The sequence below is a fragment of the Amblyomma americanum genome, chromosome 10 (genome assembly GCF_052857255.1).
Source record: "Amblyomma americanum isolate KBUSLIRL-KWMA chromosome 10, ASM5285725v1, whole genome shotgun sequence".
Taxonomy (NCBI): Eukaryota; Metazoa; Arthropoda; class Arachnida; order Ixodida; family Ixodidae; genus Amblyomma; species Amblyomma americanum.
In genome coordinates this window covers 20,744,520-20,815,848 of record NC_135506.1, presented here as the reverse complement: position 1 = coordinate 20,815,848, position 71,329 = coordinate 20,744,520, and the positions used below count along the sequence as shown (strand labels likewise).

The 71,329-nt window shown below is 45.0% G+C and overlaps 3 protein-coding genes across 4 annotated transcripts; 2 read left to right on the top strand and 1 right to left on the bottom strand.

The window, feature by feature from the left end:
• Positions 1–5,607: 5,607 nt before the first annotated feature.
• LOC144106855 (uncharacterized) lies at positions 5,608–17,766 on the bottom strand. 2 transcript variants are annotated; one of them, XM_077639802.1, is made up of 5 exons: positions 17,608–17,740; positions 14,857–15,388; positions 13,746–13,957; positions 10,537–11,005; positions 5,608–6,280 (listed from the first exon to the last, which is right to left on the bottom strand). In XM_077639802.1, the coding sequence occupies exons 2-5, from the start codon at positions 15,279–15,281 to the stop codon at positions 6,031–6,033; spliced, it is 1,356 nt and encodes a 451-aa protein (XP_077495928.1). In that variant the 5' UTR covers positions 15,282–15,388; positions 17,608–17,740; the 3' UTR covers positions 5,608–6,030. The 2 variants fall into 2 exon arrangements, with proteins under 2 accessions (XP_077495928.1, XP_077495929.1); XM_077639803.1 differs by lacking the exon at positions 14,857–15,388 and having other exon boundaries at positions 17,608–17,766.
• Positions 17,767–21,442: 3,676 nt separating this feature from the next.
• LOC144108068 (uncharacterized) lies at positions 21,443–43,677 on the top strand. Its single transcript, XM_077641348.1, has 5 exons — positions 21,443–21,796; positions 28,991–29,446; positions 41,940–42,050; positions 43,186–43,392; positions 43,637–43,677. The coding sequence occupies exons 1-5, from the start codon at positions 21,679–21,681 to the stop codon at positions 43,675–43,677; spliced, it is 933 nt and encodes a 310-aa protein (XP_077497474.1). The 5' UTR covers positions 21,443–21,678.
• A 222-nt stretch (positions 43,678–43,899) lies between these two features.
• LOC144107469 (uncharacterized) lies at positions 43,900–49,317 on the top strand. Its single transcript, XM_077640483.1, has 5 exons — positions 43,900–44,385; positions 44,816–45,109; positions 45,454–45,780; positions 47,379–47,699; positions 48,500–49,317. The coding sequence occupies exons 1-5, from the start codon at positions 43,959–43,961 to the stop codon at positions 48,745–48,747; spliced, it is 1,617 nt and encodes a 538-aa protein (XP_077496609.1). The 5' UTR covers positions 43,900–43,958; the 3' UTR covers positions 48,748–49,317.
• Positions 49,318–71,329: the final 22,012 nt, after the last annotated feature.

Below are 71,329 nucleotides of genomic sequence, written 5' to 3'. Positions count from 1 at the left end.
CGTTCATCTGGCTCCGGCATGAAGTTTGACCGCGGACAATTCTGTCGCACGTACGGCTTGAATTTCGCCGTTGTCGACGCATTTTGTCTCGTTCATTAGAACGCTGCATTTTGGTTGCTGACTGCAGTTGTTTCGATGATCTCGCATTTGCCATATCAAAGGAACTGCATGCACCGGCGTGGCCCCAGGCATGAGCCGCGAAGAAGACAAATACAAAGCGGCAATTAGCACGGGAGGTTCGCTCGGCCTAGTCAAAAATGATTAAGAGCCCCGCCCCGGTTGACCTCCGTCCAGAGCCGAAAAAAAGAGCCCAAGAGAATGAGGTGTGCTGGTCACATGTTTGAACTGGTTATGTGTTTAGAGATCAACAAGGCCCGACAAGGCTGAGCTGTCCATAACAGCTCTTCGCTGAAAAATTAGTCGAGTTATCCTAGGTACCAGAAAAGCTAAAATTCAGACTTATCTGCGCTCAACTTCTGCACCATGAAATTTTTTTTTTATGCCTGGAAATGGGACAAGGCAACCGGAAAATGTTCTTCCGTCGACACACAAATGAAACAGATCGAACAAGCCGAGCGTTTTCCAGAAATGAGTAATTTTAATTTGTAAGCGCCGCTGGTGAACTCTCCAACCAAAGTTGCATTTCTTCTTTGGCTGGATTTTTAAACTGTCTCCCGTAATATAAGTCTATAATTCAACCAGCTGTGTCGTGTCAGTCGAGATCACAACTTAGAAAAACAAACAAACAAGAAGTACGACAGAAATTGCAGGCGATGTCTGTCGCGTGCACATCACGACAGGTCTATGCGCAATTCGGCCTGTAACATCTGCAGTCCAGTGTCGCAGGCACATCATACCGCATTAATCGCTTCACTTTACATGTCCTTGTCACGACACGTAGCAAGGGACAGTATTCACTATGGTCGGTAAGAATAATGACGAGTATTCAATTACGGAACCTGTGAATGTCTGTTGAAAGGACTAACATAACGCAACGTAAGCAGAGGTGACAATTTGGCGAACCAACCAGAAAATCTATGCAACCACCATAACCTATACAGAAAAATTCAGTTGTCTTATTGCGGAATGTACTAAGTAAAGATTGATTAACCCAGATGCCAGCACTTACGCTGCCATAACGGTTCGCAGATTTTATGACAAGGCATGGTTGCTCGAACCTAAAGTCATATTTGCTCACATTGGCGCTATCTACTGCGCATTTGCATGCAGGATAATGAGTGTTATTTGTGTATGCTAATGTGCTGCTTATATTAGTCCTCACTTGTAACCCGCAAAAAGAACGCCAGAATTGAGACGTCAGCCTCACGATTTCCATCTCGTAACGAGATGGGTGTGTATGCCAGCTACGCGTCATTCGTGAGCGCCTGCGACGCATTTGCATGAACACCAACACGTGCTAGAATAGAGAGAACTGAAACACAAAGATAAAAAAGAGAAGAGCCGACGGTATCCCCTCGAACAGTTTTGTCTCGCGGCATCAGAAATTGTTTCTTATGGACAGCTTCATCTTCAGTTCTAAAGTTATGCACTAATCGCATGAGTGCATTCTGCTTTCCATGCAATCTTAATGTTTGTTTTTAGCAGTGCATTCACATGCATATTTTTTAACACCAGCCAAATGAATGCGCATATCTGCGTCTGCATTTTGCCCTTATATATAACTACAGGCTTTTACTTCGCTGCTGCAGAATACAGGCAATAACAGTTGATGTCAGAAACTTCATTTTGCTGGCTAGGGGCTAAGAATACATCCAAATTTTGTTAGGTGCATGGTGCTTTCAGCAGGACCGTAAGAGCATTACCTCTAACCACAACCACAAAGTTTTGCGGGATTTTCAGCGAAAGCAGCAATTAATAAAGGCAAGAGCGAATGTTAGGAGGAAACGCCGGCGTTGCTTTAACATTCTTTATTACCAATCTAACGATGATAAAACACTAAAGAATCAAAAAAGAAATGTGTGAAATTAGGAGGATGTGACAGGTAACTGGAACAGAGGGCGCCGCTATAAGTGTGCTATAATGCTGGGAAGGAAACAGCGCCAAAATTTGTAAAGGGCAGTTGCATTCTGACCAGCTGAGTAACTTATAAACAGCCCTGGGGAACAAAGCAAAAATAAAAGAAACATTTCGTGAAATATAGCGTGGAGACAAAAATGAACAGTTACAAGCTCAATGTAATCACAAGAAGCAAAAAATACATGCACAGCATGAACCGGCCTCTATTACCTCCTCTATCTGTTACAAATTTTGTGTGAAATCCAGGACATACAGAAAAAAAAGAAAAATTACAGCTCCTTTGGCGACATGGAATTGATGAGAAAATATTCTACGTCTGCTGGCAGCCCTGTTTGAAATGTGGAAAAAGCAAAATAGAGAGGGGTTGGCTGTTAGAGAACTGCCTGTTTCATGTTTCCTCCCTGCTTTGAAAAATGACGCTTTCGGGTAGACCGCGAACGCACTGGCCTTCAGCTCAAAACAAGCCAAGCCGCCCGTAAGGCTGGATACATTTTACCTGCCGCCAATGTCTATAACATTTCTTATCACACCGAACTACGGTGCGACGAAGCGGAAGTCATATGTTATGTGCCCAAAAAGAAACCAATAAAACCTAAAATCGCGCACAGTGCTGCACTCGACTCCTGACTCGTATCTCCGTTGAGTTGCGCCAGCGAGAGAAATGTATCAGAGCTATAAACTGTGCGCCTGGCTTGTTTGCGGCTTTCCTGTTTTTCCCGTACCCCTCTGTGCTGCTCTGCCGACTCAAAGAAATTGTGAAACGTTACGATTTTCAGTATAGCGAAGGGACAGCGTAGCTGAGGGGGATATTGCTCATTGAAAGAAGCGATAAGCGCCTTTGGTCCCCGATTGCAAGTGCGACGTGCAAAGGCTGAACTGACTGAAGTGAACCACACGCGAACTCCAGTTGCCGGGTGCCATCTCAACAGTTCGAGCCACTTTTCCTCACGCTTCATCTTTTTGTTGCCCCTTTTCACATCCGTCTGCGTCTTCTTCCTCACCCTCTACGAAGCCTCAACGCTGGTCGAAACAAAACCAGAGACGGCGCCGCAAGCAGCGGCTGAAAAGTTCAAAACGGCCGTCGTAATTATGTAGTTAACGCAGCAAGCCTTTTCGCATTCCTGTCAACGCGTTTTTGCAGTGTTGGTCATTTGTTTTAAACGCCGCTCGTTTTATCGATTGAATGATTAGCGTTTGACAGATCGAAAGTAATTTTTTCAAAACCAAATGAAATACGCATAGTGTATCTGCACCCGACACAAATATGAACAGTGATGTACAAAAACTGATTACAGCACGGATAAAACGCTTGCGGACCCAAATCGAATATGAAAAGAATGCTTTTACTAATATCCGCTGCTGGCTTGATTATTAGTACAAAACAAATAACCGTGTCAAACCGTCGCGGAGGAGCTGGGATGCACCGGTACCGCTCTCTGATTTGTGAAGTGACAGCATATCGGTTAAAAGACTCACCACTGATCTCAACTAAGCGTTGTACATATCGGAAAATTACCTTTTGCTTCTGATAAAGACAGTAATCTACCGACACATCTCAATGGTTGAGGAGAGCCAGAGCTATGCATGAGCCATGGTGTCAGATATTAGATCTCTAAGCAGGTTTGCTAAATTCACTTGAGCCCTGCCGCGTCGTAGAGTAATGGAGGTCATGCATGAGCATTACGAACGCTGAAACTCGATTGAAGCGCGTCACTGCGATAAACTCTGTGCCACAATAGTCATCGATTAAAATTACTGCCTGTCTTTATTTTAGCGTCACGCCAATTATTCGAGAATAATATTCGAAAACGTTGTAAAATATTCTGTTCGTTTTGAATCGTTTTGAACATTTACTATTTGTTCGTTCCACGAAATCAATAAGAGGTATTCGATTCGCTATTAAAAATTTTCAATGTTCCCACAACCCTACTAAGTAAATCCTTGCTATCAGTGAACAATATGTGAACTGCACCAGGGAATAGTAGGAGGAGAATAAGAGGATTGGAAATTAGCTGGTACATGCAACCAGTTTGCTAGCCTACATTCGAGGAACTAGTGAGATATAAAGGGGAGAAAAAATGGGAACCTGAGAGGGAATTTATAAAGCAAATACCGTGCGACCAACTCATGTCTTATCTTGACGCCCGACGCCCTCAGAACCGGCTGGGTTCGTTTATGGGGCTTACCCACCTGGGGTTCTTTGACGTGCACTTACATCGCACAGTACACGGGCCTCTCGCATTGTGCCTCCATTGAAATGTGAGCGCCACGCTCGAAATCAAACCCGCATCTTTCATTTAAGCAGCCGGCCACCATAGCTAATCAGCCACAGAAGCGGAAAAGGGACCAGCCAGTGGTTAGCACGCCTTCAACGCCGACAATCGCCACGGCCACTTTCGGATAAACTCCATATGCGTCAAATGGGCTTAGATCAAGACGCTCCAGCACACATCTTAGGAACTGCCGCTCTGCACTGTGTGCATGGCATGTACAAAGAAAACGTGCAGGGATCTCGCCGATATTTTGCTGAGCACCATAGCAAGGAGGGTAATAATAAGAGCTGAAGGTCATGATCGAGAGACTGTAGACGTCGGCTCGAAAACTGGCCGGAATTGCACGGCTTCGCGAAAGCGTTATCTTTCGTACGAGTTTTCGAACCAGTCGTTGCATCCAGTCTTCAAATACGATCAACACGCAATTTTAGGACGCTGTGGTAAGTTCACGCCGCCTCTTCGCTGTGTTGACTGCGATGAAGCAGTGTCCTATTAGCCATTGGTAGACAATATGCTGTACTTAATTGACAGCAGATGAATTAACCTCTAGAATTTTAGGGACTAGTTGTTCATGAAACCTGCGCTGAATACAAGCTTGTGATTGATGGACTGCTCCTTTTCAGTCGGTGAAAATAGACCACTGCTGGGCACTTTTTGGCGGCTGAAAGGACAGTTAAGTTCGACACCCATTGATGTAGTCCAGCGTTTGGTTTTGCTCCTCATCGAGATTTATAATCACGCCCATTTATTTCGTAGTGGGAGAGTGCTGAAGAAAAGAACCGCTGGAGCGCTCGTCTGGGCTTTTAACAATTGGCAGAAAAAAAATAGTAACAACACGGGCCGCATGCGACATTTTGCTGCTTGCAGGCAATGTAGTAGCCATGAACGTAATAAGTAAGTCAGTAAAGTCAACCTGCCTACAGTGGCGAATTGATTATTGCGAATTTTTTCTTTTCAACCATGCATAAACAGTCTTTGATTCTGATACTTATCTCTGTTCATTGTAATATATTTCAGTGTGTCATTTAGCAGTAGACAGTCGCGCACAAACTCGCCTTTTACCAACAGCTGTTACAATAGTAGTACTAACTACCTAAACGCAGGAAAACGCACGTCATACAAAGGGCTGTGCAGATGCGGAGTTCCCTTTAAAAAAGGATTCAGTTATTTCGAATTGCATAACAAAATTGGATAATTACAACGAAAGTTTAAGAAAGTGAAAAGGGTTGAACAGAACGTTCAGAAATCTGTCGACGTGGAACCGTCCTGTAACACTTAGCAGCTTTTTATCGACAGGGTGTTCAACAATGGCAGGCTTCTGGATCGGGCTTTCATCAAGCACTCACGAAACTGAAGCCGCCAATGCAGCATATTACTTATGCGAAACCCCCCTAGGGACTTTTTAATGCTCAATAATAGAACATGATTCTCGATACAGATTACAGGAAAAGTTGTTGACGAAATTATACTGTCCCAGACGAAAATGAACATGGCGGCGGTTTCCGTGGTTTTCAGGAAACAAAGCAGCACGCCAGGCGCTGATTGCCAATAACGCTACATAAACTGCCTAAGGGTATGTTTATCATTACCAACTAATCCTCTGGAGGCTCAGAGCTCGAACAGGAGAGCATGGGTAACGTCTCTCTCCAACTGCGTCGAAAGATAGGAAAAAATGCTAACATTCCACGAATGGAGCGTCATACGGACAATTACTTTCGAGCTACAAGGCTCCAATAGTATCGGTGAGTTCCGTAGCCTCCTGCTCGTTGTCGAACTCCTGCACGACGAAGGACGCGATTGCCGAGAGGTTATCTTCCGGCACGGTGAAGGCAGTGGTGGGCCTTTCGGTGACGATGCCAGTGCCGAAGCGTTCCTTGTCCTTCTGGCGCCACACGTGAAGCAGGTAGGCCACGCACAGGGTCATAATCACGATGACGACGCACTTGCTGATGTCCCGGATCATGTCTCGCCTGCGAATGCGGTAGAACGTTAGAAACTGCAAGGCGACCTGCTCACATGAGCTGGAAGGAAACGACCCCTTTGGAGCTTAGCACCCGAGATTACACTGTGGATCTGGAATGTTTATCCCATTCCATTGTCTGCGAAATTGATAACTAGTCGGTTGCGAGCACATAAATGGTTTTACAAGTATGATTTTGACCCTAGCAATAGAACTGCGGTTGGCCGTGCTGTGAGCCATATGGCTTACTAAAACTCGACGGTTCCAGCTGCACCGCGTGCCTATTATGAGCATGAGGACTGGCATTGCCCTTAGGCCGGACAGTTGTCGGCAAATGACTTTTAGTAAACATATACAATCAACGCATCGCTCACTTCGCCAATGATAGCCCGTTGATTGACCATGTGTGACACGAGAAAGTTTCAGGCAGTATCTAATTGCTGAAACATTTTATTGGCAATGCCTTTATATTGAAACGAGTGCTTCGTTATAATTTTTATGGTATGAGAAACCCACATAATGTGAATAGTTTGAATACATTCATAGCTTGCACCATTATATAAAAAAACTAGCAAAATTTACACCGTTGTGTTAGGATGTAAAGACGGGGCACAAAAACACTTCGAAGAACTTCTTGTGCCCCACGCTATAAACAATGACCACAGCGCAATAAGAAACGAAAAAAAAAAAACCCAACTAAACAGGCACCGTGGGATGCAAGATTAGGGCTGCGTCGGAAATACTTAAACAGAGCAGTTTACACCTCCTATCACACGTATTCAGCGCACAAATTTATAGAAGCTTAGCTGTTATATATCAAGACATAGTGCTCAAAAATTTCAATAGAAGGGTTTGTGGGGAGGCATCACTTGAACCGTTTAATCAAATTGTTTATGAATACCAACAATGTACGCTGAGGTGAAGTTGACAAGAATCGAAACTATTAGCAATACTGAGCTCGTAAGCATATTTTAATTAAGCCTTATTGGCTCTTTAAAGCGGGCCTAACATCCTGCCTACCGTCGACGCCACCGTAAAGGGATTCCTCCGGATCTCATTAAGAGGATAGGACAGAGAAGGCACCACCCACTATCCCCCTGTTCGCCCTGCATCCCACTGCACTGAAAATAGCCCCACCGAGTTACGTGGGGGTCGCTATTGAAGCCGATATTCGGTGCTAGCTGGAAATCAGTTTTTTCAGCGCAAAATTTGGCCTGAAACGCTCGTGACGCCACTGTCATAAATGAAAAACAATAAAGCAAAAAAAATCGCCGTACCTTTCTTTAAAACCAGCAGTCATGAAATGAATGGGAGTTGAAAGGAGACAGCTTGACATTGAGAGAGGATTGTCTAAAATAGAAACTTAGAAAAAATTGAAGTCGACCTGCCTCAATATAGCACTGTACAGATATAAAAAAGGTACAGATATCGCCATCACGGGTTATTGTCACAAGAACACTGCAATAGCATTACGAAATTTTATTCACGCGTATCTTCAAAGACTAGGCTTCACCAAAAATCACTCCCTACACTGCTCATGGAGTACTTTTTGGTCTGGCGTCACAAGTCTGAACAAGTGGTAGGGAAAAAAATGCTTCGTTGTCAATTCCAATTCCTCAGCATTAAATTATTCAATCGTTGCAAAACTAACATTAGCATACCATTAAGATCTATAGAATCAAATTTTAGCAAGAAGGAAAATCGTATGACGTTGTTCTCAGTGACGCTTGAACGTTGAATAGAAGGTGATGAAGCAATAAAGAGACGTACGAAAAAATGACACCAACATAAGAAACAGAATTCGCTCGTGTGAACAGCAATATTATTAACCTGAACAACTAAATGCCCGCAAAATACTGTGTTTATTTGCCCATTTTTGACCAAAAAAAAACGAAGGCTGTCTCCTTGTGTTTTTGAATCCAATAGAAAGGTTCATAAACCCGACTAGACAAATATTTCTGGATTCAACCCTTCCGGCTTCTCTGAACAGCAGATTGAGGATGAAGGAACCAAAAGGTGTAAAGCAAGCAGCGCCGCAGTTGAAAGTGTGGCCATGAATTCAATAAACGGTGTAGTAGGACATGTTTACCTTAGTCATTTGCATTAGGCATAGCTACATTGATCAGTTGTTTAGAGAACAGGCGAGTGGCAGGACGAACAGCCAGGAAAATATTGACCAGCACCCAATCAAGCTTCGATCTCAAAAATCTCAATAGCCCACAAACTCAAGCGATAGAAGCGCTTACAAGCTCAAAAACTTCACATGGTCTCAATTGCATTGTTCTCTTAAGCACGCCTGCCTGCGGTCCGCAACTTTTTTGATTAAAAGCCTAAGAGCACGAGAAGCAGGGCCTAGGTTAGAAGCATTTTTTCTAAAGCAATTTTGGTGCCATTAGCCAGAATTTGAACTCGCTAGCTAATCCCTGCAGAGAGCTAGGCGACACAATCTACAGAAAGAAAACACTTTCAGAACAGGGATGAGATGGAAATGCGTTATATTAACAGGACTCGCCTCGGCTACGGGAGGTACTGGGTTCGACTCCCACGGCCGCCGGTTACCCACCGGTCATCCCAAAATGGGTACAAGCCATTCCCCTGCCTGGTGCTCAGCTTCTCGGGGTGAATGGCTTGGAAAAGGAGCCCGCGCCTTCAAATACCAACAATGTGTGAGCAGGGAACAGGCACTTCGGCGGCTCTTACAAATATTTAGGTATTTTATTTGAATCAGACATGCACTGAAAAACACACATCAAGCACCTTTGTTCGAATCTCGCATGCTTTCTACGTTCTACTTAAAGCTCGTGAGTGTTTCGCATATCCCATTATACGCAATCTTTACTTTTCCTTCTTTCATAGTCATCTAACTTACTGCATTGAGTCTTGGGGTGCACTTTCATAACTTATCTCGAACCTGTAATCCGTCTGCGAAAACGTGCTATACGAATTATTACATTTTCAAGTCGCGGTCAATACAGTAGATCCTTGTATAATTCTGTCCATGTGCTGGCGTTAAATGCATTCTAAGAATTAAAAATTGGACACACTATGCATAGAATCTTAAGAGAGTAATGATCCCCTTCCCATAGCTTTGTTTCAACTCTCATTACGAAGTACAAGAGCTGCAACTAATCATAACTTTAACCTGCCTCCATCTCCTATTGTGCACGATAAGAGGCTCATAGAATAGAGCGGAACGTTGATCTGAAATTCTTTGCCAGTACGCATCAAGCAAGCCTATAACTTTAGGACTGCTCTAAGGAAATACCTTTTTGAAAACTATTGTGATGTTTAAATCAAACTGTGACTCAGTATTATTGCATTGCCTATGATGTGTGAGTCAAGATTCATTTTTGTATTTGTTAATTACTTTCCTCCTCTGCTGTGTTTGAATTTGCATCATATTCCATCACTGAACCCCTTACTAGTCAATGGCTATGGGTCCAGCAACTGTTTTGTATTTTTTAAAGAAACATAAAAAAACAAAAATTGAAAAGAAAAACCATGAAATCATACCTGATGGTCTGAGTAAAGTCTTGGCATTGCTAAGGGCTTCCTCTCCTCAGTTATCGACCGGTAACTTATATCGGTAACTCATACTTGTATAAGGCTCCGTGATCGTCAACTTTAAGTGAAAGCCGCTGTGCTTTAACCATAAAGTACTATGTAATAAAACCTATAAATGGAGCGCTAAGCATAAACACCTATGGTTTACACACTAAGACATTACTTCGCTAAGAAATCACAGCAGCGAACGCAATCGGAATTTTGAAGTTTCGCTCATTCACAAAACTCAGAGGTGACAGAATTTTATTGCTTTTAATTTACTCTCCTGGGCAGCTTTTTTAAGGCAAGAAGGAAAGCTTTTTGGTAAGCAGTATTTCCTTCTTCAGAAATATCTATGTTTGTCGGTCATGAATATGCACGGCAACTCGCAACATCTCAAATAGTATATTGTTAGTAAAAACGGCTCATGGCAGCCATGCATGCATTTTACTCATTTTGTGTTTATATGGTTCGAATTCTTTGAATATAAAACGCTTTCTGTGTGATTAGAAAACAGTAATTAATTGGCATTGACGCTTCTATTAGCGCCCAGGCGTTATTCATATACGGCAGAATGCAAGCAGTAATGAAGGCTGCGATCTGGGCGAGTTGGTATTCATTCATGTGAAAGAGCGCGCTTGTGTTTCTTCTGTCTTTTTGTTTCTCGTGTGTTCTTCCCGCAATGCTTTAACCATTAATGTATGCAGAGTGCCAAGCGCTCACCGTGCTAGGTAGGCTTCAAATTCTGTGGTGCTCATGTAGATGCCCTCCTCCTCCTCCTCTTCGTCTTCCTCTTCCTCCTTCCCCTCACCTCCTTCTTCCTTCGCTTCCTCTGCCTCCTTCTTGCCCTTCTTCGGCTTCTCCTCCTCCTCGCTGCCTTCGTCCTCCGCACTGTCCTTCTTCTTGGTGGTGTCTGTCTCGGTTCCGGACACGGGGGAGCCCGATTCGGAGGACGACGCCGAAGGTGGCTTCGGGGCCGTCTTGGAGGCCGGCGTCGAAGACGCCTTCGAATCCGTCTTGGCCCCCGCCGCCGGAGTAGCCTTCTTTGCCGGCGCATTCTGCGGCGCCTTTGAGGCCGGTTTCGGGGCCGATTTCGATGCCGGTTTCGGTGGAACTTTCGAGACCGCCTTGGACAAGGTTTTTCCTTTCAATCCATCTTCAGGACCAGGTTTCTTCACGCCACTCTTTCCACCTGGAAGACCGAAATGATAGCACACAATAAGTGTATGTAACTTCGTCTTGTCTAAGGCTTTAAAAACACTAAATTTTTAATCTAGTGTTTTCCTTCATTAACCAGGTGTCCAGTTGGCCACTATTTCTATGAGACACCTAGATGCGTTTTTCTTTCTTCACCATGTCAAATCAGCTCCAGCTTACGTTGTGTTTTGTGAAATAATAATGTTGTCAGGATTTGCACGCTCTTTTTGATCAACTGGCATTGCGCAAAACGGCCTCTTTTCAACCATTGTTTTCAATGGAAATTATTATCGGGTGGCTTGAAGATGGCTCTCTCTGTCTATGAATTCAAAACGTGTATGAACGTGTCCTTCCCGTTTATCCTTGAACACTTCTGTCAGGAACTTGTAACAACAAACCAATTCAGATTATGAATATGTCTCGAACGCCGAAGCCCACAATACTAGACATACCACTGAGATCGTGTATGCCCTCAACATAGCGTGTTGCGTTATCACGCTTTGCTAGAATTCGTTCACAAATACATTGTGCAACGAATGGCGAAGCGCTTTACAACCAGCTAATGAATCTACACTGCGCAGGTTCGTTACCGTAATTACTCAGCTTTGCAGTTTCCTCTTTTCTTCAAGGGAACATTCATTACCATTTCCTGCCTTTGACTGTCCGTTCCGAAGCCAAACACCCTCGGCGAATTCCACCGGACCTTTAGGTCCGCGCAACATAGCCAAGTAGGAGATAGATCTGATGGAGCAGACGTGTTGCCGAGGAAGGTGACGGGGGCAAAGCGAACTTATTAATGCGAAACCATTATATGCCTCATGCGAAGGAAAACCCGTCATTGGAAGTTGTCTGGAGGAGTTGTCCGCAAAGTGTGTCCGCAGGAAGGGGTACCTTTAACGTAACCTCCTTTCAAAAACGAAAGTCTTCGGTATTCAGATTCGAATCCAGGCCATCTGCGTGCCAGGTGGCGCGCAGTGCATATGCAACGAAGGGTCGTTGGTTCAAGCATGTTAGAGGAGCATGAAGTGAACGCGTTGCAATGTCTATGATAGTAAAGTGTGTTGGAATGTATACCAAAGTTAGATAACGATGATTTGCAAACAATGTTGCTGACGTCATCCAAGCGTCACGTGAGAACGACGACTTGCAAAAAAAAGTTTCACGTTTCGCATTTTTCCAATGTAGCAGACTGCAGCGCTCTCAGAGTTTTTTTCTTCCCTCTTACTTTTGGCGTTGATTGCGCAGGCAATTCCAGAGGAATTCAGCCGTATGCTGCGTTGTGCGTTGAAAGCTATGCCATCGCCTCCAACCCGATGATGCAAGGCCGAACCACAGAAAGCGAAAACTGCGACGCACAGCTTTGAAGAATCTGACTTCTCTCGAGCATTTCGACTGGAGTTTTTTCGAAGCCCGTATCGAATGGCCAACACAAGGTCCAAGCACTCCAAACATGGAAGAAACATCTCGGGGGAGGTGTTAATGTTTCGCAAGCAAGATATTCTGGGCATAGCAGTGGAAGGCCGCAAATGCTAAAGCTCGAGAAGATGCTATGATTACTATGATGCTATGACTCCTGGAGACGATTACCAGAGAAGATGATGTGAGTACTGGAGACAAGTCGGATTCTACAACGCTTGGCTTCGAAATTTTGTTTTCAACGGTTTGGTTTTGTGTAACTGGGATGGAGGCGACGGCGTGGCTTTCAATGCACAGCGCAGCAGGCGGCTGGATTCCTCTGGAATTGCCTGCGCAATACACTCTAAGAGAAAGGCAGATGGTGGCGTTGTCCTGGCCGCCTTCCCTGGCAAGTTGTCAGCCCCATAGTGAATTTTACCTCTCTTTGTTGTCGCGTACCTGTTTTGTGTCTTAAGTGCGTTTTCTCTGTTTTACTGTGTTGCCAACTGGCCTACGACTATACACCCTTAAAATAGGCGGGGACGTGCTGAAATCATTGTGAACACTGAAGCGCTGGCAGACGACGGACGAAAGAAGGACGAGACACACCGTCCTCCTTTCGTCCGTCGTCTGCCAGCGCTTCAGTGTTCACAATGTTGAACCAACTCGCTCAGCAACACACCCTGTTGAAATCATTGGCAGTAGAAACCTCTCTCACTAAACGGTTTCTACATTTGGTCCGTCGATATGGCTTTCCGCCGCTAAGCACGATGTAACGCTATCGAATCTTAGTAGTGGCGGTTGCTTCATCATGAACTAATCATGCGCAACCTGGGCATATTTGTTATGGTGTAAATAGTTTTTGTGTATATTACCTCTTCCCCTATCCTCTATTCCTGCCCCCCCCCCCCCCCTACCTCTTTCACTTCATTTCTCCATTCTGCCTGCACTATCCTTTATTTCCGCGGCCCCAGCTCAGGTGCTTCAGTATGAATGGCATATGGCGGGGCTAGCAAAAATCTTTTCCTTCCTTTTTATTATTATTTTAATAAACCACGTACTACTACTAATACCACTACTACTACTACTAGTGGCGGCCTCATTTTTAAGCAAGCAAAATGCGTGAATCCACCCGCGAGCTGCGGGACAGCTGTGCCCGTCAAAGTCCCAGCCGTTCGATATTTAATGCGAAACCATCCACTTCTCAACCCCCTTTCACTGGCTGCTCTACCTCTTCTCCCAGGGCGCCGTTATGACGTCCATTTTAGGACTGTTATTTATTAGAACAAGTTATAATAAATTTTTATCATTATACCTACTTCGCAAGACGCGATACCTACCGGCCGGCTTCGAAGACGCAGTCGACTTGGTCGAGGCCGACTTGTTGGTGGCGGTTGATTTGGCGGATTTCTTGGCACCTGATTTGCCGAAGCCTTCCTTACTGCCGGCTCTAGAGGCCGCCTTGGAAAGAGCCCTGGACGCAGAAGCCTTGGTGGCCGTGGCTGTTGCCTTGGGCCAGAGCATGCGGCCCGCTTCCCCTTTCTGTGTGGTCCTGCACGTATTGGCCGAATGCGCGCACAAGCGATTATGAGATTTTCCGTCGTACCGGTTGCAAAACCGCCCATTGGTCTATTGATCAAAATCGCTGCTAAACGCCGCAGTGCTTGAGTGGTTATGGCGCTGGGCTGCTGACCCGTAAGACGCGGGTGCGATACAGTATGATCCCAGGCCATGGCGGTAGCATTTTAATGAAGACAAAGTGCCAGAGGCTCGTGTACTGCATCACGTCAGTGGACGTTTAAGATCCCCAGGTGGTTTTTTGATTTATTGACAGTTTTAATTTCCACCAGAAAAGACGTTTTTCCCTGCCCCGGCACGCAGGCCTGGGAGACGGGGAGTTGCGCGTCTGCGGTCAGAGGCTGGCTGCCAGTCCTTGACTGGTAGCGGCCTCTTCCGCCAGATGGATGGTGTTGCACGGGAGCTCAGGGGCCGAAATCGGTGGAGCCCATGAAAGGCACGTACGCTCCCTCAGACGCGCCATTTGATTCCCGCAGGTGGCTGAAATTACTCCGCAGCCCTCCACTGCGGCACCTCATTTTCTTTCTTCTTTCACTCCCACTTCTCCCTTTCCTTACGGCGCCGTTTGGGTTTCCATCGAGATGTGTGACAATTACTGCGCCATTTCCTTTCCTCAAAGACCAATTTCAGTTTTTTTTTAACGAAACCTATATGTACAGTCTGCACTTCAGATCCCACATGAAATATTCTAGAGGACAATAGGTGACCATTCATGAAGTCGTTTGTTAGGAATGAGGTCAATTGTAAAGCCAGTTGGGTGCAGACATTACTCAGCGCGTGCAATAATTTATCCCGCAAAATGTATTCGATAGTGCCCTTTCCGCTCTTATGCACAAAAAATGCAATTATGATAGGAAGGTAGTTTTGTCATACCGCTGTGTCATTTTGCTGGGTGCCCTGCTTGGCATTTTGCTGGGGGCCTTGCTGGGAGCCTTGCTAGCAACCTTGCTGGCAGCCTTGCTCGAACTCCTCACCGGAGCACTGCTTGAAGCCTTGGTTGGAGCCTTGCTCAAAGCCTTGCTAGGAGCCTTGCTCGGGGCCTTGCTCGCGATCTTGCTTGGGGATTTGCTCGGAGCTTTGCTCGGGGCCTTACTCTGAGCTTTGCTCGTACTCTTGATCGGAGCATTGCTCGAAGCCTTGCCAATGGCCTTGCTCGAAGCTTTGCTCGCGGTCTTACTTGGAGCCTTGGGGGAAGCCTTGCTCGCAGTCTTACTTGGAGTCTTGGGGGAAGCCTTGCTCGAAGCCTTGCCGGAGTCTTGGCTGCCACCCTTGCCCGCATTTTTCTTATCCTTTGCCATTTCAGATTGGACCGTTCTAACTGCTCAGGCGCCTCCGCAATCCTCTTCTTCTTCTGTCTCGTGAGCATCGGGGACTAGATCCCGTGCAAAGCTGATGGCTTCGTCTTCTACAGCGGAACACGAAACAAAATACACATGCACGGCCAGCAAAATTTCTGTTTTATTGCGGCGGCAAGCATGCCTTTAAAACTCCCCCTCCACCCTCCAACTCACCGTTCAACGAGCAGTTTGCAAGGAATGTTTGTACCGATTTCGTATTAGCTGTCGTAGCTTTTCTCTAAAAGCAACCCAGTGAAGCCGTGAAAATACGATGCCTAGTGCCGATGGTACAGCATGCTGAAGCAGATGTTAGAGTCAGCTAAAGAAGGAAGTCAGTCTCTATTGGCTTACACTATAAAACCAGATAAACAATTAATAAAAAAAAGACGTGAGAGGACACTTATGTCTGCATTTATTCGTTGACTTCACTTGTTTAAATTTAAATTCACCCTCAGTTTCATTTTTTGTTTAAGATTTAAAGTTCTCACCTGAGGAAGTTGAATAAATATCGAAGAAATAAATGAAAGAGATGAATAAAATGCCTTTTTTCTGGTTTGCGAATGAACGGTCGCACAGCAGTAACGATAGACTACACACTACGCATGCTGCACCGGGAAGAGGTAGGAAATTCCCTCATTGTAGGACAAAGCCCCTTTAAAGCAGATCATCACCAAAACATATTTAATTAATTGAGCAGTTACAAGATCCTTGTTATGAAATCATTTGAATTGATGTTTAAGTTTTCCTGTATTTAGGGTAGTTTAGGCTACAATAACGAACGTTTGTCGCTTTATTTGTCGGATTGAGCTTCAAGGGAGGTTCATGTGAGTTAGCATTAAAAAACCGCCATTGCGAGAGTCCATGTACCTGTCTAAGCCTCATCTCTAGTCCCTACTCTCTTTGTAAACTGACAAAGAAAAATTTGTTCCCCCTCCATTAAGATTTTTTGGCTTCTTTTTTAGAAGAAGGGATAAGGACACTTGTACTGCCCCACACAGCTCGAAACCCTGAGTTAGCCCTTCTTCGGGTCCAAGGTCCAAATAGAGACACGACTACAGACGGAATGCACTAGAAATCATCTACACTTTACCCACATAGCCCCCATGGCTGCGAGTCGCTTTGGTAAAACTGTCTTCGATCACGGGATCAAGCTTCCTAGTCGCCGTCAGTCGTTTGCATCAACATGCACCAAGCACCCTGACCATGCCCTTTTCATGCAACTATGGATGCCGTGAGCATTCCGAAGGCGTCCGGAGGGTAACGCTGTACACCAGCTGTACCGGACAGCTGTACTGTCGGGATTTCGAGTAAACTGCATCCTTGACCCCTTCAGCGGCACCTAGCGTTGATACAGCCTTGGGGGGTACCGCTTTCATCTGCAGTCATGCCAGCCTTCTCGTTTCGATAATTCGTGGTCCTGCTTATTGAAAACGCAGAAAACTGGACTCTGGAATGGAGTGCATTCAAAGCTGTCGACAATACAGCGTTTATGGAGAGAGGCAGAAGGTGCACGAAGGGAACCTGCTCAATCCGCAACTGCCATATCGGGCCAAATATCTCTGTGGGCCTAGTGCACCAGTACAGAATGCTGGAATGATCACAACTGCAATGTAGAAAAGAAAGTGACAGACACGCAAGCATATCGCAGTTGCACATACTCACCCTGGGAACAAAGTATGCGCGATGAAGCCTATGCCGCGGGGCTGAAAAAAAGTAGGAACAGCGAACTACCGACCTTGGCTGCAGCGGAAACAAGATGAGCCGCAGACCGTATGCAGCGTCTGCTGTTCGGGGTTGCCGGACGAGGCTGGCTCTCGAGAACTCCGAGCGCCATTACAACTGAAATCACATGTCGCTGAAGAGCATATCCGCCCCTGAGCGTTCGGCGGGACATGGCGGCTTGGTCGCAGCGTCGTTCGGTATCGGTTTTTGTTCCGCGACACAGAGGGCAGCGGGCTCGCATACCTAAACCCCCTTGAGGCAGCGAGCAAAGCCGGGCATATATGCTGTTTCGTCGCTGGCTCAATAGCTACAGCTAACCTGCCCATTGCGAGCTAAGCCTGAAGCTCTATGCCTCGCGAATCCTGTCTCACCGCGCTTCCATCGCGGAGCAGAAACCCGATGGCGATGGCGCGTGAAACCTCTCCTCTACACGCTGCGTGTTGCTTGCTAATAATTACTGAACGCACGTCGAAGCAGCGCGAGTGAACCTGAAATACGCTCGAACATCCCAGAGCGGCATTCATGGACACGTCACCCTCCCCGCGAGGCTCAGCCTCGCACTCACCTTCGATGCCGACGGCCTGGCTCGGAGATGTATTCCTCAACAGTCGTCGGTCGGTCGCGAGTGCAACGACTCCTACGAGTCTCCCCTGGACGGTGAAGACGACAGCAACCAAGTGACAACGGGCACAAAGTCATGTCTTGAAGCACTGCGAAAATAAGTTCCGCGGTTAGCGGCAACGAAGGAAGAACGGCGCACTGACGGTCGCATTTACGGTCGCATTTTTGCACCCGCCAGTCAGCTGCTTGCGCATGCGCGTTACTGTTGGCTACAGGACTTCTTAGTGACGGTCTGCGCTGCCAGACTTATCAGAGATAGAAAATACCCCTGGGTGCAGAAGCCGGGAACAGTGACATTGCACTTCGTCGCGCGGCTGCTTTCATGGGCCGACGGCGCGCCGTAGCCTTTCCTGCGGCCAGACTTTTTTTCCTTTTGTTGCCATTGTCTGCCTCTGGTCCGTCTAGATGAAGTGATCTCAAAACTGTTTTAGACGTGCTAGATTTACATTGCATGCGCATGCCACAGCTAGGGCGAAATTTTCCATATTCCTCTTATCTCTTGTACTTTAAACAAGAGGACTTAAAGGACAGGAATAATTTTCGTATTCCATCGTTTTAATTCGAAAACCTAATGAGTTCTGACTTCCGCACAGACAACTAAGCACTTTCAGTGACAATAGGAGGCAGTTGCATAACGCAACCACACGGCAAGGCAATGACGGTGGGTCATCCTAAATAACGACCTACCGGAACACTGCTTTGTGTAGAATATGTTATATGTACATTGGAGCGCTTTCTATATGTGAGGATCATCTTCAGAAAATGAATATTTCGGGTTCTTTGGACGAATACAGTTCATTAAAGTGTGAAATACTCATATACGTCTGGGCCAGGCACCTCTTCTTTGGTTATGGATACGAAATGGCTCGGGAACACCGACCTTCCTCCGGCACTGACAAGGTCGCAGAAATCCCTCAGGTAAAAAGCGCCCTAATTAGGCAGCATACGGAGGCCACAGTGCGAGCTAATAAGACGCAACGAGCCGCCGTTTGTACGTTTCCCATAAAGGGATTGGAACACTAGCTAGCTTTGAGTGGAGAGTTGGGCTTGCTTGCCCAAGGATGAATACCGGACTGCAATCTTCAGGGAGCTGGGGTTGCCTCCGGTCGCTTTGCACTGCCTCTATTTAGCGGCGTTGCTTAGAGCGCGTAATCAAGCAGCTTAAGCATGAATTCGACTTTCAGTACGTCTCAAAACATTTATCTCTAACATCCATAGTCGTGCGACGGACGTCTGGTTTCAGCGTGGAACGTCGAAGCATGGTGCAAGGTAGGCAGGGGCGCCTATTTCGGAGCACCGCAATGCCTTTGGCGCAAACCAGTCACACAACATTGACAAGACACACTCAGCGATACCTTGTAACTCCGTCTCCACCCCCCCCCCCCTCACTCGCCCACAATCCTTTGTAGATGGTTTCCTTCTTTCACCACCCTCTTCGCACAAACAATTTGGTCCGTGAGATGCCTTCCTACATGTCTACAAAACGAAAGGCAGAAGCGAGCGTTTGTGTGGAGTTAAGTACCAAACGTAATACTGTCGCGCTGAATTTCGCGCAATATTTGCTCAATTTCAGGGCATTAAAATCTGAAAAGCCAATGCGAGAGAATAGGCTCTAAAGAGAACTGCACGATGTTTGGTTTCTACAATTATGAAAGGAGCCGTTCACTACATCAGAATTTCTTAGTTTCTGCAAGCAGTCATTTCGTTGTCCTCTTTAAGGACATAAAAGAAGTAACTAACAAGCCTGTTGAAAATGACATATTTTCTTGCCTGCGCCATAAGAAATTTCGGTTGACAGAAGACGATAGGCAGACCACTCGGCCGGCATACTGACAGCTGCCAAAAAATCTTCACGCATCTCAAAAAGGAGCAGAAAATGAACTTGGAAGAGCCCTTATTTATGTTGTATTTTGTGTATTACAAATTTTAAGCTTGCTTAATCGCTCGGTAAAGGTTTGACTTACACGACAAATTTTCTTCTTTAATAAACTGAAGCCAAATCACGTACGGGGAATTTATGACTCGAGTCTATTAAAACAACCGCCACAACAGTCAGCACAGCTTTTAGAATATTTGATTTAAGGGTGTTCATTTCTTGTAATAAGGAAGTGTTACTGATCGGCATCATCCCAAGCGCAGCCATACGGCTACAAAGGAAAGCTATACAGCTTTCTTAGAAACTTTGTAGTTACAGAAAAATTCGTGCTGGTCCGAGGTTCGAACCCGGGACCACCGCTTCATCGGAGCAGTCGCTCTGCCAACTGAGCTAACCGGGACGGCAAGTATTATGGCAGGGCGAGAGCGAATTGATCAATAACTCGAAATGGGAACAGTGTTGGTCAAATGTTTTAGGAGAATCCCGAAACGGGGAGTAGATTTGTAATAAGAGAGTATTACTCATTTCTATCCACCCAAGCGCAGCCATGAGCGAACATTATCATCACTAAGTCCATTTGTTTATAAAAAATGGTGCGTGACATTAGAAGCGCAATTTTCTAATCGAACAATCCAGATAAATGGCTACATAATATTGCAACGTTCCTAGCTTTCAGAATGCGCATCTCCAGAAATCCTGTTCGAGCCGATTAATTTTCATTTTTTCTTTCAAGTCATATCGCCGACAGCCCTCTTCTTCTGTTACATCGCTGTCACGCTCCTTCAGGCTCGCTACATAAAGAGCGCCTTTCCCTGCAACAAACTGATGTGCCCATAAGCAGCAATACAAAGTCTAAAGCAAAACAGAGAAGTAAGCTGGTATGTGGTTGGACTTTAAGAATCTCATCTTCCCATTCTGCTATTCATCATTGTCCTCTCCTTCTTTTTCATCGCGTGAATGTTAAAGAGCATCATGTAAATGTAAAAATAACATCAGCGCGTTGATAAACGACTTCCTTGCGTGTGTTCGCGCTTGTTCTCGAATGAAAAATTGTTTTCGAGCTAACTAAAGGGCGCTGTAAAAGCCTCACTTCCCGATGGGCACCTCAACCGTACAGCTAGGGAAGCAATGAAGGATCGAGTGAAAGAAAAGAGAGAAGAGGTGCAATAGCGGAGGGTGCCGGAATAATTGCAGTCACCGTGCTCTGAGACTGCAAGGGAGCCTTTTCAGTTTTGTCAGTATAGAAATGCGAGACGGATCACACCCGGGTCCTCCGGCTCATTAGTTAAGCACCCTCAGCTGTGAGCCGCCGAAGAAGTGTGAATTCTTGAACATTGATGAAATCCGGCCGACTACTTTCCTTAGCATCAGTGCTGAGAGTTCTCTGTCAGGTGGCCGACGTTTTCGGCTTTAACATTTTTCGTTACGCACCTTTCTAGGTCTTGCGGGTATTGGAGCTGCTTGAAAAGCCAGAACCACGACCTATACTACTTTTCGATAGACGTAATTGCAAACCCATAAGTGCGCTGGGATGCATGCAGTACCACTGGAACAAGTTGAGTGCAGCAGGCAATCTTCTTTGTTTATGTGACGCCACTAATCTCACAAATATGGAATGGGAGTTAAGCAACGTTCTTATGCATCATCCGTTTTCTCTAACTCCCAGTGGTTTCTGCCCGACTTAACCTCTCCAGCATCCGCGCCTCCGAGACGACTGACTATCGACTGGCCACAGTTTTGTGCATTGGTATCGCGGTGCGGCGGGGCGCGAAAGGTTAGCCGTCTCTGGGCGGTGTTCTGCGCATTCGCGAGAGAGGGCGCTGACGTGGCGTATACGCTTCTCCCCGTCACCCGTTCGGTCGCTCCCCATTTCCCTTCGCTTTCCGCAGTGGATCCCTACAGCGTTCTCGGTTCCTCATTCGCGTTTCGGACGCACGTGCTGCACGGGTACTTCACGGCGGTGCGCGCGCGAATGAACTCGGCGCGAGCTTCTGCTCTTTGATTTTCTTTTGGAGCACGTGAAAACGCTTGCGAGTTTGTTTTTATGCAAGTGGATGCTAATGATTTGGCTGTGGGGACACTTCTGTGCGTGACTTTTCAGTTTGCCAGAGCGCCGAATTCCATCAGGATTACAAAGTGATGAAGTCGAAAGCTCGTCTGCTGGAGCTACCTTTAATGCGATATTTGGTGGTTGTGATGGTGTTTCTGCTGGGCAGGACAAGCGGGAGTACTGACGACAAGGTGGACCAACATGAAGGTACTGTACTGGAGTGAAATTGTTATTTGTTCGTTGGATGTTTAATGAGCACCAGTTTAATTCTTTTTTAAAGGCCAGCATTTACAAATATTTCTGGAAAGCGGTGATAGTAACAGCTGTCACGTTTTGGTCTTGTTCGTTGTCAGGAATAAGAGGTACAAAAGATTATGCGAGAGATGGAAGACAAAAGTGCACACAAGCAAACAGCATTAATTTCACAAAACATAGTTCCTTTAGTGTTTACGGTTAGAATTAGGTGATTGTGCTTGATACCCATGACTTCATTTGTAAAATTTTACGAGATAGACGCATGAGTAATGGACAGGTGTGTGCGAGAAAAAAACCTGTTCAGAAAAACAAATGTTTACTTCTGAAGATCTCTTGGACAAGTTTACGTCAGCATAATTTGCTGCTGTGGAGAGAAGGATGTCGCAAACAAGGGCAGCTTAATAATTTTTTCTGATCAGAAATGCGTCTCCGGTAAAGTCCCTCTCTACTAGCGTTGTATATATTCTCCTGAAAAAAAAAATATATATCACTGCTGTAGTCATTTGAGAAAAGTTCTTTCTAAGCTATAGAAATAATATAGCGGCTGTTTCAGTAGCGGATTCTCGTCTGACCTGCTTAACGTAGTCGATTTTTTCAATCAAGAAAGTAGCCCCACTTCCAATAAATGAATTCTCTAATTGAACGACCCCTTAGAGTGATGATGGCTTCGCGCTAAGCTCTGAGTTCCTTCAGTGGGTGAAACAGACATAATGCACTGGCGCTTTGATGTTAGCTAAATTGGTAAAGCTGCGTATTATTTTCAAACTCTCACTGGTATTTCTGGTTCAGCGGTGTTCTTCAAAAAACATTTTTAATCACAGTAGAAAAGATCACTTGAAGTAGGTGAAGTAGTGTCTCCTGCTACCGCAGATAGCGGCTGCATTTTTATGAAGGAAAAACGCTAAGGCGCCCGTGTGCTGTGCGATGTCAGTGCACGTTAAAGACCCCAGGTGGTCGAAATTAATCCGGAGCCCTCCATTACGGCACCTATTTCTTCCTTTCTTCTTTCACTCCCTCCCTTATCCCTTCCCATACGGCGCAGTTCAGGTGTCCAACGATATATGAGACAGATACTGCGCCATTTCCTTCCCCCCCCCCCAAAAAAAACAATTATTATTATTATTATTATTATTATTATTATTATTATTATTATTATTATTATTATTATTATTATTATTATTATTATTATTCTCTTCTTGATTATTCTGTTTAGGACATCTACAACACAGAGACATATTATGCTGATTGAATCTTTATAATCCCAGTTCCCCTTCAAATACTCAGGTGACTGTTATTTAGAAATTGATTTCCCATCGCAAACTCCCTCAAGTTCTGCGCTGGCTTCATCCCTGCGTTGGCAACAACGCCACCGCATAGTACGAGTAGCAAATGTTACGGCAGCCACCGCGGTGGCTGGGTGGTCATGGCGCTCGGCTGCTAGGCCGAAAGACGCAGGTTCGATCCTGGCCACAGCAGTACAATTTCGATGGAGGCGAAATTCTAGAGGCCCGTGTGCTGTGCGATGTCATGCACGTTAAAGAACTCCAGGTGGTAGAAATTTCCGGACTCCTTCACTACGCCGTCTCTCACAGTCTGAGTTGCTTTGGGGCGTTGAGCGCCATAGCCCAAACTAAATCAAACAAAATGTTACTGCACGTCAAACTGCTTACCGTCACTAAAATCTCTTGGATTGTGAATCCAGGTTAAGTAGCGAGGCGGCGAAGTGCTGCAAAAGTATAGCAGTAGCCATGGTAAAACAGCGCGAAAAAAACACAAGGACGGAACAAACACGACGACACGAGCGCTGACTTTCATCTGGTGATTTATTACGCACGTGTGTACATATACTATTCCCGCCAAACACTACACAGAACAAAAAGTATTCAAGAAACACTGCGTCATCACTGAGCACATTAAAGCTACCTTGCTGCAAATGCATGATCCAAACAGGTGATTTCGTGGTTAGCCAATGATAATGAGGGCTTGCTAATGCATGCTGCACCCCCTTGTCAATATGATATGCCTCTACTAGTTCCCTTACTATCTGATCTTTATGTTTGAAGATGACGGTTGTCTGATGAAGCAATGGGCCGCACGTGTGCTTAGGTTGCCTGCAGTGCAGCGCCAAATTCAAACTGGCTGCCCTGTCTAAAGAATTGTAGTGCTCCCTCAGCCGTTCATTAAGACATCGCCCAGTCTGGCCAACATACCACCCACCGCATGAAAGAGGGATCTTGTATACTACACCTTCGACGCACTCAACCCTCCTCTCTGCGTGTGCTGTGGTACAACCACCACCAATCGTCCTTCCTATTAGGGACTCTCGCTTCCGCTGCTCATCTCGGCAAATGTTGCTTAATCTTCTTCGAGACGAAAATACAACATCAACTAGAAATTTTCGCCCCACTTTCTTCAGACGGTGTGATAATGCACGGACATAAGGGATGACTGCAATCTTCCGGCGATTCGTGACCTCATCTTCTTGAGGAGCACGCTTATGCTCCGATTTGATTTTGGCCATCAGCCTTTCGCATAACCTTCCGATAGTTGCCTCAGGAAAACCAGCGTCCTTAAGCCTAGAAATCTGGCCTTGCACACCTTTCTCAATGATATGGAAACACGACTTATTGAGGGCGGCGCGAACACAAGACAGGGCGATGCCATCCTTTACCAGCTTAGAGTGCCCAGACTGAAAGCTGAGTAAGGGCTTGACGGAACGAGGCGAATACAGCCAGCAAACATGTCCGGTCTCAAGTCTCAGTTCCACATCCAAGAATTGTATCCTACCTTGGTTAACGGTCTCCGTAGAGAAAGCAAGCCCTTGACCATTTCTGACAAATGTGTTCACGACATCTTGCGTGCACCCTTCGTTTCAAACAAAAACGAGGTAATCGTCCACGTATCTGTGTACTTTCAGTACACCGCCCGGTAACTCTCCTGCAATTGCTTTGTCAATTCTGCTAAGGAACAAGTCACTTAGCAGCAGAGCCACGCGAGACCCAATGCATATCCCGGAACGCTGTATAAACACACTGTCATCCCATGCAACAATGGTGGACCGGAAGTACATACGCAGCACTTCAAGGAAAGCATCAACAGATACACCGCAAACATTTCGGAAGCGCACTTCGTCATTGTCCTCACTTATACATTCCCTTACAAACCGCAGCAAACACTAATGAGGAATTGAATAGTATAAATCCTCGACGTCCACGCTAAACACATGACCCTCACCAGGATTATTGTTCTGAAGGTACTCCAAGACGACGTTGGAGTTTCGCGTTCGGAAAGGGTCTTCAAAAGCAAGGGAAGCAAGCGCCTTCTGTAAGTAGCTGGAAACAACAAGCTGCCAAGTTCTCTTCTCCGAAATTATGAACCGAAACGGATAGCCTATTTTGTGGGTTTTAGCCGTAAAAATTATTTCAAGCGTGCTGCGTTCCCATTTCTTTACGGACTCGCGCAAACGGTTGAGATTGGCCTTTTTAAGAAGGGCGACGGCACGTCTCTTAACTTTTGCGGCATTCTCTTGCACTTGTCGAAAATTATTGGAAATGGCAGCAAGCGCTTTGTCCGAGAACACACTCTCCTTCATAACAACAAAGCACCCCTCCTTGTCTGCTATCAGCAGTCTCAGGTCGTTCGCGGCCAGGTGGTTCACTAATGCGCCAAACCCTTTTTGAGCCTTACGCTTGCCAAGGGAACCTTGAACAGCTGAGAAGCACTCGGAGATGCACTGCTGGCGCTGCAGTTCAGGTACCTGCCTAGCGATTGTCCTTGACAGGCCCAACTCTTCAGCTGGTAATAGCCGTGGCTCAAAACAGTATTTTGGTCCCAGCTCCAGTGTCTTGCGATGGCGTTCTTCCACAACAGCGTCATCCAAAACCACTACCCTGCCGCGAGCACCGGCAGACATGCGTTCCTTGCTCGCAGGCAATGAGCGGCGGACCCGGTTCCACAAGAAATTAGTGTGCTGGTCAGCTGTCTTGCACCAGTCAGCAAAGAGTCGGCGATCACTTCGTTCACGTTCATTGCCACAACAAACATTCAACCTTTCTTTGCGGTGGGTGGTATGTTGGCCAGACTGGGCGATGTCTTAATGAACGGCTGACGGAGCATTACAATTCTTTGGACAGGGCAGCCAGTTCGAATTTGGCGCTGCACTGCAGGCAACCTAAGCAGACGTGCGCCCCATTGTTTCATCAGACATCCGTCGTCTTCAAACATAAAGATCAGATAGTAAGGGAACTAGTAGAGGCATATCATATTGACAATGTGGGTGCAGCATGCATTAGCAAGCCCTCATTATCATTGGCTAACGACGAAATCACCTGTTTGGAGCATGCATTTGCAGCAAGGTAGCTTTAATGTGTTCAGTGATGACGCAGTGTTTCTTGAATACTTTTTGTTCTGTGTAGTGTTTGGCGGGAATAGTATATGTACACACGTGCGTAATAAATCACAAGCTGAAAGTCAGCGCTCGTGTCGTCGTGTTTGTTCCGTCCTTGTGTTTTTTCCGCGCTGTTTTACCATGGATAACAGTAACCAACTTGCTCAGCTTTCCGTACTTCTAAATAGCAGTAGCGATCAATGAACAGGAGTATAAAAGATGTCTCTCAAAGGTGCTAGGAACTCAGCGCTTGAATTTGCTCTCTTTTAAAAGTGCTTTGGGGTAATAGGTTCTCCCTTACGATCCGGTAAAGCGATAACGCCGGTGTTTTGCGGCAGTTTACAACACGTACACAACATCCCAAGCCTGAATATCTTTACTGTGTGCGCAGGCAGGGTCTGGCACGTGTATGCACTTCTGAGCAGGGATGTTTTCACCTTGTTGATACTGCGAAAAATAATGTAGCAAAAAAGATATTGGAGTGAATACAATACTTCCATCATTAGAGATAAGCCGCATTTACATGAATGCGACAGCAGAGAATCGCATTCATGTAAACAATGATAATGCACTAGCAAAGCGCGTCGCATCAATGCGCCAGACGGGGGTACATCGAGAATGGCAAATCGACTTCAGCGGTTAATGGAAACAAGTTTGTAGGTGTCCGTCCTCCTCCCTGTCGTGGCTATACAACCCCCCGCCCCTTATCTCATTCGGACAACAAAGCGACTGACTGGATGACTGGACCGCTCTGCCGTGTGCACTGGTCGGAGGGTCAGTGTCCGGCCAGACTAGATGCGGCACGTGTATACAGTAGCGCGCTAGGGAATGCGATGCTCTACTGCCACATTCATGTAAACGTGGCTATAGGCATGCCACTATAATACTGTAGTTCCGTGCCAAAGAGTACTGAAAAGATACTGTAAAGAAAGAAATTAAAGCGAAAGAAAACATCACATTCTATTGTTAAGCGGCATTTAAACTAAAACCGACGCAGACAATTCAACTTGGTCTTCCGATGCCAGCCTGATATGGTATCGCAGAATAAACTACATCGGTCTTGGGAACTCGAGAAATTTATCTATTTTATGAGCGTCCGAAATACGATGTTTTAATGAAAAATGCAGCACTCAACAACAACGCTTTGTGAACGCTATGCTTCGTTTAAGTCCTGAAAGTTGTAATTACTTCCTCCGCAGGCAATTACATAAGCTCTGCACCATGTTTAATAAATGAGAACTGCTTGCCTCGGAGTGTCTCACTGAATGGGGTTTCGCCCAGGACCAGAAACGCAGGGCTGCCTATTTTCGCTTGAACGGGGCAGCCTAAGTGTACGACGGTGCAATTTGCAATGAATGCTGTGCGGATAAATACGCGCAATTGGCACGGTGTAGCGCATCCTCTTCCTTTTAAACAATCCGAGAATCTATTATTGCGATTTCTTGATACAGAATGGCTAAACGCTGCGCCACTAGAATGCCGCCGAGTTGCCGCTACGGTGAACTAGGTGTTTCAGCATCCGCCTCATATATCGCAGGAGGTGGGCTCGATCTGCGTTGTCTCTGGGCATCTGCCGAGTTCACAGCGAAAACAAGATTCCCACTGTCCTGGTTCCCGCCTTCTCGGGATACAAATGCGTGGGGAAAAGGGCCCCTAAGCTATCCTTGTGTAGACAAAACAAATTCGTCAAGGCAATCTCAGGCCAGACCGTTCTTGAGCCGTTCAATATAAAAGAAGCTCTACCTTCTTCACCAATTATTCTCAGTACAAGCTCCAGTTTAAGTCTAAAGACTTTAACAACTTCGTCAAAGAAAAAAGCCGTCGAAACGTTATGCTATGGGGCAGACCGACACAGTGAAGGTGACGTCTCACTGCGTACCCCACTAGAGCAATCGCATTGTGACACTTGGGTCACACAGCCTGTATAAAAATCTGCAGAGTTCAAGACTAACATCTGAACCAAGCTCCCGTCATTCTACCCATGAACTTAACAGTAAGGATCAACTGTGCCCACAGGTCTACAGGTAATCGTTACTGTCCAGCGGGTGGGCAGGAATGTTTTTTCCTGTGACATATTAACCGGTTTATTTTAATTATCATGTTTTAGATGCTAATATAAATAACTATAACTAGTTCATATCATTATGTGTTTGGTGCATTATGACGCGAGTTTCTCCTACATTGCTAAGCCAAACATACGATCCCACGAATTTAAGGACTATGTTAGCCTTCCTTAAGAACGTACCCAGCAATTCTGGAGAAAAGCATTTTTGAGCAGGAAACTATTTATGAACGTACTTTTTTCATATAATGTAAGATTTTACTTTAACAATTGATATATCCACAGGTCACCAAACAACAGTCTTCTTTTCATTAACGTTTTTGCTATCGTCAAAAGCGTTCCCCATTGGTTTTTTATGGCAGTCTTAACTATTCGACGCGATCAATGGAGACACTGTGAAAGAACGATTTTTATGCGTATCAGAGTAATGGGCCGTTATCTTCAATATTTCTTTAACAGTGTGTTACAATTTTTCAATTTTGAAAATTTTTGCCCGTGAAAGCTGGACATGACCCGGAATATCACAACAGCGTCCGGTTGCGACATTGCAGCTCTGCAGCCAGCGTCATGACACCTCTGCTGAGGAGGCGGAAATATTTTTACCTTCGTTTAATTGCCGTGAAATAGGCGTTATTATCCCTCTTTCCCTACACATGATGTGTAGTGAGATTTAATTGTCTGGTGTTTCATTTCGCAGGCATGTCTCCCTCTGCGCGGCTGCGACTCGACGTCCTGGAGGGCGAGCAGACGTCTCTGCCCTGCCGCGTGGACGCTGCCTCACGACGAGCTGTCTCAGCTATTTGGTATAAGTTTGCAGCCACGGATGAGAACAACCGCAGCGATTACTCGTCTCTCAACTCAAATATCCACCGGCAAGCGAAGCAAGTCTACTCACTCGTGGCCCCAGCTATGCCCTCTACCCCAGTGCTGGCCGGAAGTGCAGGACTAGTGGACGGCACCCACTGGAAGCAGCCGTCATGGTCGAAAAGGGCGTTCTTTTCGCTGCTCAGCGACCCACCAGCGCTGCTCCTGAACCAGCTGGAGCGCAGTGACACCGGAAGTTACGTCTGCAACGTCACCTACCGCGATGACGACAACAATGCAACTTCTGGAGTAACCCTCACCAAAGGTCGCGTGGAGCTTTTCGTCACAGGTGAGTGGCCTTTGCTCAATCATAGGAACCAACGCAGCCAGCTATAAGTAGATCTACTAAAAGTGGTTTTATGATTTTAAGGACATACTTTACGTTCTAGTTGACTTCTGCTTGTTTTAACGGGGGAGCCTGGTCTTGAAAAGAAAATTTTTATTAATGGAGTCGCTGTTTAGAAACCTTCAGGGGACATGTATTTTTCTGTGCGAATTCTAAATATCTCATTTAATTTCATGTAAAACAATTCCTTGAGCACTTATGTAATATTTATGCATGTATCTTGTGAAGAGCTTTGAAAAAACTTTGCTGCGGGAAACTTGCTGATATGTATGCCGTTGGGTTCTCTTGATACCAAGGAATGCAATAAGGGTAAAATTATCATCCCGGCCATCACAGAACTTGAGTTATAGGGTATTGAAGTTGTCGCTTCAGAAATGCGACGAAAAGTATGTATTCTCGTTTCTGAAGTGGCAGCTTCAATACCCTGTAACTCAAGTTCTATGATAGCCAGGATAATAATTTTACTCTTATTGCATTCCTTAGTATCAAGACAACCCAATGGCATACATTTCAGCGATTTTCCTACAGCAGATTTGCTTCCAAGCTCTTTGCAATATAATTGCATAAAAATTATATAAGTGCCCAAGAAATTTTTTACATGAAATTAAATTACACATTTAGAATCAGCGCGCAAAAATACATGTTCTCTGAAGATTTCATAATTATTACTGCATTAATAAAATTTTGTTTTCAAGACCAGGCTCCCCCCTTAATAGCGCCGGCCTAACCGGTCAATACAAAACTTAATATGATGACATCCGTATTCCTGTTTAGCCCGAAGAAGGGTTGCGATATTCTAGAGGTCGTGTACAAAAAAATATGCAGGTGACCACAAATTAAAATAAAACCTGGGTACAGATATCTGCCTTGAATATCATGGTACTGGCGCTATATAGCTTAGGCTTTGTCTTTATAAGCTAATAGGCTCTGCGGCTTAGAAGATATGGTGTTCTCCTGCAGAGCCTATGTCCGCAGGATTTAATCCTGAGCCTGGTGACTCTTCATTTTGATGGAGATGAAGTAGAACTTGTAGTGGTTTATTAAAATAATAATAAAAAGGAAGGAAACGATCTTTGATATCCCCGACATTTGCGATCGATGCTGAAGCACCTGAGCTGGGGCAGCGGAAATAAAGGATAGCAGGCAGGATGGAGAAATGAAATGAAAGAGGTGAGGGGACAGGAAGAGATGATAAGGGGAAGAGGTAATGTACACAAAAATTATTTACTCAATAAGAAATATGTACAGGTTGCGCGTGTTATTAGTTCATGATGAAGCAGGAGATGAAGTGCAAAAATCCCCGTTTGCTGTGCGCTGTCAGTGATGAATGAAGTACCCAGGCGGTCTAAATTAATGCAAATACCTCCACTACGGCGTCTCTCATATCTGATATATTGTTATTCAGCTTTCGGATGTTTTTAATCCCTAGATACGTAACATGCCGAGTTTTCATCAGAAATCTAAACACGCATGTCGTGTGTGGCAGTAAGTTACGTGGTTGCCATAGGGCTGGTAGCGCCATGTGACAATGGTAAACTCGCAGCTTCTGGGCTACGATTCCGTTGCTCAAAAGAGGTCCCTGCCATTTTAAGCAGCTCGAACAAATCACAACCGTCTGGATCGGGCTAATCTACCCACCCGTGCATCATCTAGAAATCAAGTGACAGAGTTGCCTTCTGGCAGTTCTGTGACTTTGCAGTCCCAACAATAACAGATACAACGGCACCCTTAATTCCTCTTTCCCGTCTAGAAGTTTTGTGAAAAAAAGTTGTTTTCATTACATAAGGACAATATAATCGATTAGCAGATAGCCTTGAAACCTCCACTAGACTTCACTTTGAATTTCTTGTTTGGTGCGGAAGAAACATAAAACTCTCTTTACTTCTACAAAAAGCGCGTACTTTTTCTTAAGAAAATGTGTCTACACTGGCGCACCAGCTCAGAAGAATACAAAAGCTCTTCTTCAAAAGGAGGTTTCACAAATAGACGATATCTTCTTATCAAAAGAGTCTCCATTCTTTTCTGAAACCTTCTTTTCGATGTTAGTTCCTGAAAGCTCGCATAGCTAAAAGAAAAAAAAGAACCATGTTCCTAAAAAGAATATTGTCGTCGCCTCTCATTGGAGCAATGAAGGTGGACGTAGCGTGTTGGGAACCTATCAGCGAGATCAGTTCTTTGCGGCTAAGTACATCATCGCTTTTCTTAATTCATGGTGTCTTTTTTTTTCTTGGACTTTCTTCTGGGGGCGACTTGTATGAGTTGCTATGCTATGCTCGATTTTTATTATAACTATGCTGCACTAGCCCACGCGGGACTCAATTCGAAGCCTTAATGAGCAAAACTTCTCTTAGTTGCTCGCGAATAAAGTGCTTTCTCGCTTAGCGAGTACCTGGGCTTGGCTTAAATTTTGAACTGCGCTAAAATTAGTAATTCTCTGACTTACAATCATTCTGTCACCCGCTGCTTCACTTTAGCACAGAAGTCTATTTTTACATCAGAAAGAAATGGACGGCAAGAACAAAAACCTATTATGTCAATTTTATGTCCATAAATATGACAAATTTTTTTAATCAGCACAGCGTTTTGATTAGAGCATTTCTATAGATTCAAGAATTTTTAAATACGCAAGTATTTCACTTTCTTTTTAACCTGTTCGTATTGTGACAGAGTCGCATTGCTGTTTAGCTTGATGATATATCGGCCAATATAAATTTTCTCGGCGTTATATTCTCTTCAAATCTATGCTCTTTGGGAAGTGGTAAAATTTTCTTAGTGGCTTTAGGTCCGGCTTCGACACGCAGAGAGATTGTATAACTAACATCTAAAGTTAAGTGCCAAGTTCGCTGCGCGGAACTTCCAGTCGCCAAGGCAGCTTAGGGGCAGTCCACAGGGTCGACACATTTGCGAAAACGAACCTCCACCCGGAATTATTTCAGGAACGCTTTTCCGTCGCAGGTGCGGTGAGCTTAGCGTTCCAAAAAAGACAGCGCGCCTAGCTGGCGTCATATGAAGGTCTCACGGGCAGAGACTTTTCTGGGATTAAGGGAGCACGATGAGCCCGTACCGTTTCTGTCGCGAGCTCTGTCTCATATAATCCACTGAACCTTGTTTTTCTATTGATGATGTACAGCTGGCCTCGGATTGTGAGTTTACCTTGCCGCGAATTACATGTCATATATGGCCGTGTACAATGAAGTTGTCTTATACATTAACGAATCAGAAAACACGCTTTTGTCACTAAATCTGCTAATATTTATTCTTTGATGTTACGCTGTATTGCCTGTCACGTACCTTTACTTTTTTTGCAGGTAAAAAAAAAGGCGTGCAGCCTCTTTCACCTAGTTTCCGCTCCCTATCCTGAAAAGTAATTTAGAACATGGAGGCGAAACGCAAAGGCGCCCATGTGCGGTGCGATGTCACTGCACATTAAGGATCCTCAGGTGGTCGAAATTCTTCCGGGGTCCTGCGCTACGGCACCTCTTTCTTCCCGTCCTCTTTCATTGCCTCCTTTATCCCATACCTTACGGCGTAGTTCAGGTGTCCACCGATATGTGAGGTAGGTACTGCGCCATTTCTTTTCCCCCAAAACAAAAAAAGACTTCTGCCTGCCATGTCCTGTGTTTGCTCAAGTTAAAAAAATTAACGAATACATCGATAAAAAACGTAACAGTTGATCTGAATATCCGTCTCAATATCCGCCTAGCGTCACAGCTCGGGTAAAATCTCCGCAACAATTATATATATTTGACGCCGGGTCGCATTAGCGGCTTTATTCTTCAAGTGAACGTATGCGCGACGCATACCTACTTCTTCCAGCGCTGAAGCTTAAAAGCCTGTCTAATTGAGATTTTGACAAGGCCCCGGTACAGGCATGGTGGCTGGCTTTGGGGACAGCCGACGTCTACCTAAATTTCAAAGCGTAACGAAAAATGCTGTTCGCGAAAATTCGCGGCCATCGTGACTCGAGCCGAGTTTAGAGGTTTCTGGTAACTGCTTGAGGCACCAGCGGCAGCACTTAGCCTGTTTCACTGCAAGAAAATTCTGTCCCCTCTACCTTGATATACCCTGCTGTATGGTCGAATTATCTTTTTACTTGTTTATTCTTTAGATGTACATTTAGGCGGTATTCTTTTCTTGTACTGAACAATACAGTGCTCGCAAAGCTGTTTTACACTTTATTTTTGTCCTCTTTCCATTCTTTTTTGAAACTTAAACACTCTTTACCTGTTCATGATTGTTCTATATACGTTCTGATTATAATTTTGACATGAACGGCCGTTGATTACAGCAACATCGATTTTTCAAAACAGGAAAACTGGGCTTGTAGGTTTTAAATTTCCACGGTTTCCGCTGGCAGCTGGGGTTTAAGAACAGTTAATATACAAGCACTACCGTCTTCAGAAAAGGTGTATGCAAGAATTACAATTGCTAACTGAAATTTTGGCCACATCTGGCTGAAATGAAAGACGACGAACCGGTGAATACGGCATATTTGAAATATTTCTGCGAATCGTATATGTCAAAAGCTATTCTGGTTATTTTTACGTAAAGTAAGCGATCCTGGCTTGATCTCAAATTTGTGAGCTCAGTCATCATATCCAGCCAGCTCAAGCCCACAATGAGACAATGATCTTCCTGACTGCAGTTATCACACTAACTCGTATCTGCTCCAGACGCATCAATCCTGTTGATATATTTTTTCATTCGGACCCGTCAATCCGCGATTCACTGCCTTGTGCGGTTTTTGCTCCTTTGGAAGCTTCTTTTTTTAACTTAAAAAGCGCTTCCGATCTCTTCTGCACATATGACGTTCCACCTATGGTCGTTCTTCCCATTCGATTTCTGTGAGCACAATAGTAACTCTAGCTTCGCCTGTGCTCTCCGCTACTTTTAAGACGAAAAGCTTTTAGAAGTAACTCACCACCGATGGCCATCACGCCATCCGTCACAGTACAGCTACAACGCAGTACTAGCATTGCTCACGGTTTGTGGCTGCTTCTACTTTGCGGCTTAGGGAGGAGATGACGGGGGTTTGGGATGTTAATGGATCATTAACCGGTTAAGCGTCGGTGCTGGCGGTGGTGCTGCTGTATCATCACATGACAAGGCCTCGCATTTTTCAGGCGTCCGTGGCCGCTTCGTTGTTTTGCGGCTCAGGGCGTAGTCTCGTGGGGCATGCAGCTCTTTTGCCACGGCAGTGAGCCGTAACCCGGTCCAAGCCGAACATAATTGCCAGATGAATAAACAATAGGCGAAAATAACGAAGCGCCGACCCAAAAGGTGTTGTCAAGATGGAAGGACGTTTCGACTTCCACACGGAAGTCTTGTTCACTGATGGAAAAATTTCGCACACAAAGCTTAAGTACGTTGTGCTAATCGTCGCAGGCATCTAGCGTACGAGGGCGGTAGATTGCCGATGTTACGGTTGAGCGTCTGATCTGTTGTCTGGATAAACAAAGACTCCAGATATTGGCGTGACATCCAGTTTTTCTCACGGCCGATAATTGCCGCTTCTTCCCAAGCGATATCATGCTTCGTGTTTTCAACGTGTTCAGCCAGTGCGTTGGAACAAGCCTTCTTTTTCTTGACATCATTCTTGTGCTCATTCAGCAGTCTTTCAAAGTTTCCGCATTCACCTATGTAGGAGTGATCGCAGTCTGAGCAGCGGATTTTATAAATTACTCCGGGAAACTTTTCCTTTTTTAGCTTGTCCTTTACGGACACCAACTCGTGACGAAGCTTGCACGCAGGCACGTGAGCTATATGCACATCGTAGGTGCGAAAAACGCGGGCCAATGACTCGCTCACGCCTGGCACATAGGGTATTGCAGCTCGGGCACGGCAAGGTGGGCGAACGGGCTGAGCTGGTCTCGTTGTCTGCTGCATTACAGCGTTCACGAAGTGCTGTGGGTAGCCACAATTGTTGAGCTCGCATCGCACTTGGCGTATGTCAGAGGCTTTTTCTTCGGGTTTCGAGCATGATCTTTCCGCACGACGGACGAGGGTAGAAACGACGGAGCGCTTATGGCACGTAGGATGGACTGAATTAAAGTGAAGGTATTGGCCTGTGTGCGTGTCCTTTCTGTACACCTTGAATGATAGGCGGTCATCACGTCGCTCCACCATGACGTCCAGAAAAGGAAGACGGCCAGAAATCTCCTCCTCGACGGTAAACTGGATGGAATCTTCCATGCTGTTCAAATGGTTCGTGAAAGCAGCCAAGGCATTCTTTTTGATTATGCAAAAGCAGTCATCAATGTACCGCAGGAAGACCTTCGGGCGCGGCTCGAACGAAGCCAAAGCGCGGCTTTCCAGTGCTTCCAATACGTTGGGGTGTATTCCAGGAGGGAAGCATCTGGCTTCGCTGTCCCTTTGACCATGCTAGGACTAACGACGGAGCCGCAGCCTGGCGAACCTTGGCTAACAGGTGAAGGGAAAGCTTTTCTCTTTGTTCGCGATAAGCTGCACTTAGCCGATGTAACTGTTTTCTATTCCTTCATTGTTTTTGCCACACCTTCCACAGTTTCATATTAACCATTTGCCGTGATCTCCAAATGTGGGCTGCACAAGTTAATATGAACGAGGCAAGTTGGCTCAGTATTTTCACTCTGAGCTCCTCTAACTGAGGTTTATTGCGTGGGTTTACACACAAAAAGAAGTATAGCGGAGCTTAATCCTGAACGCTTTGAGCGTCTTCCCTGAAATCAACGACGACTGGCGCTTGAAACGTTTGATAAAATCAAGCTTATTATTATCACGCTTGCAGTAAACCAAGATTGGTCCGTACAAAACTTCTACAAACTAAAACGCTTTGCGTTTGACTTTGTTGCAGGGGAATTAATTTTAAACTGTGTGTTTGCCAGCGCACTACTCAAAGAGAGATGCACTTTCAAGGGCCCTGTAAGCAGAGAGTGGAAGCCTTAATCTGCATGACGGTAGCGTTAAACCGACGTTAATGCGCATCAAAGGCAGGCGGCTGAGCATGTGAACTTGGTTATGCCGGCGCACAGAGTGAAATGATGAAATACCGAAACACGCGGCAAATATGTAAGAGGATCAAGTTATTAAGAAACAGGCTCCGCAGAATAGTAAACATTGTTGTTTCGTCCGTCGTCCCAAGCCGTGACTCAAAGATAACGAAGAAAAAATAGGAACCACGAATATTTTCGCTGGTTGAAAGGCAAGAGCCTCTAATTTCCTTCCGAAAATTACAACCTTTCAACCAGACTAAAGTTCAGAATTCTCTCGATTTTTCTTGAGTTCGTGCGCACCTGTACTTGTAACCACGTGTTGCGCCGTGTAGTTTGAATCATCCTCTTTTTGTTACGGTCTCAAGAACTCAAGCAATGCTCTGGAGCATAATAATTTAGCGCCAGTTGGCGCTAGATAGAAAAAAACTTTAAGTAAAGAAAGAACTTCTTATAAACCTGTAACGGTCTGGTAACCGCTAGGAAATGCTAATGCTGTCAATTCCCCGCCTGTGCATCTCCGTCGAAATAATGAGTGATATCCTAAAGTTTGGACAGGCGCGGCGGCACGGCACATAACTGCATGCACCATGTTGCTCTATTCTACGCAGCTTCCACACTTCGGCAGTTTTCATCTTCATCTTCACCTTCACCTTCTTCATCTTCATCTTCTTCTTCATCTTCTTCGTCTGCTTATTCTTCATCTTCTTCGTCTTAGTCTTCTTCCGTCTTCATCTTCATCTTCTTCTTTGCCTTAGTAATCATGACATGCTTCTTCCATACATACAGGAAGGAAGGGCTTCTGCAGGGGGCATAACCAGAGTGATGGTTTTCATGAGCGGCAATTTTGTTTCACTACGGGGCCATTGTTTATGTTCATTTTTCGTTTCTTTCCTCTGCATAAAGCTGAAACCACTGCTGTCACCTGCTTGACCCCGGTGCGAGAAAACTGTGCGGGTGATATTTTTTTTATTGCATGTTCAGTGCTATAACCAAAGCAAAAATGTCTGTTCTCATATAAACTACTGAACAGCAAGCAACAGAAATTTCAGTTGGCGCAGAGCATTGTACTGTTGGCAGTGTATCAAGAGGATTCGACTGGTTTCTCGTCCCGAATGCTGCCACCGGCCCAACATTTGTCGCCTTGTTCACCGCTTGATGCCAAGTGGTATTTGTACGCCTCACAACTTAAACTATGGGCCCGAAGCCTTCCCAGCTCATTTGTATCGCATGTGCGCCGCTCACTGTTAGGCACTACTGGATTTTATCACTCTGTTTTGTTGCCCCCGTTTCGTACTGGTTTCAGGCTGGGGCTGGCGTTCTCAAACGTGAGAAGAGATGGGTTTGAATCGCGTATTTTTTTATCTATGTATTGTAAGGATCAGCCTAAAGTGTAGGAGTGTAAAAAATAGCTGCAGCAAATGGCGGCGCTATCAGCGTGTGAGAAAGTAATGCGGCATGAAATAACACAAGATATTTAATAAGCAAAGATATTCCGTGAAGCTCTATAGCATCAATATATTTCTTGGGAAGAAAAAAAACTAAGTTTCCTACTTATGAGTTTCGTTAAGAAATTGGGCCACAAGCTAACTGTGATAACAAATAAGAAAAACGCTGGCTTCCCCCACCCTCTCGCAATAGCCTACATTACCATTTCTGAATTTTGCCTCAAGTCCACGATATTGACCAATATAGCAATAAAAATAACCAATTTGACAAAGAAAAGCAAAATATAAAGGTTTTGTGTCAAGTGACCATTCGGTTAGATACCAAGCGAAGATAATACCGAAGAATGGCTCGTCTTCTAGCGGTCTGCCGGCTCTGCAGTTCCTGCCTGAGCACGGAAGGGACGCCGTACAATCGAGAGCGCAAGCTTTTAGCTCGAACGCAAAAGGCGTTGCGCCGCTCAGGCGGCTGACAGCAATTTACCGGCGGCCTACATCCACTGAATTTCTTGCCGCACTGAAGAACAGCGCCGCTTTTGAAAATGTTATCTTTTACAAACTTGGGAAGGAAGGAATGAAAGCAGAAATTACGCACTGTGCTGCGCAGCCGCGCCGACGAGCGATACGGAGGCAAGGTTATAAATCTTTCGCGTCTCTTGCCCGCGGCGCACTATCTTCCCAGTGTAAAATCGCGTACCGAGCTGCGCGCTTCTTCGAGCGAACAACACGAACTAAACGTTTCGCTCACTTGGCAGCTTCCAAGAAAGCGATCCTTGTTTCGTACAACATTAAATATTCCAGCGAGTACTTAGACTAGGTGAGTTGCGAAGCAATACTGGTGAGTAACGTATGACTGGAGTGGCGTCGCGGAGTTGCAGGAGAAGTGCACGTATTGCATATTAGAACGCATTCTCGTACTCTCAGAGGCTTTCAAACTAATACATAAAAAGTACACCGACTTCACCAATATCTAAGAAGGAAGATCTGCCACAACGTCCACTAAAAAAAAAAATATGCGGCTATGGCAGATTTGGCTGTTGAACCTTTCCTTGGAAAATTATTCTCGCTCTGTAATGGTTTGATTGCAAAACATTTAGAATCAAGTTATGGAAGATATTTATTGAGTGCACGACCAAGAAAATTTCAGTAAAACTTGTCTAGTCTAAGAGAAGACTTAAACCCTTCAAACAGTACCGATATGGAGTTGCGATAAATGGCCTGCCGTGTCTCTCTTTCTCTGCTCTCAGGCTGTTACTCGAAATGCAAAAAAAAATAGTTTGACTGCATTTTTTTGGTACTGAACTTTGCAGAGGCTGGGGAGAGCGAGAAATAAAAAGCAGTCACACCGATATCTCGTGGCACTCACCACTCCACTCTGATGATGTTGTGCATGCTCATAAATATTTCAGATTACAGAAATTGCGTCATGTATTCGGAGCACACAAGCCAGATAGGATTCCTGAGAATATATCAGTGACTGCGATAACTTAATTGTTCGTAAATGTACACATACCAGATCTGCACAGCCAAGAAAAGCTATTTCTATATTGTTCTTGTTGCGAGCACTAGTCCCCGGTGTTGCTTCCAATCGCAGCGGCCACACGGATGTGGTGGTGGACCGCCAAATTAAGGAATCTGGTTTATATAAAATTCATCCAGAGGCCTCCATTACAATGTTACCAACGTCCACCTGGAAGGAAAAGCTATCCCGTGTAAAAGAAAGCCTGCTAACTAATAGCTATTGAGTAATTGCTCTTGAGTAATTGCTCTTGAGTAAGTAATTGCTCCTGAGTAAGTACGGTTCGGGCTACTGTTACGCTGTTCTAGCTAGTCATTGTGGTATGTCTACCACTGCGTTGAATTTAGCATGTATTTGCCTTAAACCAGACGCGTTCTCTGTTAAGTTGACCCAGATGTTTTCCCAGGAGAGGAAATAGGTGAACAAAAGCGGACGGAATTTAAGTGGATGGCAAAGATACATCGCCAGGTTTTTCTGAGCGCTTAAAATGAAATTTGCAAGCAAGATGTGCAGGGGTATACACTTTGTAGCTATTCCTCTCCAGAATTGTTCTGTATAATGCACGGCCACGAGCTCCGCCTCATACGCACTAGCTGTCGGTGTCACCGGTATAGAACTTGCCGCTGTCGGGGTCATGATATCACCCTCGTCGCTTCATGTACGAAACAGAGTACAAGTGTTTTTGCTCAACAAAGACGTCCCTTCATTCCTTTCCTGTTTCTTCCAAGCTGCTTTGTGGACGTTTTTTACACCCTAGCGGCTGTTTTTTGCATTGAGGCATTAACATTTTTTGCTTTAACAGGTAACATTTTTTGCTAGCTTAGTACCGCGCGCCGGGTTAACCATTACGAAGAACTCAAAACAATCTATAAAGCTGCATTGAAAATGCAATGGTCGAGGCTTCTCGGAGTATAATAAATTCCGCACGTATGCTGGCGGTCGTGTGCAGCGTGCAAACACTACTATAGCACAGGTTGAGAGCTTGTGGTCATATCACATAATCGTACGCCATCAGCGCAGCCAACCCTGATTGATCGTGCGAAATAAACTGCTTTGGTGACGGACGCTGACGCACTACGTCATTTCCCGTCCGGCGCAGGAATTTTCTCATGACAGCTTCTCTAATGGAATACAAACACCTGCCCGCATGATGGAGGCTTATTAAATGGTTCAACCCAGCAACCTCGCATTGATAAATTGTGCGCTGTTCTTTTCATTCGCATATAATAACACGCCCATGATTGATCGGTAACAGACCAAACAACCACATGACTGAACTCTAATGATTACAAAAGCCATAAAGCTTCAATAGCAGTAGCCCGCTTCTTGTAGAGATTTCACACCAGGGAGATTTCAGATTCGCGCTGGAACTTTGTATTTAAAAAGCCACGATTTGTTTTATCGTGTAAAGGAAGAAAATATGCGTCGTGGCTCCTTTATTGCATAGGCACCACGAAAGACAAGCCGCAAGCAGTGCAGGGAGGCATAAATGGTAAAGACTTCGCTAAACTTTACGACACTGTGCGCATGAAAGACTTTCACTAGACAAGGATACTTTTTTGACGCCGTTCAAGTCATAGCACTATCCCCCCATTCACTCCCCTCCTGCTTTTTCTGCTAATTCTTCAGCGCCTTCAAGGAGATGTGGGCGCAGGGGTGCATCCTTCATACTCATAGGTTTGTGGTATGGTATAGATAACGCCAGAGAACATTGGCTTCTGGTTAGAAGAAAATTGAAGCCGGATTATCGTGCTTATTCAAAATGCGATTTAGGAGCGATAGCACGCTTGCTCTTCCTGAGCTTTGTTAACCTCTCTTCATCTTTTCATAAGCTTGAAACTTCGTGTTGCACTCAAATGTTCCTCGAGTCAATCCTTGCTTTTCCTCTCGAGAAAAAGTTCTAAGCTGCTCGTAGCGATTCGAGACACCGTTCCCTCATTTCGACGATCTCTGAAGCCACTTCTACATTCCTCTCGACTCCACATTCCGCCGACGATTTCATAATTCACCTCTTTTTTATCGGTCTTCTTCGTGCTGCTCGCTCTTTATCTGCTTCTCCACCCTGTTTAGTTAGGTTATACTGTCTTCGTCGCTGTACTTTGGCTTGCCCCCAGGCTATATCCGCTGATTCAGTTGACTCACGTTGGCTCTCTCTTCTTTTGCGTTACTGTGTAGCTCACTGTGCACGTCGCTCGGTTTTGGTGCAAGATTCTTCCGTGATTTATCGTTAGCTACAGTGTACATTCCTCCGGCGAATTCATCCTTCGCGTCTTCACTCTGGAATCTGCATGTGCACACAACCACGCTTCTCGTTCTTCATCTTCCCACCCTCTCTCCACTCGGCTGCAACTGACGCGATGCTGCTGCTGTGAACTTACCTGAGCTCACCCGAGTAACTCCGGAGGCTTCATCTGCATATCACGGCTTTTTTCGCGAGTTACCCATCTATTGCTGGCGCCCTTAAAATATATTTGGCGTTTAAGTTTGGTTTTTCTCATTTGCAGTTCCGTTGCCTCCTCCAGTGATCATGGACCACGAAGGCGTTGTATTAAACCAAACGGCTGGGCCTTACGCTGAAGGCGACACCTTGAAACTGAAGTGTGCTGCACGTTCAGGTGAGAGGGACATTTACAAGTGCTTCTGTATATTATAAACACCTCCTCACCTCACGGTGCGTTATGAAAATATATTCGGAATATAATATCTGTAATTTACTTTAGACCCTTTGTGCAAGAGTGATAAACCTAGTTCACCAAAGCAAAACGGGTATATTCGATGTAGTTAGATCTTGAGTCATCTTACGACTTATTCAAAGGAAAGTCCGCAGCATGTGCCCGCTAATAACAGGTAACCAGTAACGCCTCTGCAGTACTCAATATGTTTAAAGACAAAGCATTTGGCACCCCGAACACTTCTTAGCATTGCAGGTGTATACAGAAATTGGCATTTTGCGTATACTTACCGACATTTTACATGCCTGACCTTGGTGGGACTCAGTCGAGTAGGCCAAAAAAATGGGCATAAGTTCATGTTCCAAGCAATACAGGTAATAAGACCAGTATTGGAAAAGGATGGTTTCACACTGGTCCGCTGTAGGATCAGCCTTTGGCAATACATTTCCAATATTGTGCCGATTACCCCTGCTGCTTGGAGTACTTTTGCATGCGTTGAGCTTTAACAGTACCTTCGCTGCTTCAAAGCAAAAGAGCATAGAAAATAACGAAACAAGAAACATCTTGTAGACATCTTTAAAACCGATAAGTTGATAGGGAAATTTTGACAATCACTTTGGACACTGCCCTTAATGCTATTACCGCTGATTTCGCTTAGAGCATAATACCTTCCGAATCATATTTCCTAAGCTCCCGCACACACATACAGCGGCTAAGAGAAGGAGTCTACTCTCACCTGGCAGCGTTCTTAGCCGGTCGCATGATTGGGCAGCTGCGCTATGCCACTGTTCTCAGACTACATAATGCCACTGTTCTCGAGCTACATTAACTACATTTATTCTAGGCAATGCAGTCAGCTATTTTAGAATTGCGACCATTCCAAAATTGTTTTTATCGCCAGTTTTCCAGATCCCCCACTCATTGTATAGACCTAGTATGTAGCGAAGATTTAGTCGACCGTATCCACAGAAAAACAAAGTCAAAAATTCAGTTCCTTAGAGAAAAGTATTGCATGTTAGCCGCACCTCATATTTGTAAAAGAAAACCTGTGCGACCTGCTCGACGTTTGCTCCTACAGCCGATCGCAAGGTGGCATTACAATGGCGGCTCAATAGCAAGACACTGAACAGGCCACCAGCTACCGTCGCGTCGTCTGGTGGCAGCCTCGAAATCTTCCTCGAGATTGGCCCGCTGCAGAGGGAGCACTTGTTTGCTAGCATCAGCTGCGTGGCTACCAGCGAAGCCTCCCGGCCCGTCGAGAGTTCGCTACTGCTCGACATGTTCCGTAAGTACGTGCAACTGGTGCTCCCATTTCAACACCCTCGACCAATGAAGACTGCACACGACTCTATACGAATGGCGCAGGCGTCGGATATATTGAACAGTATCGGAATAGTATACTTGAAGAGAGCCCTAGTTCAAGTATTTCAAAATCTCTCATTTGAGTGTGCTTCTCTCTCAGAACCTAGGTAAGCCTACCACTGACATCATTTGCTCATAAATGTTTGCATGCTCATGAAATACCACAGCTTCGTGTCGCTTCAGCTTACCAAGCAGTTGCATTGCGTGAGATTTACTACCATTCACATCCATTGACTGATACCATTTAGCTTAGTCTGTCATATAAAAAGGTACCCTTGTTGGTGTGCTAGCTTATCTAATGACGCATCATTTTCGCGCACTTAGGTTATTACCAGAAACTAAAAGGCAACAAAAGGCTCGATGGTTTAGATCAAGCGATTGAGCGTCAACATCTACGCATTTTTTTTTGACACGCCCTTCCCAGTAGCGCCCAAGGACGTTGTGCTCTGGAGCTGGCCACCCGTCAAAAACGACGCTTCCGGCTGGGTGATGTTGGCTGCTTCTGCAACGGCCGGTTTCCCGAATGGGTTTGCGTCTCCGACAAGGGCTTCGATGCTGGTACCCGACCAGACAGCGGATGCTCCAGGAACAGCCTCATCGCACGACCTTTCTGCGGCTTCCCGACCATCTAACAAAGAATCTAAAGACGACTGGGATTCGGGTTTTCCCACTCCCAGCAGCTTCGAATGCCAAGTGAACGGAAGTCGGCCGCAAGCCCAAGTCACGTGGTTCTTAGATGGACGGATGTTGGACGAAAGCCTGAGTCATACTCGCACCGAGGGCTACGTTACGGCTAGCGTGCTTCTCCTTCCGTCTTTAGAGCACTCGGGCAAACAGCTCGAGTGTCGTGCAAGCAATGAATACCTGCCTGAAAATAAAGGTGTGGTTCGTCGCTACCTCACTGTGAATATCTCAAGTAAGTTTTCAGCCTTTGGTCTCGACGTTTATAAACGTTGGTGTTGACTGTGAGGAACAATGAGGCCCGTGGAGGAATATAGGATTATGGTGAAAGGAAAGGTGTGGTAACCACCTCACTTTCGGTCGCTGAAATTCGCTATGAAAGATGGATTAAGAAGTGAAAAGAGGGAAGAGGAAAAGAGCTTCATGTGATTGTAGAAATCGCACACCGACTCCCTCACCACGAAACCAAAAAACCTTTTTCCTCACTGCCGCCACGAAAGAAAGTGAGTTAGAAATCAGGTTAGAAATACCATATTTAGTAGCTCTTTGAAGTAGAGTGCCCGCAATAAATTCGCTTTTCATCCCAGGCATGTGTCATCGAGAGTGATATTTAATTGATTGGTCCTGTTAACTCTTTTCTTTGCACATGTTTGTTCATTACGCAGATAAGCCTGAAGTGAATATCAAACTAGGTACCGGTCTGAACGCCAATCACATCACCGAGGGTGCCGATGTGTACATGGAGTGCTCAGTCGTCACGGCTTCAGGAGTCAGCGATGTCAGTTGGAGTCAAGATGGTCGCGAGCTCGGTACAGCACCAGCCGAAGACACAGTGGTGACGTCACGCTACCTCGTGATCCGCCGAGTGGATCCGAGGCACAGCGGAAATTACACGTGCACCGTGACCAGAAGTGGTGGAGAGAAGGTCGATAGCAAGCCACTCCACATCCGCGTGCGATGTATGTACTGTGAGAAGAGCTGTATGCATAAAGAATGCGTAGTGTCTTTAAATGTTTCAATTTAGGTCTGCTTTGTCCTCGTCCCGCATTGTGACAATATTGAAAATTATGCGTGTAGTCTACTAATGTATTTATTGCCCTCATTTTTATGTTTACGTTTATTTTCTTGTAGCTGATTATCCTCGCGTCATTCTGACGCGCAGTAGAGACCTTCTGTAATACTGAACTCAAGACGTGAAAACATTTTGTATAATGGTTTGCTTTACATTTCTACAACTTGCTTAGCTGCGTGAAGACGAACTGCCATGCCATTCAACACGCAACGTTTATTACACAACGCGCAGATTCGCCCCGATGTGAAGGTGCAGAGGAGGCTACGATAAGTGTGGAAGAAGGCAAGCCCGCCAACATGACCTGCAACGTCCGAGCTGACCCCAGCGATGGCCTGCGCTACTACTGGCTGCCAGAGAACGACTCCGAGACTTCCACGGCGTCGAGCTACAAAGGGCAGCTGTTGCGTGGGAACCAGTTTCGCAGGCCGCTTGTGACAGATACTGGCCGCTTGGAGATCTTCTTCAATGCCTCTTTCTTCAACACCACTCTCGCATGCTGGGCTGAGAACGCTGTGGGAATGCAGACGAAGCGCTGCCGTTTCAAGTTCGCTCACAAGAGTACTTTTCCTTTCCTTGTGCATCGCCCTTCATCGCATGCTTCACGTCTTATCAAGGAAGGCGTTCAATGCTACGACAGAGAATAGTTTCACAAAAAAACACAAAGAAAAAATAAGACGCAGGTATTACTGGGTACATATTCAAGTGCTTATTGCGTCTTTGTTGGACGGGGTTGTATGACTGAATCTCACAGGAAGCGTATAAATCACACAAGCAGCCGTTGTGCACGCCCACAACATACTTTTCTCAAACAAACGCCATTGATCCAAGCGTACATGGGTGCCAAAAAACCATACACTGGTAACTACAAGTGAAATAATATCAAGATTTTCTTGTGAGAAAAGGCGGCAGGCAGCCCTTATTTAGCAACGAGTCGTTTCCCGATCCATTCTTTTGCCAGGTCGGATGTTATTTATGGCGGCCGACTCTAAAGTCTCACTCCCAACCAATGATGATCGGCGGCTCTTGTGTCAAACGTGCCCCGCCAGTGAAAGGAGCATAGATATGGTGTAGAAAAAGTATTTCGAAATGATATAGCACAGGGCATTTTACCGAGCATATTTATACAAAGTATGTAAAAAAGAAGCCGCATATTGTATTAGCCGCAAACTGCTTCATCTATCCGGAGCTTCCCCGGACCAGTGCTCGCGTGTTATTAGTGCAGACAAGGCAATAGAGTGAAATCGTCAACAACGGGTGCCGCTTACCCTTTTTGGTGCATAGTTGGCCATAGCGATGCGGATGACATTGTTGGTCTGTCGTAAGATGTCGATAGGTGCACTTGCTAAGTTTATATTCCATTGAAGACAACGCCATTTTAAGACAGAGATAAAACCGTTTGCATAGCTCCTGGCACAGACTCCATGTCGCCATAACCGATCACTCGTAGACGGCTTTTATTGGCCCCCTTTCTGACTCATATTGTCCTACTTTTGCTCACTGATTTCCCCCTTGGTTCCCAACAAACAAATGGCCACAGAGTGCCATGGCACTCTTTGGCCATAGATGCCCTTGCGTCATAAAAATCCATAATCATCATCATCTTCTTCAAACAAATCCAGCTACAGCATATCTATGAGCTCAGAGAAGAAAATTCAAATTTAAGTACCTGGATTATCCTCCTGTGTTGGAAGGGGACTGCGGAGCAGTAAATGAAGCTGTATTGAGGGCAATACTCATGAAACTGAATCCCAAAAATAAAAGGCCAGTGTAGCGCTATGCCAAGAGTGTATTGGTTTGGTTTATGTGGTTTAACGTCCCAAAGCGACTCAGGCTATGAGGGACGCCGTAATGAAGGGCTCCGGAAATTTCGACCACCTGGACTTTTTTAACGTGCACTGACGTCGCGCAGTACACGGCCCATAAAATTTCGCCTCCAACTAGCTATTAAGTCAAGCTTTTGCTTCAACAAGGGACCTATGCCACAAGAAAGGCGATGTCTTTTCATTCGGTGCAAAGGAAGATTTCAGACGAATGTTTCGATTGCACGCATTAGGGTGCGTCACACACGCCTGACAAAGCAAGCTGTGAACGTTACGTCATCGATTACTCGCTGCTAGCACAGTAAAAAAGGGTGACGCATGGTGGTTCCCTTGCAGGCGATGGCTTCTCAGGCCTGACATGCAACGTGGGCAACTACACGGACACGTCCTTCTCCCTGACCTGCTGGACACCTGTTGTAAACGACACGAGGACGGCCACGTTTCGGGATCAACAGCGGCTACGAGTCGAAGTGTTCGACGCGGGGAGAGGCAACCGTTCTGAGCGCAGCTTCTGGAGCCGAGGCATGGGTCCCCTGTTTGTCACCAGGCTTCGCCCTTCAGCCGAATACCTTGTTGTGGTTCGGATGCCTCCAGATGCGAGCTACCGCACATACGTCCAAACACTGAGTTCGGCACAGACCCTCACGGAAAGAGGAGGTGAGCCTTTGGTTATGCATTCGTTTTATTTTTGTTTTTGTCTTGTTTTGCATAACGCTTGACTAATACTAAAAGCCCAGACGCTGGCTATTGTGACTTAGATATGCCACATAGGCTGAAGCAATAAATGCTACAGCTGCGTGGCTGTTGACTGGCTTCCTAAGCGGTGTGCCCTGATGTGCCTAAGGGCACATCAGGGTCTTGAACGAGAGTACGCATTTCAGCAAAAAACAAACAAACAAGAAATGCATAAGCATAAATTTTGCCTACAAAATCGTGTTCAGCCGCTTCCACTGCTTTGACGATGGCTCTTAAGATTCAGTGAACCCTCAGCACTCCTGAAACTTACGGACATTCTCGTGTAGTTGGCAGTGCATCGAATAAACAAAAAGATAGCCGCCATTACACCACGCTACCCTCTCTGCTTTATGTAACCACCTCTTATTCACAAATAATTAACATTGTTTTTCTAATTTCTTTTTTTTTCTGATACTGCCACTTGTTGCCTAAAGCACGCCATTCATGTTGACAGTATGTCTAATACAAAGGCATTGCATTGATTTGATGTTGTACGAAGGATATAATGAGTTAAATATACTTGCAAAATGCTTAATAGCGGTTTTATTTTATTAACGTTTTCGAGCCTCTATGAGATTTTTCTTTGCACTACGCATGTCCATTATCTTTTTTCAACGCTATGTAGATGCAAAATTCCACAAAACATGAGGCGCAAGTTTAAAGACACCTTCAGAACCGTCTGAGGCTCCATTAATTATGCGCGCGGCCCCATTTGTTTGCAGATTTCAAGAGAACCACGCAGCGCGGACGCTGGACACTGACCATGACTGTGCTCGTGGTGGGTTGCTTCCTCGCAGCCACGCTGGTGACTTTCGTGAGCGTATACTGCGCATGCGCACACAGGAGACGGCGCAGGAAACCACGACGACCGCCTGACAAGATCGATGGCACTGTTACCACGTGCAAAGATGAGAAGTCGGAGCCAGTGCGAGACCATAAGCTTTGCCTCTCTTCTGTTGGAATGAGCTGAGCACGGAGAGGACGCGTAGACTCTACCAGGGCCGAGAAATATGTGGCTGATATAAAAGGGTTTACCTATCACCCTCCTCTGGACTCTTACCGTTGTCAGGGACCACGAAGTGGCCGAGGCTGCCCTCCGTACTGCCTTCTTCCTCTCTGTCGTGTTTTGTGTTCACTCGCTGGAGAAGAAGCCCGGCTTGCTTACGTCACCAAGCATAGTGGATTCTCGAGGATGCCGACCATCTCGCCTTCACAGACCACTGCGACATCGATAAGAATTTTAGTGACGGCATCTGGGCCGCTGCTAAAGTCGGCTCAGTCGAGGACGCCATAAACGAAGGACAAAAAGTATGGTGGGGCAGCCTAAAAAGAATGTAAACTATTAAACCCTGTCTGTGCCACTACGTATAACAGGCATAAACAAAGGACAGTGCATGTGAGTGGACCTATTGTTGAAACATGTATTCATTGAAGCCAGCAAGGCCCCTCTCCGCCTGGGCGAACTGTAATAGTGGGTCAAAGACTGGCGATGTGTGCCAACTAATATATGTACAATAAAAAACCCATCTCTCGAACTATGAAACAAAGTCTCAGAGACAATTCCGTCGCATTCCTGCCGACAGCCTTCGTTTTTCTCAGAGAAATGTCCGAGATCTTGACCCCTGGGGCCCAAAGTGGAATACAGAGCCTCGGTATAGTAAGGTGGTGGTGGTGGCGAAAATGTGGTATTTACACGTTAGGAGGGTGGTGTTGACGTATTCGGAGCCCCTAGTCCGGAGTCCTTTGGTTGATGCGGTTGGCCTTGGTCGGCGGAGGAGCGGCACTTGATCCTCGAGCTGTGAGCTTGTCATAGTCACTTCCCACCACTCTGCCTCACAGATGCCCATTTATTTAAGATTGACCTTACAGGCCCTGACAATATGATATAGATTGGAGATCTCGCCACACAAGCGGTACTCTCGATAAAAGAAGTCAGGGTCTGTGGCATGTAATTTGAATAAATGTGAGAATTTGTGCGTTTGAAGTTGTCGGATGTGTACTTCCTTAGTTTTGTCTTGGGCTCTTAGCCGGAGAAGAAGAGTTAACACGTGCTAGGCACTGAACATGTTTGAGTGGGAGTGTTTTTCAAGGGTCATGGAGGGTCCCGGAGGAAAACGCTCAGGCGACTTTGTTTGCCCACTCGGTCGCGACCACCCGGCGATGGTCAGGTACCCACACCAGGTTTTGGATTCTATGAGCTGGGTGTATGTTCCTGAGGATGCGGGCGGCAAGTGTGCTGCGAGTGTGTAATTTCTATAGCCTGCCTCCTAGTCCGTAAGAATAAGGGTTGAAAAAAATCTGAAGGTGCGGGAGACACCTTTATTGAGCTAGGGTTCTGCATTGCACTGGCATTCGGACCAAGTTGGTGACGCAGTGTTCACTCGAAGATGAGTGAAAGAAAGCTGATCATGAGTCCTACGGTGAGTGTCTGATGAGTTGGATTTAGTTAAGGACATAGAAACGAAATTTGCAGACATAGGCATCCATCATCGCACGTGCAAACCAGCATGGTGTACCTCAGGTGTTTTCCGTGCCGAGCAAGCTTCAAATGCTGTGCTCCCGCATGTGCGGTTATGGGAGGCATGGCTGTCAAATCAGGTACAGGTCACCCTTCCTCCAACGCTCCATTGGAGTTGTGTATGCCTTCTCTCTTTCATGTGAAAAGACTTACATCGGGCAGACAGGGCGATGTATTAATGAGCAATTAAGGGAGCATGTGCTAAATGTAAAATGTAAAGTAGACAAAGGTGCACATCTTGTGTCGCACATCATTGATTGCAGCAATTGTACACTGCGATTCCAAGAGACGTCGATTCGTGGTAGAAGCAAGAAAAGAACACGCGCGGTTGTCCCTAGAAGCTTATCACATTGAGAAAAAAGCAGAAGATTTCATTATCGATACTTCCCTGTCCTTGTACACGCCATCGTTAATTTCTCTAAGATGACTTGCTTTTTTGATTTTATCGCGGAAGGGTGACGAAAGGTATACATATGCGTGGTTTCAGGAAGAATAAAGCAGTAGTTAGTGTAGCACTTGTCCTTCTTTTTCTGTCTTCTTCGTGGATTGTCTAGTGTTTGCGCTGATCGTTTACCATGAGAATATCATGCACCAACTAGCCGCGGTCGAAGTTTTATTGTAGTAGGATTTACCCTCGGTGATTGCTTTGATCGTTTGCTCTGAGCAGTGGCTTCACACAGCTGACAGAATATTTCTGGATGGTGAAGCGTGGGCGGAGGTGAGCGGTGCTTCTGGGGGATGCAGATGGCTCGAGGGTGGCTTTGAGTGGGTGGGCAGCCACCTTATCTAGGCGGTGGGGTTAGGAAGTGGCTGGTGGATGATGCTTCTGGAGGGCAGCTGTGTTTTCTGCAGAATCCTCGAATTAGATTTCTCGGTCGCTTTTTTGTTCTTCTGCTTCAGGGGCTTTTCAAGGGCGAAGGCAGGACGGCTGGTAGTGGTAGTCCTACAGCTTGGAGGGTGCGCTGTGTGATGGGCAGCTCTTTCTGGACGATCGAGGCGCCATTCCCCAAGTCGACAGACAGACGCCGCCATTTTCTAATTACGATACAAGTACTGAATACGCAGTAAAAACTCGCGTAATATCGAGGCATTTATGTGGCACCTGCAGCGTACGGCAACTAAGCTTGGAACGCACAGCTTCTTGCGAGTCTTCCATATGACAAACGGTAGCCGCCGATAACTGGCGTCGTGGTCGTGTACAGAAGGGCGGGCACGTGAACCTTGCTGCCATTTTTTCCAGCGCTACCTGTCGGTTTTCAAGTCATGTGTTTTCGACGGCCGCATCGAGTACAAATTTTGCAGCATTCCTTACTATAAGCAAAAATGAAACGCGAGCAAGTAAACTGAAATCATAACCTAAAAGCACGAACATATTAGAACCTGGGAAGAAAAAATTGGGGGGGGGGGACACTTAAGCCCTACCTTAAAAGATTTACGCGATAGCGAATCAATTAATGCCCCATATATGCAGAATTGTTAATTCTCCGTTTAACATTCATAGATTTCTAGGAGCTTCGTACCACTTCTGGCGCAGTGGTGCAGCGGTAAAACGGTGCACCGACGCCCTGCCATGGCAGGTGCTGCCAGCGGTTGGCACTTGTACGACCCATGTTGCTGTTCCAGAGCAACCTGTCGTGACCCTTTGTTAATTTAACTGCCGCCTGCCACGGCGCAGTTCGCTCACAATCCGATGGGCAGGTTGTGATGACGCCCAAGGGTCACATGACCTGACTGGCCCACCTACGTCCTAGGTTGCTTCTATGGGGATTTCCCACTCACGGTCAGGGACGCCGATGCCGATGCCCGATTTTTCTCGACACGGCCTTCTTAATGCTGTCGCGTTAAAATACAAGCAGGCAAGCAAAGTTCATTAACATTGCAGAAGGAGAGCATTTGCTCTTTCGAAGTGCAATTAACCAGCGCTCATATTTTGCTTCCACCGGTTAATATTTGGTCAGTTTGCTGTTCACGCTTAATTTGTTGATAATTGTACTTTGCGCTTTAATTTTGGTTTTTTGGAATACCGCTTTCTCTCCGTAGAATGGGAGGTTGAGGGCAGGGTCGTCAGTAAGGCTTGGAGACCGATCCTGCAAGAAGCGGGGTTTTCGACTGCAGGACTGAGTTGGCAGGGCCTGCTCGTTCGCTCGAACCGAGTTGCGGGGCCACAGTTTTTCGTTGTACCTGGGACGCAATTAAATTGCCCTAGTACATACTTTGACCGTAGCACGAGTCGTATTCGTAAACAGCGACCATTCGTTATTACCGCGGCCGCAATAGGCGGGCCGGACTGCTGCTTGGGCTTCAAGAACGATCGCAACAAGCTCATGGTAACGTGTCGAGCGGTAGTATCGTAAGGCGGAGGAGAGGAGGGGCAGTCACGTGATCATCCATGATCTCATCAAGGTCACGTCATAGCCCTTGACCTCATCACGGTCACGTCACCTGCAATTCGTGACAATCAACAACCGGCAAAGTGTCGGCGGACTGTCTAAGGCGAAGCTCTGCTTACAGAAAGTTTCTTTTAAAGAGTGTTCGAGGTAAATATCGCAATTTACGAAACAACTTCCCGAAGCAAGGTACAAACCTTTTTGACAGCGTATGAGGAAAGGGAGCGCAATCGATGAGAGAAATAATTGCTTCTGCGCCTCGACAAGTGCAGCGTCTTTTCCTTCAGGGGAATGCGACAATGTCTGTAGCTCCGGAATGAAATACGTTTCCTTACCAACGTCACCTTCCAAGCGTTGGGCCGCTCTTTCATCTTGTGCCCGCGGAAATGTTGCGGTAGCACGCCACTAGTGTTTACCTCTTTGTGGTGCAGGCAGGAATCGATCAGTGCCGGAACGCGTCGATTGCTCCAAGCGCCAAAATGGGTCCCGACTGGAAGCTTCCTGAGTGATGGCGTATATACTGGCTCTTCTGTTCATGTTTGTGCATGTATGTGTGCGTGTTTTCGATTCCGAATATGTCGGGAAGGTCACGACATAAAAACTAATTCTGTTCATGCATGAAAAACAAATTTCTTTGCTTGCACTTCAAGTTTCCACCGAGACTAATACAAAAAGATGTTCCTTTTTATCTTACCTCCAGATACTTCGTCACGACTAATGTGGAAATTTTCCTTGTTTTTCGCCCAAACAATCAGCGATTGTCGAGCAACTTGTGATCTTTCCTTAATTTTTCAGCTTGTACTTATCGCACCAGATATATGCACCCCACCTTCTCACATATCCGAGATACTGCAACCACTCCTTTTCTTCCAGTGCACGGGAAAAGCTTGAGGGCAAAGAAGCTTCCCAATAAATTTTTTAAAATAATTATTCACCGTAGCATTCTGATATAAAAAGTAACATTGCGGGCTACAGGAGCGCATGCATTTGACATGGTTTGAAAAATTGTATTGCAGTAACTAAGAAAAGTAAAGTTCTAGGCCAGTTGGTGAGGCTAAACGGCTAAGCTTGTGTGCAGAGGGTAGCTAACAAGACACCGGCTGCAGAGAGCATCCTGCCCTCAGGAAAGTGTGGACAGTCTGCGAAGGAATTTCACTTAGAATTCCGGTAACTCCAAGGTTTTGCGTACCGCCCTGTGTTGTCGCCTGCCTCCGTATTGTGTCTGTTGCAGTTTTAGTCGTTACGTCCTATTTACAGTAATGTTTGCCCCTTTAGTGCACTCTTTTTGTAGTTCCAGTGATTATCTCTTGTGTAAAGAATAACTGTTACTTCGGCAGCTTAAGTAAATGACTTCCAATGAATGGCTGAACAGCATTCTTGAATGTCATGGCAAGAAGGAAACGCATTGCAATATTTTCCTGGTAAAACAAAGTAAGCACTTAGAGACCCGCAGTAGAGTGCACTGCTGATGAAAGATGAATCCTCAAGTATGGCTAAACTGTTGTGAAACGCAATTAGCGAGCATCATTACGCGATGCTAGGCAACAAAGTGGCACTCCTCAAGATTGAGACTTTTATTCTTTAGCTTAGTTTTGTGTTCAAACAAGCGAACGAGCTGAAAATCTATCGCATTCAGATATTCGCACATCTTTGCAAAAATAGCTCGACTAGGTGCGCGGTTCGATCGCCAGTGCCGCCGGGTACCCACCAGCGATACAAAAAGTACAAATTTTTTCCTGGTCTGGCGCTCGCTTCTTTATGTTTAAATGCTTGAAAAATGGGTCATTGACCCCACCTTGTATATAAGGAAAAAGGACCACAGATGGGCTTCGACCGCACGAGGCGGATTTAGGGTTGCTTGGCGGCGGAACTTATCTTCTATCCGTCAAGGCAATGGTCGTGCTCAGGGTTTTTCATAAAGTTTAGTATATAAACTCCAGGCGAGGTAGCCTGGCTATTTGGAGCGCTGAATTTCGCAACATCAGATTCCGGTCTGGCTTTCTTAGCTAACCTAAAATACGAATTCCCGCCAAAGGAGAGAGTTCTACTCTCAGTATTGTTATCTGGCGAAAATATTTATAAGAATATAATAATATCTTGATACTTGTCTACAACCAATTCGTCTATAAAAACAAAAAATTCTGATCGTGAGTCAGTATTTCAGAAATGATCAAATTGAAAAGGCAATTAAGAACGATGTTATAGAGGTAGGTTTATTAAACTTCACACATTGCATTATTATATTGTTTGCCCCAAGCGATAAATATATTGCTGCTGTGCACCTCGATACAGAGCAGATGTTTTTGCCCAAAATAGCCACATTTTGATATGTTTAAAAGGCCTTCGATCAAATACAATTCAACAAAAGAACATTCTGAAACCGTTTGGTACTAGACAAACAGCTAATATATACATTGGGCAGACGAAAGTGACATTAGTGAAGAAATTTCTTCCAAAAAGTTCTTTAAGTAGGCCATATCAACGAAACTACCGAATTCGTCATCTGCAATGCCACCTCTTGTGCAGTTGATAATGGAGCTACCCTATAGCGGTGTGCATCAATTGACAGAGTGTGCATTATGCTTTCCAATGATGTGTACATTGTGCTGCTTGAACAAGAGCAACGCGCAGCCAGAGTATAGGCACAGCAGCCATCTAGAAGGACGCAATCACTTTTCTCCACAAACATACCGGAGAGACAGTATTTGTGGCCACAGATTTTCACTCAAGCTCAAGAGTGACCACATTGTGCGTACAATTTGTATCCGCAGCTAAGAAAATCTCCTTGAAGTTTATTTGAAAATGTTTGCAGAACATTAAGCTCTTCACATGGCCTCCACGGAAAGTCTGCACGGGTACACGTAGCGGTAATTGAGGCAATAGACTGATAAGCTATCCTATACGCATGGAGAGTTCACGCCGTGAATTACCGAAATTGGTTTCGGAGCACGGCACACTGATTTCTAAGATGAAGTTCTTCCTTCACTTTCCCAGTTGGATCTGGAGTACCACAAGGCTCTGTTCTAGGGCCTCTGCTTTTTCTTATATATATCAATGACTTACCTGACAATCTATGTTCAACAATAAATCTTTTTGCCCATGACTGCGTCATATACCGCGAAATTAACAGTGACTCTGATATAGCTCTTCTTCAATCGGATACTGATCATGCTCTTGAATGGACTAACAAATGGAACATGGAACTAAACATGAAAAAGTGCAAGTACATGCGGGTTTCTCGGCGTAACACCACATTGCCTTCATATCGTCTTAATATTTGCAGCCTTGAGTCTGTGCCTTTTTACAAATATTTAGGTGTCTTCATTTTCCATATTCTTTTTTGGAAAGTACACATAGACTATGTAAGCAATAACGTTAACCGCATGCTGGGCTACATACGCCGTAACTTTAATCTTTCTTTTAGCTCCGTAAAACTGCTTCTCTACAAGTCGTTGGTTCGTAGTAAACTAGAATATGCTGCGTCTATCTGGGACCCCTATCAAGAGACACTAATATACCTACTCGAATCTATGCAGAACCGTGCGGCCCGTTTCATTCTCTCGAATTATCACCGTAACTCTAGTGTCAGTGCCATAAAATCAAGCTTATCACTCCCACTACTATCGCAACGTAGAAATATATCCCGCCTTTGTCTATTCCATAAGATTTACTACGACAACGCCATCCTTAAGAGAAAATTTATAACGCCACCTTGCAACTTTTGAGCTCGGATCGATCATCGTCATAAAGTTGGTATTCTTTCATGCCAAGCAAACCACTTTTACAACTCATTCATCCCCAGCACATCGGCACAATGTAATCACCTTCCCCGATCGGTCTTCGAAATAAGTGACCATTCTGTGTTTAAATCGGCTTTAACTAACTTGATGGTAACAATGTACAAGTAATTCCTGCGCCCTGCCGTTTATTCTTTTCAGCTTATGTGGTAGTTAAAACAGACCTGGTCTGCGTGGTATGCTTACTTTTATGCTTACTTTTATTCTTTGCTCATAATTTCGTGTTAAATGACTGTTAATTTGTTTGATTGTATTTGCTGTAACCTACTGATTTGCGCGAGCCATATTCTTGTTCACATTTTTGTGTTACTTCTTACTGCTGTTCCTTTGTTATTTTGTCTATTGTACCCCACTCCCCTCTGTAATGCCCTCGGGCCCTGAGGGTACTGAAATAAATAAATAAATAAATAAATAAATAAATAAATAAATAAATAAATAAATAAATAAATAAATAAATAAATAAATAAATAAATAAATAAATAAATAAATAAATAAATAAATAAATAAATAAATAAATAAATAAATAAATAAATAAATAAATAAATAAATAAATAAAGTTTCCATGTGGAGCCGATTAGCTTTACTGGCACCGCACTTTATTAAACGCGCTTCTATCTTCCTGCCGTGTTGCTTGCGTGAACTTTGCTCATCTCGATTGCTTCCATTCAGTCTGCTTGAAAATCTAGCTGTAGTTTGAAACATTGATGAAATAGTGGGTATCTTACTGTATGATACGTTGTAAACACATTAGAAGATCTTGTTTTCCGCGTTTTCTTCACACATTGCAGATTATATTGTCAGCCGTCTCGTGTATCAGGACGCACTTTCTCACAACGTCAGTAACGACTTACATATCAAGTTGCCAGTTCAGTATTGTTTTGCACAATGAGCTGGAGCCGTTTTAAGGCCTGATTGCAAACTAGCTGCTGCCTATAAAACTATGCTTGCTCATGCTGTCTCTTTTCCCTGAGGAAGAAAGGAATTCGCTCCCACCGCCTCCATCACCTAGGAAAGGAAAGGTAATGCCGAATAAAAGACATCTTTAAAAGTTCAGTTTCATGGCAATGTACTAAGCAACATCCTCAACGTTGAAATTTACAATCACGTTGAGCCATCACAATGAACCACCACGTTTTATGAACACGTTAAACAGTAGAAAAAACAACCTGGAGTTCCTCGGGCTCGAAGATTGGTCTATCTTAACTGCGGTACTGAATTCAATCTATGGCCAATCTTGAGTGCACAAACGAAAAGCAAAAAAGTCCCAGTGAGTGGTACCAGCATGCCGCAGCTAAAACTCTGACGTCACAAGCAAACTTTGCTCGCAAAACTTTCATTCCCACCTGAATCTGTACAGACGCATGTATTCTGTGAAAAGACTGAACCAAGAGATGCCTGCGTTCCCGGCGTCGTATTTCAGCGCTGCCTCGCCTGAGCAGACCGCCACACTTTCAGACAGGCAGAAGGAAACAATTTCCTTCGTATTCCCGAGGGGTCTGGCTTTAGACGCTAACTTCTTTTTAGAGGGCGAAGTGACTCCAGCGCAGAGGCGCAACTATTATCTGAGAGCGCGCGTGAGGAGAAGACTGCGGCATTAACTTTTCCCAGGTGTGTACCTTACCGGTTGTAAAAATTGCTTCCTTGAAACAGTCACTCCTACTGAACATGCTTTTTCCCTTCTTAGAATCTCGTCTTAGAATCGCAAGGAAGGAATGAAAAGGAAAAAAATAAATAATTGAAAACAAAAAGTAAAGTAAGGAGGAAGAAACAAAACAAAGAAAAATAAGAAAACAAAGAATACTATTCTATTTATTTACAGATACTTTAATCCAGAAAACGAATTTCAGCAGGGTGGAACTGCAATATATCAGAAGAAATGGGAAAGAAGTAACGAAATATAGAAAATCAAGGAAGAAAAAAAAAGCTTCAGCTAGGTTGTTCATGAAAACAAATGCTGTAATTACAGGTTTTATTAATTCTATGCCCATAAGAACTACTCTCCGAAAAATAGACGACATGGCAGGTTCGTTGATATTAAAATGCGACCCACAGTTCACATAACTGAGGAAGGATAGTGCAAGCAGAAAAGAACGGCCCAATATACTAAGAGCCAGTTTTGAGACCTTTCTGCTTGTCGAGTTCTTTGTCAACGCTTGCAAAACTAAGACATACGAGTATTAATTCTGCAAGTCGTAAAGCCGCTAAATGGTCACGTACCACTATGTATTCACGTTGTTCACCACCTGGACGAATTGTCCTGCATTACCTAGATAGCGAACCCTTTTCCTTCTCTTCATTCTTTACATGTTTTCCACGCTACAAGTGGCGTGTAAATGAACTCCTAAAACCTATAAAAATACATAGAAGTTGTGAAGAAATAAATATTGCATGCAGCGCAGGCAGCATTTGCGAAGTTCGCAAGTGTAGGACAAATATCCAAACACTGCAAAAATGCTATCAGATTCTGGAATGCAGAATCAGTTCCCAATTACTGTAATGATTAAAACCTCTGGAGGAGATTGCGTCCTGACCTCATGGGCAGCGAATAGCTCATGAATGAATGCATGATCTTAGCACCCTTCAGAAACGGAGTGGCAGTGAGTATTTATGTGCATTTTTTTCGAACCCTTTCTTAGTGAGTGTCTAGTGTGATGTGCAAATATGCATCAGATCGATTCTCTATTAGCATGATAATGCACGCGTCTCCTCCGAATATGCGTTTTCTCTACATCTAAGCCAAGAGCCATTTAATTTTTCGGAACACAGCGGGACAATTTTAACACTTTGGGTCACACTTTTGCGGAAAGAAATCTTGCGATGTTTCTTATTTTTGATGCATAAAAGTGCAGCAGTAGCAGTTCAGCAATCGATGTCCCGACCTTTTCAGCACCATTTATTTCACAAATTGATACCTGTATAGAACACCTAGAGGTGTCTTCCGTTGTGATAAACTACACATAGGGAAGCTCAAAAAAGTTTACAGCATCTGTTCTAGGTCCCACTGGAATGGCATATTTTACAGGGGTAAGTGAACGGTGGGATTTTCTTCATAGAATGCTAATCCGTAGTCGTTTATTCCTAAATAACTGCTCTGCAGAGATATTGCGGTCCACATTTCACAGAGCGCATGCATAATATTATTTGAAGAGCAGAATCGGCCGCGCCATGCCTACCATCACGAACGCGTTTGTGATAAGAAGGTATCAATGCCTTATCGTTGTGTCACCTCAGATGTCTTGCTCGTTGTCTTGCTTGACATCTTGCTAGGAGCCTTGCTGGCAGCCTTGCTCGGACTCTTCACCGGTGCATCGGGTTAAGCCTTGCTCGGTGCCTTGCTCGGTGCATTGCTGAAAGACTTGCACGAAGCCTTGCTTATGGCCTTGCTTGGAGCTTAGCTTGCACGGAGACATGAATGAAGCCTTCCTCAAACCGTGGCTGGAGGTTTGGCTTTAAAACTTGACCGTAGTTTGCTACTTGTCCTTGGCCATTTCAGGAAGGACGGCTAGAACTATTGTTCTTGTTGTGGTCCTCAAGGAGATAATGACGCGTACCCACTGAGGGGAATTGGCCAAGCTGCTAGGACACTTCCCATCCTTCCGTCTAGCGAGTACCTGGCACGGAACTGGTGTGAACTTGATGGATTTTTTTTTAACAGCAGAGCCGAGAACAAGATCTATGTACACCCAACAGTTTACAACGAAAGGCTGTAGCAAGCTGCGATACTGTGCTGTAACATTTCACATAAAGCCGCGTCGTTGAGCTCAGAAAATACGATGCCTTGTGCGCAGATATTACCATGCTCAAATTCAACTTTAAGTCGACTCAAAAAAGAGCAAATCATGCTGTCTTGGCTCACATGCTGGAAGCAACGAAGTAAACCAGAAAAACGACGGGGACGTTGAGAGGGCACTTATATCCACAATCTTACGAAAATTTCATTCATTCAGATGTGAACTCACACTGCCTTCACTGTTAATCTCTGGAACACACGGACCTGCGCAAATGGTGTATTTACACTGTAAATTGTAAATTATAGTGCTTGGCGAATATAACGCGAATTCCAACGACAAGAGCCAGGATTACAGTACATATAAAAGTAGCACATGCGCAATAATGTAAGCAACCTCTCTTTTTCTACTTCCTCCCTGCCTTGCAGTGAGATTTCCCTTTAAAATTAAATCACGGGCTAGGCCCGCTATATTTACACCACTAAGGAGAACGATATGGGTGTCAAACCTACACATTTAAATGGCGATGAAAATCTTTACACGATTCTGCTTTGAACAATTATTTTCTGTTGCTGTATGGAGCAGTATGGTGCGTTTAATCAGTATTATGGGTGTGTGTGTGGGGGGGGGGGGGGAAATGTCGTCATTATAGGATATTGCCAATTACCGCCCCTGAGAAGCGTACAAGGAAGAAAAGCAGCGTGCGATGATCGCTTTTTTTAAATGGTCGTGAAAAAACGTCGCTAATCACCTAGATATTATTTCACATTAAGGAGGCACTTCTATGGCATTTAATAGGGATGATAGTGCCCCATAAAGGGAATGAGCGCGGACACAACAACGGATGATGAAACCGGCTCCGGAAGCCACCTCACTGCGTCCACGCAAGATGTCATTGTTTCTGCGGAAGCAATTATTCATCGCAATCTTGTGATTACTACCGACGAGATGGCGCAGGAAGTGTTGATTAACCATGGCTCGGCACAAATTCTGGCGGCTTATCTTGTTAAAAAGTAACAGCTAGGCGGGTGCCAAAAACACTTGATCACGAAATGGCATCATTTCTTATCGGCACGTGTGAGGTGGTGCTATGCTGCATTTGAGCGCATAAATGTGACATTATACAAGTTTTAAGTTGAATAAATTAACGCCGCATGCATTATTTCACACCAGGAGGCAAACGAGCATCCTAAGAGCATCGGCATTCATCGCTGCCGTAACCGCAGTTAAGAGCACCTCCGGTCGGAGCAAAACTTATTCTTACACTACTTTCGGGCAGTAGAGGGCCAAACGATTGAGTCAAATTTACATCAGACTCAATATAAATGGTAATTGGCTCTGTGCTCCTAGCGCAAACTACATAGAAACTACAATCAATTCTGAAACCTTCGGCTAGCTGCCCTCTAGTGTGTTGGTGCAAGAAGACAATCCGTTTCATCACAAAGGTAATGCAAATGCAAGACAAGTTCAGAAATATCTCTTTGTGTGATCCTCTCTCAACAAGCGTATGTATCCGCCCGAAACCGGCATAACGTTCCTTTTGACTGCAGCTTGTAGCTAAAGGTTTGGGCAGACACGACAGAAATTATCACGTCGCAAGAATCGAACAAGGCCATTCTGATTCCTCAAGAGCTCACTCAATGAATCGCTCGATCTGAACAAGGAAGCGGCATGGGTTCCAAAACATGGCTCTTTACTTTTTTTCCTCATATTTTAGCGAGCGTAGATTTAATATTTCCACTACCGGAAAGAGCACGTTGCTGAGAGAGTCCAATTTCCTTCCGTCATAACTAACAATCTTTGCTGTCACCAGGGTAAAATGCGCCGGATAGCTACTGCTTTTAAGAAACTCATCACAATCAACTCTTTCTCTGAGCAAGTGCTCACCTTCTGGTAAGAACAGTACATGTTTTACCTTGGCTCCCTTAAAAGCTATTTGATTACAGTTTATATCCTATTCATGTTAGACACTATATATTTCGCGAAGTTTATTCCCTTTCCCGCTCTGCTAGCCTAACACCAAGCAGCGACTGATGCCGCCATGGCGTACATTCTGACACGTTCGGGATGAACGATGAGAACGAGAATAAAAACGAGTAAATGAGACGTCTGACCTCCGTAATTGCCCGATGCGCACGTGGCATGATCTATCCTTGGCGTGATCATTCTGCCAGCTGCTTCATTAATAAACCCAATCGAAGAAAAAAGCTAAAAAACTTTTTTTTTCTCAGATGTCTTCGCATTGCGAATGCCGTTGACAAGGAGTAGGTTTAACTGTAGTACTGTATTTACTGAGGCCACCTGTTTATTACTGAAGTAGGCGCTTCCCATCTCTTCACGGGCAGCAAGTCGGTAGCGAACTCTCCGTTAGGCTTATTTAATAGAGTTCTTCTTTGATAAAGCCTAAATGCGGGCCAAAACACAAAGGAAGACAATCGGACTATGCACATACTCCCTTCAACTATCGTAGTGCTTCGTCCCGTGCTGGAGGTTTCAACAAAGAGGAACTATGACTGTTTATTTTTATGTGCGCCAGAATAACTCGCACTATAACCATTTTCCTAATAATTGTTCTACTAAGCTATTAAGGAAAGTTATGTGTTGTGACTGTCACACGTCTATCTAACAATTCAGAATCGTTTTCTATCGCCTTCACATATTTTCCCAAAATAAGACCTCTTTCAAGCTTGCTTTCGCATCCTGGCCTCTCTATGTTTAGAGTGGCATTCCTTCGCTGAGAAAATAAATAAAAGGAATCTTTCTCAGTGGACCGTTCTTTCTATTTGAAAACCTCCTATGCTCTTTAGTGTTTCGCTATTGCCAACCATGATGAAACGCTTGCTGATTAGGGTAGTAACCGCCTCTATTGTTATGATGAGGAGCAACGATAAGTTTCAAAACGCCCTGCGGACAAAAAAAAAGAGAAAGAACAGGGCTTCAAAACTTGCTTTTTACAAGTTCCTGTACATAAAGTTTCTTCGTACCTCTTAATGTAAAAGTTTTACTTCTGCAATAAGCGCTTTTTCCAGCAGAGTTCAGCGCCTAGGGCGGCAGGTGCCGTAGGATACTCTAGTGCAGAGAAAGCAGCCAGCACAAACGCCGCCAGCCACGTGCCTGAACTAGCATTAATCGGATTAGCCGAATAAGTAAATGAAGTGAACATGAAGCGCGGTAGATTGCCGGAGTATTGCGAACGTTTCCGACTGCCCGCTACTAATCTAGTCCTGCTTGCCTGCAGCGCATCAGCATGAGTAGCAGGAGACTCGAGAAAATTTTAAATTTTTAATAAGTTCACCAAAATGAACGAACGATTTCGTAAAACACTTTCTGTGCGCGATGTCACGAGAATTGGGTGTTTATATGGAATGAATTATGCAATTTTGGTAAAATGTTATTCCAAGCCTTTTTAGCAAAACACCAATGTTGGTCCACTTGGCTCAGAGTGTGCATGTCACATCGCTTTGATTTTCATTGCTGTTTCCCAACTGAGCCAGTACTCGGGAGTGCGGCTGCACAAATACCCGAGGCTTGAACGCCATTCGTGCTGCGGACTGGAGTGCGCACTTGTCGATGGCGTTCGAACGGTGTCCTGCAGAACGAATGACTTGAAACCTTAAGCAGGTGCTTTTCTAGTGCAAGGCGCTCGTGCTTGTTGGGCTGCACACTTTTTCTGCGTGTCTGTTAATCTGCGGTCGAGACCAAGTGTATAATCAGTGAAAGTCAGCACCTGCTTGAAAATACCTTATTTTTTCGGCACAGCATCACTCGGGTGACCTAGCCAACTCAGCCCACCTGAGTACTTTGACGTTCTAACATTTCCGTGCGCCCACGCGTATGTTAAAAGTTCACATGCCTATGTAAATGCCATTCAGCAGTATGTGCGACAATTTGCGCATGCAGTGTTAATGCGATAGCATTATGGGCCTCTTGTAACACAACAGCCGGCCTCGGTGTCGTTGGCCGCGAATGAAACAGTTACTGCTACAACTACTGCCAATACTACTACTGAAACTACTACTAGTGCTGCACGTACTTCTGCCACTTCTCGGCCTAGTGCGACTGCTGCCGTGACTGTTGCTCTAACTATTACATGTGCTGACACTTCTCGTAGTTTCTAGGAGGTTCGCTCAAGAAACATTCTGCGAACCGCTCTGTAAAGCAAGCTCCGCCACATATTTAGTCGGCTTGCCAAGAAGCGCACTTGAGTGAGCGCTAACAGGAAGGCAGCGCCGCAGCAGCCCGGTGGAAACCGAGGCAATTAGTAGAATGGTAAATAAATGCAAAAAAAGTTTATAAAACGGTGCTTGTGGTAGGAAGAAAAAGACGAAAGAAACGAGACACTAAAAGACGCGGGAGCCGCCGCGATGGCTGAGTGGTTATGGCGGTCGGCTGCCGGCCCGAAAGATGCGGGTTCGATCCCAGCCGCAGCGGTTGAGTTTCGATGGAGGCGAAATTCTAGAGGCCCGTGTACTGTGCGATGTCAGTGCATGTTAAAGAACCGCAGGTGGTCGAAATTTCAGGAGCCCTTCACTACGGCGTCCCTCATAGTCCGAGTCGTTTTGGGAGGTTAAACACCATAAACACAAACTAAAAGACGCATTCGCTGATTACTCACCACACGCTGAACACTCGCTTGAATAGTCGATCACTCGCAAGACGAGCGAACTAACGGAATCTGTGGGTAAAAAGAATACCGGCGCTCTCACAAGGTAGAAAAGTGGCCAAGTCGAGTTCCAATAATAAATGTTTAGCACCGTGAGGCGGCTTTCGCCAACCATTACGGTCGCCTTAAATCTTGGCTACTAGCGTAAGAGTGCTGGCCAGTTGGTCATTGATGACAAAAAAACGATAACTTATTTCTGGTTTCTGTCCATCGTATTTAACAAGGTTTTATAATGTGTATGTGCATAGAAAAATAGTGGTATCGTCTCGTTCTGGAAAGGTTAATAAAGTTGCGTAACGAACTCATTAATATTGCCTTTTTTCTATCTGAAAATCGTTATTGTCCAGTTTAAAAATGCTACCATTCGTATTATGCTTGCCTCATCAAGAAGTTGAGTGAAGTTAGAAAATCGAAATGATTTCACAGGCGAGAATAAAAGTAAAATCTAGGCAAAAAAATTCCACCAAGAGTGTACTAAGCAAAAACGATTTGCAATGGCAAAAATAAATGACCACGTAATTGCGACATATGACGGCACATGGAAATGTACAAAAACCACTTTTAGGCGAAACTCATCAGTTTTCATTATCTGGCTTTTGGGTTCTATTATGGTCCAGCAAAAAATAGGGGTGGCTGTAAAGTTTATTGCCGTTATTGCAAATTGTAATAAGATAAATTTAAAATTTTCACGCCTATCGATGCCTATTCTTAATCTGCGCTTAGGAAAAGAACTTTTTTACCCTAATTCTCAACCTGCATAGCCAAAAACCAGGCTATAAAACATGGCAGTGTGGCCTATACTTAAATATTCTGAAATTTTTAAATGCGAGTGCTTGAGTTATAGCAGCGTTTTTTTTCTCATAGCATTTTAAGCTTTGTAGCGCATCAGAATACAGCTAAGACGCCAAACCAGCAACATCATTGACTGAATCCGAGTAGTCACTTTTTACCTATTACTGTTGTTTTCCTTAATTATTGAGAGTCGTGTAGCCAACCATACGTAGCATTCATATAAGGTTCTGGAATTTCGAAAACGCAATAGTCCTCGGCACTGTGGCTCAACAAAGTTTGCCTACGTCGCACCAAAATGCAAGCACTTTCGAGAAGCTTCCAGTCAAAGCAACCCCTTCAGTTCCCGTAACTCGTTGACATAGCCAAAATTTGTTGCGCCACAGCGCAGAGGGTAACTGCGTTTTCGAAAATTCAAGAGCTGACATTCATAGTAATTACAGCGGGCTGCACGTCTCACAATAAATAAGAATATTAACAGTACTTGTTAGAAAATAACTACTCAATATTATTTAGCCAGACTTCTGGTTAGCACATCCTTGCTCTATTCTGATGGGCAACACCGCTGGCGTGCTACACCTGTGGCTATGCCGGAAAAAGCCCCCTCCTAGTTGCAAAGGCCTTTCTGCAAAAATTGCAGAACATCTTAGGTGAAACAGCCGCTATATATGAACGTTGTTCTCACGGCATGAAAGTTTCTTCTTTGTGAGCGTAGTAAGGAGAGATCCTGCTCCAGGTGATTGCACCCGCTCTAAGCGCCCTGCCATAGCGTAAAGTATTGCTTCTCTTCTCTGGGAACTTTTTTTAGCCGCCTTCATGAAAGAAAAAAAATTCAAGATTCGCAGTGATCCATTCACTGCTTCCAAGGACCCTTATTTTCGTGTTGATAAATTTTGTCTTCTATGCGGTACATAAATTCTGAAGATGCGCCTGTTTTACGTTGAAGACCTGATCATTAGTTACGCCGATAGCTCCTCAAGGTGTGCTTTGGTGAAAACTTTTTTTCTTGCGCTCTATTTTTTCTTGAGTCTAGCAATATGTCTGGAGGCTTGTGAATGGCTGCTTATTTTATGGTAATACTTTCGTTTCTCAGGGTACGATACCGGTCGAACGGCTGGAACGTTTTATAAAGCATAGGTTGGGTCATAAATTTCTTATTGCGTGTAGAAATCGCTTATCACAGAGAAACTAAGAAACATTAAATGTGTGTCTTTATTACACAGTCCTAAATGTCAACCTCTTGATTATGCGCTCCTGAAGCTTGGAATAAAAATGAGCTAATGTAACTCCTTTTAATCTTGCGCTTGTTTTGGATGCCACATCGGTAAATCATACGGACGGCCACGGTCTCAGCTAAATGACATCTTTCGCCTGCGGGTAGGTCTCACGTGATACTTTCTTACATACTCTGCGAATATTTCTCATTAAGGATGGAGCCTGATTTCGTCCATTGGAGCTCGTAGAAACACATCGGTAGATAATATTAATATTATTGTGTTGCACACGCCCAGTAACAACTATGTGTTCTTGGTACGGACGGGGCTCAAACAAAAGCAAAAGTAAAAAAATTGGCGTTGGTTTAGCTCTGGCTACACCTGGAGTGACGCGATAGCTAGAGCTGGCCGAGTGGAACTTGGTCACATGACGAACCACGTGACGAACCACGTGATCAGCCACGGCGCCGCGCCGCCGGCAGCTGCTCCGCACCACGTGGCCAACCACGTGACAGCATGGCGGCCCAGCCACCGGGTGGCGCGCCGCCACGCTGAAGGTTCGATATGCTACCGTAATGTAGCTATCGCTAAAAACCGCAATATAAGACTGAGATCGAACGAAGTGAGCTCTTATACCACTCGCAGAAATGGGGCGTTCTCAGCCAAGACAGAGACGAGAGGTGATGTTATATAGCCATACATGAAGATGCAGTCCACGTACAATACTTGTACTAACTTCCTCTGTTGACGAAAGCAGCCTTCCAGGCCATCCTTCACAGGGACGGAGGTTGTCGAGTATTAGGCTTCAAGCAGGCAACGAGCCCTGTCTTGTCAACAACAACGGCGCTCAGTACTGAACAGGAGCGGCTGCAGCGACACGGTAGTACTCCGCGCCTGTTTGTTCCAGCCTGGAATAGCATCCAATAAAGCGGCTGCAAAAAGTTTCCACAAGCCTACACTACGCATGGATGTTCACATTACAACCTCGTCGCGAGATCTGAGAGATGCATAGTGCTTAAAATAATAGCCAATCAGTTCAATAATGCTGTTGTGTATCTGCCACCTAAATTCTGAAAGAGGACTAGCAAGTGCGATCTTCCACGGGTATTGAGACCTTTTGAGAGTCGTCTGAGTCAGTGCTCCGCATTCGACTTATCGATCTGCGCAACGTTCGAGGACTATTTGATCAGCCATTCCCAAGGGTGTCATGCACCGTGAGCGTTTGTGAACACGTGTGCATGTCCGGGCGCGTTTCCGTGAAATGTGCGTAGGCGCATTTTCTTCTGCTTTCTTTTCTTTCTGTCGCTGATACTTTGTGACGCTCAAAATTTATTTATTTGCTTATTTATTTTTTACTTATTTTAATTTATTTATTTATGCATACCTTGCAGGCCTAAAGAAATGCATTCTGTAAAGGTCAGTGAAATACAGAAGTTTGTGTAAAATAGGTTAAAAATTAAAAAATAGTAAAAGTTTAGCAAAAAAGACAAAAACAAGTAACTTCTGATGAGGGAGATTTAGGGAAGGTTGACTGTAATTATTCTCTCTATTAGAGTTCTTTCTCTTCTCGCGCTATTCGGAAAGCAATTAATTAGCATTAAATTAAATTAATCTTTTCATTTTTTTATGTCCCGGAAATATACACATGTCTTGGAGGTAAAGCGCTGTCTGGGGCTCATGCAGGGTCAGGACGGGAAGCGATAACGAGATCGGCTGACGACAGTCCTAACCTAGGATAGAAATTTGTATATAACAGCAAACTGCATTATGGTCATTGTTTTTTACTAAGAAGCTTACTTCGGTTTAGTTTACGGGGGTTTAACGTTCCAAATTGACTCAGGCTATGAGGGACGTCGTAGTGAAGGGCTCCGGAAGTTCCGACCACCTGGGGAGAACTGCCCATGGCTATGATACCAAAGTCCCATCGCTACAAAACCACGATGGTGAATAACCATAAAAAATTCAAGCATGACAGGTGGAACAATAAGGAGACAAAAACAGTACAATTACAGGCTAAACAAACAGTATGAACAACCTAGTACCGTCCACTCGACGTGAATGAAGTAGCATAGGCCTTTATTTTAAGAAAATAATCGTATATAATGACAAACATCAACGAGATGGAGGGTGAATATGAGCACGAGTATAAGTCATTATGTGTTATCGACTAGCTACAGCACGCCATAGTCAAATTTCTTCTAATCCTTCTTCACAAAACTCGGCTGTCGAGCACAATGGCAGAAGAAGCTTCACTAAACCTTCGGACAACGTTGCAGCTTTGGCCTTCAAATGAGGAGCAAATCCTCCAGCGAGAAGAGAGAGAGGAGGAAAGTGAGAGATCAGCGAGCGGAAAGAATTCTTAAATCTAACAGGTAGGACAATTAATGATCATAAAGAACCACACATGTACCCCCTTAATTCCGGCTATTCACAGCGCAGGAACCCGTCTACGAACAAAGGTAATTTATTCAAAGGGATAACGTGAAGCCTTTAACCCGCTTAATGCAGAGACGCATATTGAGGCTCTCTTTGTAACAATAGCATCTCATGCATATCCCGTTACTTTTCATTCCCGACCTCATTTATTTTGTACACGGTTCGCGTAATTAAAATAATGTTCCAGCAATGGAAAGAAGGACTATGCAGGTGCCATCAGCTAGAATAATGATATGGATTAAAAATCGAAAAACACAGTACACACCTTCAATCATGCAACGCGTGACGCTAAAAGCGCGTGGTGCGTTGTTTTGGACCTCAAGAGCACTTACTTTCGGGTCATTAATTACGCGTCTATACCTGTAGCGTGATTTATTAATAAGCAACGCAGTTTTTCTCTTAGATTCCGAATTCTTGGTGTGCTGAGGCTTGTGCAATTCCGTTTCACAGTGACTCTGTTTCTAGCGAGCGGCTTGTACGCAGAATGTTATAAAGTTGCAAAGTACAAGCTAAAGTTGGCATTCATTTATCGAGTCTTATGTGTTAATGAAATCAAAGACAGTTTTGCTGAACACTAACACGCTGCTTAACACGAAATATTGTTTGAAACAGAATTCTATATCGGTGGGCACCACCGCCACCAACCTGAAAGCGCGATTTAGGTCTCCATTGACCAAGGGAGCCAGTTATGACAGTCTTCAACATTTTCATCATCAACGCCAAATTTCTCAGTGTACACCGTCGGCCTAATCTCTAGTGCCACGTTTCTGTCACAATGCTCTCAACACTAACGTGTACCGCTCTAGTGACGCGCTTCTGCCACAACGTTGTCCACGCCAACGCATGCAGCGCACATCTCTCTCACTACCGTCACATAGCTCAAAGCACAAATATTAATTTGATAGCTGCATTAGTTGATGAAGAAAACGATGTGCAAAGCACAGCGCGAGAGTGTGCTGCCGTTTAACGCGAGGCGTGTTCGGCTTCGGTGATGACTCAGACATTTACAGAGTATTTGCTCCCTGTACCATCGTATCGGCAACCTTTTCTGGGGTTCCTTGACCCCCCTGTTTTAAAACGCGTTAGGCGAATGTGCATTTCTTCTGCCTCGAAACCATTCTTTTTTTTTTTAAGCTGCACACGTCAACGCTGCCCGTGAAAGCTTGGCTTCATGCTTAGGAAATGATTGCCCCATGGACGGTGAATTGCCACCTGTGCAACACACCAGAGACAATTGTCCATTGTTTTATTCTGTGCATTGACGCTATATTCCTCTGGGACATTTTACAACGAACAATTAAGAAGTACATTGACATCACACCCTACAGTATCAATTTTTCTCTGTGGAGAAAAACAGTGCTGTGCCATATGATCTATTTATGTTGCTGGGACTATTTAGTCTCTGGAAGAGCTGCATGATGGACCGCGACGCCGAATCACCACGGTCGTCGAAATCATTGTTTCGTGAGCAATGCGCTTTGGTGCGGGGAGTGTATGCTGCCCTGCAAGAGCCGCCTAGCCGGCTCCCCTATCTGGATGCATGTGTGTGCCTTCCAGACTTTTGATGTTTTGCAAGAAGAGGTCATGCAGGGGTAAGGTGGCCTGGTGTTTTGTGGCGTAAGCGCGCTTAGATTTTCTTTTTGGCACTATTTTCATGCAATAAAGAAGAAAAAAACGCAGCGATAGCCTAGTGCTCACGCAGTGGCCAGCGAAGCTCAACTTTTCGCCCCGCCGCAGGTTCGAATCTCAGGTGGAAGATATTTGTTTGATTAACATTTATTTATTTGACTTTGCGCAAAACCACAAATACAGCAAGCATACAAACATCGCAAGATCTTGCTCGGGATTTGGCCATCGAAATAGTGTTTGAGCACTAAACAAAGGAAATACTGATATTGCCACTACCGGCCATTTTAGAACGCAAAACTGCGGAGTCATATGCATAATGTTGTTCACGCTGATCCCTCGGACAAGGCCTGAGGCCAAGGGCCTTTGTCTAGGATCACTGATGCTAGTCAGA

What these genes read in the sequence shown, in the direction of transcription:
- LOC144107469 (XM_077640483.1), top strand. Translation starts at nt 43,959, where the DNA reads ATGTTGGCTGCTTCTGCAACGGCCGGTTTCCCGAATGGGTTTGCGTCT. An exon ending in ACTCCACATCCGCGTGCGAT is followed by an intron (nt 45,110 to 45,453) that starts GTATGTACTGTG and finishes CACAACGCGCAG; the next exon opens with ATTCGCCCCGATGTGAAGGT. An exon ending in GACCCTCACGGAAAGAGGAG is followed by an intron (nt 47,700 to 48,499) that starts GTGAGCCTTTGG and finishes ATTTGTTTGCAG; the next exon opens with ATTTCAAGAGAACCACGCAG.
- LOC144106855 (XM_077639802.1), bottom strand. Translation starts at nt 15,281, where the DNA reads ATGGCAAAGGATAAGAAAAATGCGGGCAAGGGTGGCAGCCAAGACTCC. An exon ending in TGCGTCTTCGAAGCCGGCCG is followed by an intron (nt 11,006 to 13,745) that starts GTAGGTATCGCG and finishes TCGGTCTTCCAG; the next exon opens with GTGGAAAGAGTGGCGTGAAG. An exon ending in TTTGAAGCCTACCTAGCACG is followed by an intron (nt 6,281 to 10,536) that starts GTGAGCGCTTGG and finishes CCGCATTCGCAG; the next exon opens with GCGAGACATGATCCGGGACA.
- LOC144108068 (XM_077641348.1), top strand. Translation starts at nt 21,679, where the DNA reads ATGAAGTCGAAAGCTCGTCTGCTGGAGCTACCTTTAATGCGATATTTG. An exon ending in CAAGGTGGACCAACATGAAG is followed by an intron (nt 21,797 to 28,990) that starts GTACTGTACTGG and finishes TTCATTTCGCAG; the next exon opens with GCATGTCTCCCTCTGCGCGG. An exon ending in GCTACTGCTCGACATGTTCC is followed by an intron (nt 43,393 to 43,636) that starts GTAAGTACGTGC and finishes GAAATACCACAG; the next exon opens with CTTCGTGTCGCTTCAGCTTA.